Genomic DNA, 72056 nt, shown 5'->3' with positions numbered 1-72056 from the left:
TCTCAGGATGTGCTCGAGCCACATCATACTCAATGGGCACCAAGCTCAGTCTCTTCCTTCATCAGTAGGATTCCAGCTTCCTCATGACTGGTAGGCAAAATGAGGGACTGAGTAGATGTTTGTATAATGTTAGGGTCTCCAGTAGAGTGCAGAATGCCTGATATCATATCCTGGATCATTACGGAGGACTTGAAAAGCAAAATGGCCACTCCTCTACCTCTCAGATCTTGCCTTTTTTGTTCTGCTGTGAAGGATGTGTAAAAAGTTTCCCCAGTGGATATACTGGTGTGCCCAGGCTTCAGAATCACTCCTTTGCTTTGACTCATATTCAAAATTAATTGCTCAAAGGAAGGCTGGCCCTCTCCTCAGCTGATTTGGTTGCCCCAGGAAGGATGGAGGAGTAGAGAAGGAAAGAAAGGGAGAAAAGTTGCCTTTTTCCTTTCTTATAACCATGAAACTCACTGAATCTATGGTAAAGCTCATGAACTTGACACTGGTGTCCTCAGTAGAAGGGACACTTCATAGCCCCTCCAAGCAGACCTCCCTGGGTTCTGTCAGAATCACACTGGAAACGCATACTGCCCAGGCCTTCTAGGGAAGATAGGATGCTACAGGGGCCTTGATTCCCCTCTCCAAGGTGTAAAAGAGGTCAAAAAAGAAGGGACCATATTTATTTACATACACTGTGGGATAGATCAAGGGTATTAAAATGTAAATATAAGCTCATTTCCAATTTTGCCTGTGATGATGGCTTTCCTTTATCTTTCCCTTTGCTCGGAACAAACTACATGGGGCAGTGGCCACTGAAAGGCACTCAGAACTGAAACACCAGCATCTGGTACATGGACTGAAGTAAAGCCCATGTTCAGCCCCTAGCTGAGCTCCCCAGCCTTCGGGTCCTAACTGCCACGCTCCACAGCCAATCAGTTTCTTGTGTTCTCAGATGAGGTCAGACCACCCATCTCTCTTAGCGCATCTTTGTTTTCTACTTCTGCTGAGTTGAAGGGAGATTCCAACTCTCCATCTCCTACATTTTGACTACTTGAAGTTATTAGATTAGGAGAAGATGAGCCTTGCCGTTCTTCCTGATGGAAATGATAGTTATAAATACACGAAGCTCGCTATACAACCATCATTTGCTCAGTGCTCTCTTTTGCAGTTTGGCGCTTTATAAAAATGACCTGTAACCTATACCACAACCCTTGAAGGTATGGACAGTCTTAGGACTTTCACAGCTGAAAAATCGAATGAATTTTAATTTTGGAGGAAATGCCATGCAAGATTTCAACTCACCACTCAGACCTTTAAAAAGACAATTTAGGGACCCCTGGGTGGCTTAGTGGTTGAGCATGATCCTGGGGTCCTGGAATCGAGTGCTGCATCGGGTTCCCTGCAGGGAGTCTGCTTCTCCCTTTGCCTATGTTTCTGTCTCTCTCTGTGTTTCTCATGAACAAACAAATAAAATATTTAACAAAATAAAAAAGACGATTTATAGAGAGTACACCTTTTTTTCCATCTTTTTTTTTTTTTTTTAAGTGGTTTCAATGCCCAATGTGGAGTTCAAACTCATGACCCTGGGATCAAGATCACATGCTCTACTGACTGAGCCAGTCAGGTGCCCAGGGACTAAACTTTTTAATAAAATGCTTTTATAACATTTATGCTTTGTTTTATAACATGAAGTTGTATTAAACTGATAAAGTTTTATTCTAGAAAGCTCTAACATGACAGATGTATAAGAGGAAAGCCTTCTGATTTAATTTCCTGTGTTCTTATGACTAAATACTTCAGATAGAAGTAAGTGCCAAAAGCTTCACAGGGTTCCCAAGATGGTCACCATGTGATCTTAGCTGTTTCACTTACATGTTAAAATAATAGGGGCAGTCTTGGTGGCCTCCAACTCCAAGTTGTTGGAAAGATTAGTCAGAAATAATCAGGATTGGGCAATGTTTAATATTAGCACAAAACTTCTAGAATCAAAGCTGGCTTTATTTACAGCACTCAGATTAGATACCATGTCACAAAGCCGGAAAACAATATGTGGATTGTTGTTGTTGTTTTTTTTGTGTTGTTGTTGTTGTTGTTTTTTACACTTATGTAGGTGGACAAAAGTCCTTAATCCCTCATATGCTAACCTTAAGGTCAGATGTGGTTTTTTATTTCAGATTTTCTTTTATTTTTTATTTAAAGGCTTAATGCAATGAAAATACTGAATATTTGGCAGTTAACCTTCCATGAACACTGGAGAAGAAACCTTTAATCAAAAAATATATATATATTTCTTTGCCTCCCTGAGCTGCTACTCAAGGGCCACCCTGGGTCTGGGCATTGCCCTGTATTCTCCCTGCTATGCCCAGGTATGGCAGGCACAACTGGGACACGGCCAGAAGATAGCCTGCCTTGTGCTGGCCATGGGGCTTCTGGGCCCCCTGGACTGGCTGGGCCACCCTCCTCAGATCAGCCTTTTCTACATCTTCAATTTCCTCGAGTTCACCCTCTGGCCATGCTTTGTCTTGGCCCTTGTGCCCTGGGTGGTGCACAAGTTCAGTGCCCAGGGGACACCACCCATTAGCTCTTCCTGACTTTTTTTTTTAATTTTATTTATTTATGAGAGAGAGACAGAGACACAGACAGAAGGAGAAGCAGAGAAACAGGTTCAGTTCTATGCAGGGAGCCTGACATGGGACTTGATCAAAAAAATGCCTAAACTCGCATTAAGTAGGATGAATATAGCCTGTAAATTGCTTCAGGTCAAGTTCTGCCATCAACTGATTTCTTAAAACAAAAACAAAGCAAAAACAAATAATAAAAAAACCCAAGTATTCTGATTTTCAAAATTTTTTGGACTTCAGAATTGTGAATTAGGGATAGTCTTGTACTCAGAGATCTTGAAGAACATTCAAGACCACAAGACCTTTTAGTATCAGTGGTGTGTCTGATTCAAATGGAGGACTTTGGGACGGGGGTACGCAAAACCCATTTTATGGAGCCATGTTCCAAGATGAAAAACATTTTTAAGTCTCTTTGAAACAACAGAGTTATGAAAATAATCTCTGATCGAATTCACCTGATCAATACTTAGCAGGTCCAGTGGAGGGAAATATCTAGCAGTTTTAGGTGACCCCAAGAGCTACCAGTGCGCTGTGGTTGCTAAAATAGTTAAGGGGTGCAGTAGTGAGTTACATTAGGATCTCATAAAAGGGCTACAAACCAAAAAATATGTTCATCCATAACACACAATTCAGACCATGTGGAAGCATTATGTTCAATTCTGAATGCTTAATGGCAGATTCTCAAATCTTAACTATTCTGGAAAAGTCACTTTGATGTGGGCGATGGGACATGCATGAAAGAATTGGGAGCATGTCAAATGTGGAAGTTTTGGGGCAGTCGGGGGGAGCCACAGCACAGATGCTTTGACGGGAGAGATAAGTGGGATCAATTTCAAGCATTTGCTCTGTCAACAAACTATATTTTGAATCTTACTTTGTAAGACATTTTAGAAGTGGCTCATCATGCCTGATCTCTCTTTTGTCAGTGTACTTCCCTTTAAATAAGGTGTCCTGTGGGCTCACAGTAGTCATTCAATGCAGTGCTTTGCTGCACACTCCCCTGAGGCCAGGGAAGGGAGTAGACATACAGATTGTTAGTCTCAAATTGCTTGCTTTGAGGGGACAAGTACAAGGACGATACCAGTAGTGCAAGAAAACTATCATAAGGGGAAAAATCGATTCAAAATGGGAAGCAAATAATTCTGAGCAAAGATGGCAAAGCTGATTACGGGAACAGGCTTGGAGGTAAAGGAAAAAAGGCTTCGTTAAATAAGCAACATTCGGGTGGGGTTTTGCAGGGGGACAGGGCGCTGGCAGGTAGAAAGGAGTCTGCAGGGAGAAGTTTCTGAGAAAGGATGCAGCAGAGCAAGAGCAGCGTGGGAAGCACCGAAGGACAGTGCCCCCCAGACTGGTGGAATTGGAGCCTGGAGACTCAGACTTGAGATTGCATCAGAATCACCTGGAAGGTGCATTGGAACAGATCATTGCCCGCCACCCCGAGTGTCTGGTTCTGAGGTGTAGGTCTGGGGAGGGACCCAAGAACAACAGCTGAGATTCCTGGCTCTGGACCGCTCTTTGAGACCCGTTGGACGTGCTGGTTCTCAGCAGCTGGGGAACCCAGTCAACCAGGATGAGGCCGCATCACGGAGAAAATACAGAGTCCCTGGGGAGGAGTGTGGCCTTTATCAGAGCACGCGGTGGCAGTCCTACACATTTGAGGGAGCCTCACGTGTGGCAGCACAGCACAGAGCCTGCTGCCCAGTTACTGCTTCCCACCCTGGCTCTACTTAGTGTGCTCAGCGACAAAATAGGGGTAAGAATACTGCTCCCCTCACAGGGTTGTTATACAGAATAAATGATGTAATATTTCGTTATGAGCCGGGCGCATGGTCAAGCCAACGTGTGAAATAGAAACGTGAAATCAAGATGTTTGGTAATTGAGATGTTGAATAAAATGCAGTGTCAGAGAAGCACAGTATGAAGTCCAATCGGCGAGCAGTGTGGGGGACAGATGGGCAGGAAAACCAGAGAGGAGGCTGTTGTGGCAGTCACAGTGGGGGGGAATAAGAGCCGTAACTAGGTAGGATTGGTGTGCTTTGGGAGACGCTGTAGATGCAGACTCTGAGGACCTTGCCTGACACCCTGAGATTGATTTCTTCAGATGTGGGACAGGGTACAGAGATCTGTTTGTATGAGTTGTTTTTTGGTTTGTTTGTTTTCAAGATTTTATTTATTTGAGAGAGTGAGAGAGAATGAAAGCACTAGCAGGGGAAGGGGCAGAGGGAGAGGGAGAAGCAGGTTCCCTACTGAGCAGGAAACCTGACACAAGGCTCGATACCAGGACCCCAGGATCATGACCTGAGCCAAAGGCAGATGCTTAACCAACTGAGCCATCCAGGCACTGTGGGTTTTGTTTGTAACAACCTCCCCCATCTGTGAGATCTGATTTCAGAATTCAAGTTATAACCCTGATACACTCAAGCAGGCAATTGGATGTTGGAGGTGGTAACTGTTACAGATTTAACTGTCCTCCCAAATGGTATGTTGAAGTCCTAACCTCCAATACCTCAGAATGTAACCTTATTTAAAAATACAGCTGTTACAGATGTGATTAGTTAAGCCAAGAGGATTTCACCAGTAGGTCCCTAATCCAATAGAACAGGTGCCCTTACAAAAAGAATGTTCCAGGAAGAGCTAGAACACACATAGAGGGATGACTGTGTCTGCAGCCCCAGGGAGAAGAAGACCACGTACAAGCCCAGTAGAGAGGCCCGGAACAGATCCTTCCCTCATGCCCTCTGAAGGAACCCACCTGCCAACACCGTAATCTCATCCTTCTGGCCTCCAGCATTGTGGGATGAGACGTTTCTGTTGTTGAAAACACCCAGTTGTGGCACTTTGTTACAGCAGCCCTAGCAAATTAATGTAGCAACCTAGTGAAATTATAGGAGTGGCTAATAAAAGAAAAAATTGTGGATAACCAAAATAGAGAGAATCTGCAGTCAGGAAGAGGAGAACTGGGCCAGCAAACCAGACAAAGAAGCATTTGCTACGGCAGGAAGCAGAGCTAACCTGGTATGCCGTCCAGGGTCCAGAGACCAGGCAGCAGTGTGTTTCAAAACGTAGGTTTTGTACTCAATGCACTCAGGCGTACTGAGGCCAACAGATGAGGAGACAATTGCCGTTGAAAAGAGTTTGTGGGACACCTGGGTGGCTGAGTTGGTTGAGCGTCCGATTCTTGGTTTCCGCTCAGGTCATGATCTGAGATGTGAGATTAAGCCTTGTGTCAGGCTCCACACTCCACACAGAGCCTGTTTGAGAGTCTCGCCCCCTGCCTCTCCTCCAACTCATGCACGCTCACTCTCTCCCTAATACATAAGTAATCTTTTAAAAACTGGAGGAAGAAAAAAACAGGGAGTAGGCAAGCATTTTGTCTTGACAGGAGCATAAGCAACCTGAGTGCAAGAATCATGCCCCTCTGGTACCCTATCCTGAGTGCCCAGAAGAACCCTTTTAAACTCCAACTGCATCTGGAGAGTGGTGGGGGAGAAAGGATTACAAAGAGCTAAAGAGAAGGGATTTGAGGATGTTCCCCATGAGCTAATAGGGAAGGAGGCAGAGCAGTGCCCTGCTCCAGCCTGAGGGATGCTTCTAGTATAAAGGATGTAAAGCCAAGGTAAGTACTGCTGTTACAGCTGAATGCAGGGGGCTGCTAGGGCTGCCATAACAAAGCACCACTGACTTGGGGCTGGGGGGAGGTGTTCTGAACAACAGAAATTTATTTCTCACAATTCTGGAGGCTAAAAGTCCAAGATCAAGGCATTGGCTGGGTTGGTTCCTTCTGAGGCCTCTCTCCTTGGCTTGCAGATGTTCACCTTCTCCCTGTGTCCTCACAAGCTCTTCCCTCTGCATATGTCTGTGATCTAACCTCTTTTTCTTATAGATACCAGTTATATTCGATTGGGGCGCAACTCATTTTACCTTAATGACCTCTGTAAAGACCTTCTCTCCAAATACACTCAAGTTCTGAGTTACTGGAGGTTACACCCAATGTGTCTGAGGGTGACACAATGCAACCATAATAGTCTCTCCAAGGAGAAGATGGAGTAAAGAGGCGACCAGATGACCCCAAGCCGCATCAAGGGCAGAGAGCAGTTACGATGTCCACGTTTCCTTACAGAGAGCATCAAAGCCCACACACTGCTTCTAGCTCCTTCTTGCAGCTGCATGGCACCGGACAGGGGCTCAGTTCCGGGGCCAGGCCCTGGCTGGCCCAACCCAAAGGCCGTTTGAACCTCTCTAGCCTTACTTTGCTCATGACCTACTCTGCTGGGCAGACAGGACTGGTGAGTATCAGGGAAGACAATGATCTGAAAGTGTGTCCCAGTCTACCAGGGACTTTGCCGGCTGCAGTAATGGGGAAGGCTGTCACAGTGCACAGGTGCTGGAAGCCAAGGTTACTGGGAGGGAGATAACAGCACCTGGAGGCCTGGGCATGGTCCAGTTCCAACTGGCTGCTGGGTGAGGCTTAAAATAAGGACAATTTAAGCCAGAGGGGGAAAAAGAAAGACAGGTGAGAAGGGAACCTTTTCAGAGGTGAAAAGCTGCAGTGCCTCAACTACTTGTCAGGCAGGCACAGGACGGCCCCGCCGGGCACACGGAGCTAGGGAACCTGAACAGCTCACTGAACCTGGCAGCTGCCCACCCCCTGCCCCCCGCAGCTTTCTAAGGCATCTGCCAGAGGGGGAATCAATGGATAGAGAGCTCTGGGGCAGCAGCAGGCCAGAGCAACCTCTGATTCTTAGGATGGACAAACACAACCAGCTGGATGTTTGCGGCCACAGGCCCGGGCACATGCACGTACACACACATACACAGGCAGTAATAATTATTAATAGCGATCATCTTTCACCATATCATTATTCCAAGAGATATGTAAGTACACCAAGGCTTTTTTTTTGTTTTTTAAAGATTTTATTTATTTATTCATGAGATAACAGAGAGAGAGGCAGAGACACAGGCAGAGGGAGAAGCAGGCTCCACGCAGGGAGCCCGATGTGGGTCTCGATCCCGGGTCTCCAGGATCACGCCCTGGGCTGAAGGCGGTGCCAAACCGCTGAGCCACCCGGCCTGCCCAAGCCTTTTTTTTTTTTTTTTTAACATACAATTATTTCAGAGACAGAATGCTTTCCTATTATCACTTGCCAGAATCTTCAGCAATTGTGGGATTTTGTAGTTAATGTCATTTAAAATTACTTTTATCCCTAAAGAAAACCAGAACTCGTGGATCGAAGGAGTGAATTGATCTCAACTATGGAAAAAGTATAACAATAAGATACCAGCTGTTCGCCCATTTACTCGATCAGCTAATATTTATTTATCGATCGCCTGCCGTGTGTAGGCACTGTGCCGGGTGCTGGACTCTCGATGGAGTGCACTTCATACTAACGAACACCTAGACACACACCTCACCCCCACCTCGCACATGCACACCCCAGCAATTCTGTTGTCACTTATCTCTCCAGCAGCAGCTTCCCATCTGTCAACAGCTTTAAAAATAGCCAAACCATACTGCAGAGAGCTGCTCTGCTGTGGTAGGAAATCAAGAGAAATAGAGAATGAAAAATTTAAGAATCAAATTAAAACTCTCAACTCCAAAGAGTCGAATAAGAAGAAAATACTTTTATTATTATTCTATTAGTATAGAAGCATTATTATACTTCCATCTTTATTTATCAATAATGTTAACAAAGACTCCCTTTAAGTAGTGAATTCCCCCATGCACAAGCTTCTGGGATGTGTGCTGGGAATGAGAAAATAGGGCTCTCTGTCCAGAAGATGTAAACTTGAGGCAGAGGAAGAGGTGAGAGCACCTCGAGCTCCTCCTCATAGAGCAAAACTTGAAATTAGTGCATCCCCACTAGATGCATATCCCCAAACCAACATTCAACAATAGGCCTGAGTTTAAAACCTGAATGTGCAACCCCACAAAGAGACTCCCGTGTTATTATACCCAGTAATGCAACACAGGGACTGAACCCTCTCTTGTGAGAGAAAAATAATTTTAAAATTTTTTAAGAAGGACAGAAGGAAATATCCCCTTATTCTTTCAATAAATTACCTCGTATCAAATGTAGGAGTCTAACTTCCAGTATTTTCTGGGGTTTTCAGGCTACTATTTAACTTTTTATTTTTTAAAGATTGTATTTACTTTAGAGAAAGAAAGAGAGCACAAGCAGGGCTGGGGAGAGGGGAGCAGCAGAGGGAGAGAGAGAAGCAGAATCTCCCCTGACCAGGGAGCATGAATAGATGTGGGGCTCGATCCCAGGACCCCGGGATCATGATCTGGGCAGAAGGCAGATGCCCATCTGACTAAGCCACCCAGGTGCCCCTATGTTCTTTTTAATGAATATTGTGGCTAGCACTGAAGTGTAATTAAGCAGATTGCTTGGGAGAAATACAAATTCTCACTGTTTTGCCCACCTACGACAGTGCGTGAGGTTATGTGACCAGTGCTGCCCGAGATATGGATTCGTCTCCTCCTGTCCTGTGTTGAGCAAAGTTGAAATAAACTGGTCACACTACTTCCCCAAGTTTCAGCATAGCAGTGTGGATGCAGCTGAGAAAGGCAGCTCCCCCTCTCTGAATTAGGCATTACATCTCTGACAAGTCTTACGTCTCACTAATCAGCCCATTCTGATGAGATTCTCAACCAGAGACCCCTTGCTTATTTGGATAGTCTGGATGATATTTTTCCCTTTCTTTCAATGATTAGCCTCATATAATTTGCCCAGTTTTGTGAAATCTAATCATGAATTAAGAGCTTCAAAAATATTGATGCTATTATTGGACTCAATTCAATTTCTAGAAATCTTAAGTATGTAAAAGTATTTAAGTAACTCATAGACTCAAACACACTCTTTTCATCATTATTTATAATTCAAAAATATCCAAACTCTCTAAATAGCTAATTTATTCTGTCCCTGTGTGTTAAAGACCTGCTATGCATCCAGAATCATGCAATACACTGAGGGTATTCATGAGCCAATTTTAATGAATTAAAAGGAAAGGTTGATTGATCTATGTAGAACATTTTAAGTGATATATATTAATGAGGCAGGAAAATGTTCACCACGTATTGTTAAATAGAAATAACCCAAATATGAATTATTTACAAAGAACAATTAAACCTTTAAAAAAATGGTGAAAAGGATGCAAAGAAGGAGGAAGAAAAAAGGAAGAAAAAAGGAAGAGAAGGCACTTCAAGAGAACACACTCAAGTAATAAACATTGTATTGCACTTTTTTCTTCTTTCAATTTTCATTATTGTCTATAACTTTGATAATGGAAAAGAGAAATGCTCAAAGAATAATGGAGCTAAATTCTGTTTGTAGACCAAACAAAATCTATTAAAAAGCAAACAGATTGCTTAAAAAAAACAAACCCACAATGATGAAGACATGTCAAAGGGACACGGGAACCAAGTGAAAGAGCTCCCAAAGGCCAAAGCTGGAAAAATTTGAGTAGCTAAATAAATCAAGTAGTATTGGATTATAACCAAGTGTAAAATAAAAATTTATGAGTCTGCACTATAAATAAATAATTTGACAAATAAATAAGTGGAGAAGAGAAAATTTTCCCATGCAGGAGAATTCCAAATAAATTATGTAAATATTTCTCCTTCAAAGAAGTGAAGCATTCCATCCCACTCCTTAAGTGGTCACTGTGTGTAATGACTTGCTTCCAAAGAAGACAAGGAAGGGAAAAGGTATTTTGAGAGTGAAGAACCCTGACAAAGACTGCCTCGGCCAGGTAATAAAAGTCAACAGTAGCAACAATGAATAATCTCCTTGACATTATGATCCTTGATAGGATAAAATGGCACTTAACCTCTGTGGTCTTCCTCCTCCAAATATATCATCCCAGCCTAATCATAGGAAACATCAGATACATTCCAATGCAGAAGCATCTTATAAACTACCCAACCAGTAACACTCAAAATCTTCACGGTCATTAGAAATGAAGACAGTCTGAGAAATTGTCACAGCAAAGAGGAGCCTAAGGAGACACAAGGATTAATTTCATGTGGTTGCCTGGATGGGATCCCAGAACTGAAAAAGGACATTAGGTAAAAACTAAGGAAATCTGAATAAAGTATGGACTTTAGTTAATAATAATGCATCAGTATCAGTTCATTAATTAATTAATTAACAAATGTGCCACAGTAGGGGGAATTGCATGTAAGGTATAAGGGAACTTGCTGTATCATGTATGAAAATTTTCTGTAAATCTAAAACTGTCCTAAAAATAAAGTTTGTGGGACGCCTGGGTAGCTCAGGTTGTGATCCCAGGTCTGGTGATCAATTCCCACATCGGGCTTCCTGCATGGAGGCTGCTTCTCCCTCTGCCTACGTCTCTGCCTCTCTCTCTCTGTGTGTGTGTCTGTGTCTCTCATGAATAAATAAATAAAATATTTTTTAAAAACTAAAAAAAAAGTTTGCTAACAACAACGGCAGAAAGGGAACCAAGTTCCAGGAGTCTGTTTTTGGTACCATGAAACCATAAAAGTCACTATCCTGTTATTTACCTTTACCTAACATCTTACTTAGAGTTACATTATTCGAGAAGTCCATGTTTGTTTCAAGTGCAGATGCTTATTCATAAAGTTAAAACTTCATTAAGAACAAAAAGTAAAGGAAATATTTATCTAACTTCTGGAAAACACAAAATAGCAAACTAACCACTGACAACAGGCTTTAAAAAACTTAGTATTCCAGTTAATTCCTTTGGGGGACAGCGCCATCTAGTGTTTGATTACCTAAATAAACCAATGTGGTTCTGTTTCCTTCTCTGTGAGCGGCTGGCTATACATTAACCTAAGTCCTATTTCAAAGCTGAAAAGAACAATAACATGGAAATACATCTCTACCCCCACACCCCCAGAAACTGCTCATAATCTCAACTGACTCGAGTAATCCAATTGAAATAACCTGGTTTCATTTACAACTTCAGCCTTGAATCTGTCCATATAATGTGTGTGTCCGTTTTCAAAACTTCAGTCCAAAAATAATGAAAGAGATTTTATCAGAAATACAAACTCATGAAAATGTCTCATAATGCGGTCACTGTTTAAAAGTTGTAAAATGACTTATGTCTTATAAAACAACAGATCTCCATTCCAGCTGTCAGTTCTAGAAACTGCAGGGCTATGACAAGTTCCTACTGGGTTAATTTTACTCCAACTCTTACAGCAAGTCCCTTGCTTAATAAGTCCATGCCTATTTTAATATGATATTGTGATTCATAAAGTTATGTCTTTATTAAGAGTAAACAGTAAAAAAAGGAAAAAATGGGCTTAATTAAGGTCTTACATGTCTCAAAAGAAAAGACTCAAATGTTTAGTTAATATATATTGTTTTTCAACCTGGATGATTTTTCAAAATGTGTCACAAAAGGAAAGGAACACAGCTGAAATAACTGGCACCTTCCAATTGCAAATACCCTAAGAGGTAGTTTGCCTAGAATTGCCTAGAATATAAATGGCAAAAGTTTACTTTCCACCCCTAATTTCCTCTGGACTTGGCATATAGAATAGGTGAGGGAAAAACCCCATTCTGGTTATTAATTTGAATGACACTTCTTGTTCTCTTCTGACCACATGGACATATTAAGATAGGCCCTAAAAGCAATTATTTCCATCATACCTTGAATTAAGAAGTATGTTCTTGTATTAAGAAATCACCTCTCTGAGGATGTGGAGAAAAGGGAACCCTCTTACACTGTTGGTGGGAATGTGAACTGGTGCAGCCCCTCTGGAAAACTGTGTGGAGGTTCCTCAAAGAGTTAAAAATAGACCTGCCCTACGACCCAGCAATTGCACTGCTGGGGATTTACCCCAAAGATTCAGATGCAATGAAACGCCGGGACACCTGCACCCCGATGTTTCTAGCAGCAATGTCCACAATAGCCAAACTGTGGAAGGAGCCTCGGTGTCCATCGAAAGATGAATGGATAAAGAAGATGTGGTTCATGTATACAATGGAACATTACTCAGCCATTAGAAATGACAAATACCCACCATTTGCTTCAACGTGGATGGAACTGGAGGGTATTACGCTGAGTGAAGTAAGTCAATCGGAGAAGGACAAACAGTGTATGTTCTCATTCATTTGGGGAATATGAATAATAGTGAAAGGGAATATAAGGGAAGGGAGAAGAAATGTGTGGGAAATATCAGAAAGGGAGACAGAACATAAAGACTCCTAAGTCTGGGAAATGAACTAGGGGTGGTGGAGGGGGAGGAGGGCGGGGGGTGGGGGTGAATGGGTGACGGGCACTGAGGGGGACACTTGACGGGATGAGCACTGGGTGTTATTCTGTATGTTGGTAAATTGAACACCAATACAAATTAATTAAAAAAAAAAAAGAAATCACCTCTCAAGACTCCTAACTCTGGGAAACGAACTAGGGGGGGTGGAAGGGGAGGTGGTCAGGGGGTGGGGGTGACTGGCACTGAGGGGGGCACTTGATGGGATGAGCACTGGGTGTTATTCTATATGTTGGCAAATTGAACACCAATAAAAAATAAATTTATATGAAAAAATATAATGTAATATGATGATTTAAAAAAATCACCTCTCAGGTAAGATTGGTTTCGGGTTTTGTTTTTCAGATTTCATTAAGATTTAATTAGAGAGTTTAAAAGCACTGATAACACTTAGCCAGGTTATAATTTATTCTAGTGCTTTGGTTTGTTTTTTCACATAAAAACTTCTCTTAGGTTTGAGGCTTAAAAGTTTTCCTTGAGAGTGGGGCACCTGGGTGGCTCAGCCAATCACGTGTCTGCCTTAAGTGTCTGCCTTTTGGCTCAGGTCATCATCTTGGGGTGTTCAGATCAGGCCCCACAACAGGCCCCATATGGGTCCTGTATGGAGCTCCCAGCTCAGTGAGGAGCCTGCTTCCTCCTCTGCCCCTCACCTGCTCATACTCTCTCGCTCTCTCAAATAAATAAATAAAAAATTTTTAAAGAAAATGTTTTCCTGAAAGCAAGCAAATTATTGTCCAATTTAAGTGATGATATCTGAGTTATGATGTGACTACAGACAATTTACCCCATTTTATTGGTTGATGTTTTTGCTCTTGAAAATATTAAAACTTCCCAGCTACAAGCCAACCAGTGATGGCAAGAAAACAGAAAATGTCTGAACTGTAAAACACGCAACCGAGAGGTGTATTTTTTCTTAAAAGGTTTAGCCTCAAGAGAACTATGTGGTAATAAGCCACAGTACAAGAATTTGGACAAAATTGACTCTGATAATAAGCACAGTGATTACCAGAAATGGTCACCCCTTCTTACCTGGAAGCAGGTGCCTACCCCCCAACATTCACTGGAACGCCTGCCCTGTGCAGGTCTAACCCAGAATCAAGACTGTTAAGAGGTATAAGCCAGATGCCTTTCCACTGTCCAGCAGTCCCAGCTCAGCCATGTTTTGTTGTTCCCCAGGAACTACCTCTTATCAGTAATGACACTTATAAGATAAAATAGAATTGGTTTGCCCTGGTATAGACAAGAGAAAGCCAAATACTTTTCCTAATGATAGAAACAAACAGAAATCATCTAAGGAAGTGATGAAACTGGAACAGAAAATAAGAATTTGGAACAGAATCAACAGTGATCCCACAATGGCTCTGATAGGTGCTAGGAATCTTCAGAAACAAGAAGCAGCAATTCATAAAAAGCCCCTGCCCACAAGGCTCTAAACAGAGGCTCTAAACAATGGGGAAATTTCTGTAGCTGTAGATGTGAATGAGAAATAGATGACCTGCAGCGGGGCAGTATGGCCCAAGGCTGGAGAGGTCTCCAGGACAACAGGCTAGGATCTTCCTCCTGCCAACATATACTGGGCACAAATATGTCAAGTCCTTTGGAAACATTTTCCTTTTCACAACGTGAACTTACGAGAATAACTATCAAGGTGCTTTCCTTCCTGAGCTGAAGCACACCAAGGGCAAACTAGAGCAAATGTTCAGCACAGACAGAAACTAGCCTGTGTTACAAGAGAAACCCTTCATGATCTGCCAGGCTCTAGAAGAAGAAAAGCCTGGGTTTTATGATGACCAAAGACAAACGGACTTATTTTACAGCAATGCAGGTTTTATGAGTCTGAAGGTTTTGCTTTTTTCTTCTCAAAATCTAGGATATCACAAAGAATGGAATTACTGTTATCAGTCTAAAAAGCTTGAGACACGGTGCATTTCTATTTAAACCTGCATCAAAAATGTTCTTACTGTACTTGGAGAGAATAGGCAACAAGCTTCCAAGGCTGGTGAAGGAGAGGCAGTTTTATCAGGGACAAAACAACATGGGGAGAAATGATATGCCGCCACTAACTCCAACAAAAATAGAAAGCAAAACAAAACACTGCCCAGAACTTTATGAGGAGAGGGTTGGAACCTAGTGGTGCGGGGACGGAATAGCCTTCTGCTGTGCTAATATCTTCTCATGAAAATTAGTGGGTCCTTGGGCCAGGAAGATAGAATTCATCTCCTAGACAGCAGAAGAGCACTAGCAAAGAGCCAGGAGAGCTGTGTCCCCATCAGGATGGGTCATGGGAGCAAGCCCCTGGAGCACGCTGGATAGGGGGCTCAATTGCAGTGATCTGCAGGCTCTGTGGACTCTACCCTGCTATCCATGGAAGGCAAATCTGACAGTTGTTTTTACTGGGTTTCATTATTTAAACATAATCTGTAAACTGAGGCTAACACCATCTGCCTCACAAGGTTATATTCAGGAGTAAATGAGCTAATATGTGTGAAGATGCTTACCAGAGTGTCTGACACAGAACAAGCACTCAGAAACAACTTTATTTTTAATTTTTTAAATGTTTTTTAAAAATATTTTATTTACTTATTCATGAGACACACAGAGAAGAGAGAAAGAGAATGAGAGAGAGAGAGAGAGAGAGAGAGAAAGGAGAGAGAGAGAGAGGCAGAGGGAGAAGCAGACTCCATGCAGGGAGCCTGACGTGGGACTCGATCCCTGGTCTCCAAGATCATGCCCTGGGCTGAATGTGGCGCTAAACCGCTGAGCCACCCGGGCTTCCCAAGACACAATTTTATTACTCATATCCCCAAAAAATAGCATTAAGGATACTTACAAGTAAGAAATGCTGTGCATTCAATAGGCATATTCCAGGTATTGGGTGACGCTGTGTCACCAAGTGAAATATGATTTCCCCTGGAGCAACCAGGAGCCCTCAGGCCATGATGTGGGGGATACTTTCTACTCGTTACCTTAGAACCAGGTCTGCTCCCATACTGTCCTTTCTTCTTTGCTGAGGATCCCAAGGATGCTTTCTTAATGAACGGCCACCCCTGGGCCTATCCTTTGGGACTTTTGTCCTCCAAAATATGATTCTCTTCAGCTCTCACCAAAGATGATTATAAGCTTCTTCCATTTTAAGAATTTATCATAAAGAAATAGACATTATGAAACAAGAAGTCACAAAGTCCAGCCATAGTGGCCTGGTCCTCAAGTGTCCAAAACCTGATTCAACAAATAGAAGCCCCAATGGGCTCCTGATCTTCCCTCATGTTCTCCTGAGAGAATGAGGTTTCAATGGGTAACCATGCCCCCACCCAATATCAAAAGGGATGCTGGATTTAGTAGAATTTTCTTTAAGAAATGTCTTTTCATAATGATTATAAGTTGATTTAAAAATAAATTTTTTATTTACTTATGAGAGAGAGAGAGAGAGAGACAGAGACACAGGCTCCATGCACCGGGAGCCCGATGTGGGATTCGATCCCGGGTCTCCAGGATCGCGCCCCGGGCCAAAGACAGGCGCCAAACCGCTGCGCCACCCAGGGATCCCCTGATTTAAAAATAAATAAAAGTTATAGGCAATGAACACATTTCCTTGTTAATTGAAGGAAGTAGAATTTCAGTTTTAATGCACCTCCTCATCGTTTTGGTGTTTGTTGTAGAGCGACTTCAGAATTGTTCACTTACTTCACAAAATTTTATATGTAACTGTAATTATAAAGATATCCCTTAAGGGTTTTGTGGATTTAAAACATTTTAATGACTTTCAGTGACATTGGTAGGTGAGTTGAGGTCACAGAGATTTATAATTGGATGAAGTCTGGAGTATACGTCACTGCAGGTGTGAACACATTCCCCACCAACTACCCAGGCAGATTAATGACCAATTGGGTTATTTCATTAAATTTTCAAGTAAAAGTTTTTTTAAAAATGTCCCTCAGGAATCTCTTCAAGGTTGCAATTAAATTGTGCAATGAATTAAATTTTCTCTAATAAATTTCAGCCCAATCCTGAGTCCCTGAGATTAATAAAACATATAGAGATATATTATGCTATGAGTTCTGGAACCTCCGAAAGAACTGAAAAGACGTTCTTAAAGAAACAATGTGGGCATAGAAGCTGAAGAGAGTCTTCAAGGTTGGCCTTATGGCACCACTCTCTACAAGAGGACAGACAGTGCCAGGGTAAGGTGCCATATTCTCCAGTCCCAGCAAAACGACAAAGGAGAAGGAATGCCACAGCACCTCTGTTGAGATAGATACGGGGAAATGGAATCTGGGGATTTTGGTATGATTCCACTTGGTTCTCAAGAAGGCCTAGGTGGGAGGGGAGGAGATTTGAACATGATTCCAGATTTTTTCCATTATTACGATGTACTGCTGTTTTCCTCCACAACACTCCCGGACCCTCAAGGAAAATGAGAAAGAGAAAATAAGCAAGGCAATCTGTACCACTTGGTGGGGCTCCTTCTCTTTAGGCAATGACCAGGACATCCAGACCATGGTTCTCCAAAGGAGGAGGTCCCTAGGAGATGTAGGGAGGAGACAGATGGAGGGAGCTTGTTTAGTTTGCACCCTTGGCTCTCCCATCCATTTTAAGTGAGGATATCTTACATGTTTTTTTAAAATTTTTAATTTAAAATGTTTTAAAAGATTTTATTTATTTGAGAGAGAAAGAGAGCACAAATTGGGGGGGGGGAGGAGCAAAGGGAACAAGAGAACCAGGCTTTCTGGTAAGTAGGGAGCCTGATGCAGGGCTCCATCCCAGGACCCTGGGATCATGACCTGAGCTGAAGGCAGACGCTTAACTGACCGAGCCACCCAGGCACCCCCTTTTTTAAGTACCTACTTATTGCAGTGTAATTTTAAATGCACAATTCAATGACCGTTGCCATGTCATCTAACCACCATCACAATCAAGATGTAGAACGTTTGTATTATCTAAGAAAGTTCCCTCATGTTCCTTTGCACCTCTGCATCCACCCCTGCCCCAGGCAACTGCTAATCTACTTTCTGTCAAGACAGTTTCACTTTTTCTACAATCTCATACAAATGAAATCATGTGGCACAAAGACTTTTTTGCTTTGCATTTAGAAGAGGAATTACCTGTCCAACCTTGGCTCCCTGTTGCCCTCAGTGGTCACTGGAGTTCTGGCAACTCCACGTGGCTGTGTGGCTGCAAAAGTCCTCCAATCACACTGCATGCTGACCATCTTGCAAGGTCAGTAATGGAGCCTTCCTGTGTACCATTAATGTACACAGGGGTCTTGCATTTTCGTCAGAAGGAAGCAAATAGAAGTCTTTCTAGGACTATCATAGCATAACTTGGATGCCTCTTCCCTCTGCCTTTCAAAGGTCTCCCTTTCCAGCCATGTGTGAGGAGAGAAAGAAGAGTCTTGACTGTTTAGATTGTGGTGTGTGGATGGTGGGGGAGGGAATAAAATCCCACCACATAAAATTGGGCTTATTTGTTTTCCCCCAAATCCCACATCAACTTGAATTTTCTTCAAAGAATGCACTTTTACATGGATTGGCAGAATTAATATTGTGAAAATGTCAATGTTACCCAGGGCAATTTACACGTATAATGCAATCCCTATCAAAATACCATGGACTTTCTTCAGAGACTTAGAACAAATTATTTTAAGATTTGTGTGGAATCAGAAAAGACCCCGAATAGCCAGGGGAATTTTAAAAAAGAAAACCATATCTGGGGGCATCACAATGCCAGATTTCAGGTTGTACTACAAAGCTGTGTTCATCAAGACAGTGTGGTACTGGCACAAAAACAGACACATAGATCAATGGAACAGAATAGAGAACCCAGAAGTGGACCCTGAACTTTATGGTCAGCTAATATACGATAAAGGAGGAAAGACGATCTACTGGAAGAAAGACAGTCTCTTCAATAAATGGTGCTGGGAAAATTGGACATCCACATGCAGAAGAATGAAACTGGACCATTCTCTTGCACCATACACAAAGATAAACTCAAAATAGATGAAAGATCTAAATGTGAGACAAGATTCCATCAAAATCCCAGAGGAGAACTCAGGCAACACCCTTTTTGAACTTGGCCACAGTAACCGGAGAAGGACACAGTGTATGTTCTCATTCATTTGGGGAATATGAATAATAGTGAAAGGGAATATAAGGGAAGGGAGAAGAAATGTGTGAGAAATATCAGAAAGGGAGACAGAACATAAAGACTTCTAACTCTGGGAAATGAACTAGGGGTGGTGGAGGGGGAGGAGGGCGAGGGGTGGGGGTGAATGGGTGACGGGCACTGAGGGGGACACTTGACGGGATGAGCACTGGGTGTTATTCTGTATGTTGGTAAATTGAACACCAATAAAAATTAATTTATAAAATTAAAAAAACAAAAAAAAAAAACAAAGAATGCACTTTTAAAAAGACTTATCCTGGACCAATGGAGTAGAAGGAAAATTTGTCCTGAGGACTCAGTCTACTAGGAGCCATCGGGGGCTAAGGAGAAGAGAGTGATGCCATCTGAAGGAGGGCACTCCATCAGACTCAGTCAGGGATCAGCCCCATACTCAGGGCTCCTGGCTGGGTCCTCAAAAAGAGCAAAACACCCCTGGGCTGAGATGGGTTCAACCTGGGGGCAGGGGGTAAGGAACCACATGAAGGCCTTAGAAGAAGGAAACAGAAGGGGTCCCAGAATAAAATCATATTGTTTGGATTCTTACAGATGCACCTTCTTCCAAGAAGGCATCAAAAAAGAAAGCCAGAAAGCAAGAAGGTGTTTGTGTGTTTGTTTTAATCTCCCCTAGAGAAGGGCATGAAAGTCAGTGTTTCCTGTCCATCCACTCGATGGCAGGTACCATGTTAAGTGCTTTATACCTATGGTCTCGTGAAAAAAAAATAGACTAAATTATAAACTTTTTTCCACTCTTTATGAGAAGGGAGAAGTTGACGTAGGAATGAAAAGAAAAGGGATCTTTTAAAGAAAAGTAACAGTAGAAGAGTAAGAAAAGAATGAAAAATCCTACATGTGTAACGGTTCACAGATTTTCAGAGCAGGCATGCTCTGATGCTCTGCTATGCATTGGCCAAATTAATTCAGTAGGAGTCACTGATGAATGATAGAATTCTTAGACCCAACTCAAGGAAGGTTAAGTTTTTTTTCAGGATAATTACAGAATAAACAAAAGCAGTGTCCAAGAGTAGACAAGCTAGTCACTCTCACTCAAAGAGAGAGGCATAGAAAGCTAAGCAAGTCAAGAAAAGAGAGATCTGAGAGGGTTGAGGGAAAAGGAGTAAGGAGTTAGGACACTGGTTAATAATCATGTTTAATGGTAATAATAATTAACTACAAAAGCTGGTGTCCCTGTCCATAACATAAATAATCTTATTTATGACAGCTCACTATGTAAAATGTTTGGCTTCTTACTCTCCCTAGAATGGGTAAATAATGTCATGATTATTTGTAGATAGGTCCAGAGGACACAGACCTTCTATAAAGGATTGGGAACCTCTGGGTTCTAGCACATAAAACTGCCTTCTATCCAGCTTCTAAGACAAAACTTCCCTCTATCTGTAGCTTCCAACCTGGCCCAGAGCCCTGCCTGATGTCAAATAGCATTTCAGGGCAAATAATTCACCACAGTAAAGAGAGTGCTGAGTCCTCTCCTGTTTCTATATCTGCATCATTGCTCATGGAGGTGGTGAGGTGGGAACTGTTTTCACCAGCTATTTCAATGTGAAAGTAAATATGTTCCCATCCAGCCAGCAGGTCATTCACTGTGGGTGCCACGTATCTCCAGTCATTCTTCTTTCTCATCATTAGTCCTCCAGAGCCCATCAGTATCCAAGAAAGCCCACAAAATGTCTCCATCTTCATTCACTTTTAACACTTTAATGCATGGCACATACATCAGATACAAATGCAAAATAGAATCACGTTATCTTCTTCAGCCTAATGCCTTATGCTGGAAGACAGGAACCTTAAATTATGAAGGATTTTTTTTTTTATTTACAAGGGTTTATAGAAAGCTCATTACATTGTGGCACTTGTGCAGTGGCTTAGAAAAAATGTCCTCATATCTCACAATAGCTACGATTTGTCCGAAATTTATATAATTCCTTAAAATTAGTGTTATCATGATATACCTTTCTCCATCTTTTTACTTTTTATGTATCTAAGTGTATCAAAGTATAATGTACTGATAGAAAACCTGAGGTAAAGTAAGATCAGTAATCAGTAGATGATTACTATTACAAAGATAGTTTATTACCATTCCTAAGAGGAGAGGACACACCATGCTGCAGGGGGCCACACGGAAACATTAGGGCCAGTCAAGAGGCAGAGAAAGAGGAGAACCCCTGGCAAGAGTCTTTATTGTGCCTTCTCCAGGATGAAAACCAAGGGGGGACAAGCAGGCTCAGGATTGGCTTGTTTGAATAATTTCAGTGGGCTCCAGGGTATAAGGACACCTGGTCCTGGTAGGTAGAGCAAGGGGATAATGACTCAGTGTGAGAGTCAGATGGGAGAGGTGGTTGGGAGCATGGACTCTGGATTGATTGGCTTGTATCTGAAAAGCACACTCCACTGCAGGGAGGGCAATGAGGAAGGCAGGAAGTCAAGGAAAGGTGACTAAGGTATATTACTGAGTCGCCTAGAAAAAGACATGTCAAGCAGATATATCTAGAAAAAGACACATAGAACAGATGTTAAAACACAGAGTTTAGTGAAGCTAGAAAACATGGTTAATACACTGAGTCTTAATTTTTAAACTGAGTTGGATCTATTTTTAAAATCTAATCTGACAATCTCTGGTTCTTAACTGATATGTTTAGGCCACTCTCATTTAAATAGATTGTCAGTATAGCTTAGTGAAAATCTCTCATCTTTACAAATGTTTCTATTTACTGAATTTGTATTTTCTTTCCTCTTCTTTCTCTACCTTCTGTGGTTTTAACTGAGCATTTTATTTGATCCCATTTTCTGTCTCCTCTCTTATATCATTTATACTTCTTTTAAACACATTTTAGTAGTTATCCTAGACTTTGCAGTATACCTTGCAACTACTCTAAGTCCACCCTCAAATAATACTATATCTCATCATGTAGAATGCAGTTACCTTATACTAGAATATTCCAAGTCCTGTGACATCTTACTTATCCATATGCTATAAACTAACTCCTTTAAACAGGGACATCTGGGTGGCTCAGTGGTTGAATGTCTGCCTTTGGCTCAGGGCGTGATCCCAAAGTCCCAGGATCAAGTCCCACATCCAGCTTCCTGCATGGAACCTGCTTCTCCTTCTGCCTATGTCTCTGCCTCTGTGTGTGTGTGTGTGTGTATGTGTGTGTCTCATAAATAAATAAAAATCCTAAAAAAATAACTCCTTTAAACAGTTTTCTTTTAGACCAGTTAAAAATAAGAAAAAGTGAAGAATCAATTTATCTTTATTTATACCTTTTATAATATTCTTCCTTTCTTTTGTAGATCTTAATTTCTGACTTAGATCATTTTCCTTCTTCCTGAAGACTTTCCTCTAACCTTGCAGGGTAGGTCTATTAGCAATGAGTTCCTCAGTTTTTGTTTGTCTTCAAAAGTCTTTATTTCTCCTTCATTTTTTAAAGATTTTATTTATTTATTCGTGAGAGACACAGAGAGAGGCAGAGACACAGGCAGAGGGAGCCTGATGTGGGACTTGATCCCAGGACCTGGAATCAGGACCTGAGCCAAAGGCAGACGCTCAACCACTGAGCCACCCAGGTGCCCCTCCTTCATTTTTTTTTTCCTCCTTCATTTTTGAAAGTTAATTTTGCTAGCTATAGAATTCTGGCATATTCTAGATGTCAAATTCAATCCTCAACACTTTAAAGATTTCCCTCCACTCTCTTCTTGCGTGGCTTCTGAGAAGTCATCTGTCATTCTTTTTTTTTTTTAAGATTTTATTTATTTATTTGAGAGAGAGAGAGAGAGTGCTTGAGACAGGGCATGAGCAGGGAGAGGGGGAGAGGAAGAGGAAGAAGCAGACTCCTTGCTGAGCATGGAGCCTGATGAGGGGTTCGATCCCAGGACCCTGGGATCCTGATATGAGTCAAAGACAGACATTTAACCTCTGAGCTCCCCGAGCATCCCATCAACTGTCATTCTTATCCTTATTCCTCTAGAGCCAAAATGTTTACTCTCACTCTGATGTCTTTCAGATTTCTCTTTGTTTTTGGTTGTCTGCAGTTTGAATATGATATGCCGACCTGTAGAATTTCTTGGTATTTAAGCCGACACAGTGCCTTCTGAAATTCTTGGATTTGTGGTTTGATGTCTGTCAATAATTTTGGAAAATTATCAGACATTCCTTCAAATACTTCTTCTGCTTTGTTCTCTTTTTTATTTTGTCTCTGATAGTCCAGTTATGCATGTTACATCTTTTATAATTTCCCCATGGTTCTTGGATGTTCTTCTCTATTTTTTCATTCTTTTCTCCTTTTTTCTCATTGAATTTCAGCTTGAGAACTATCTATTGACCTACCTGCAACGTCACTGATTCTTCCCTGAGCTGTGCTAGTCCACTGATGAGCCTATTACACATAACTTGTTATGCCAATATTCTCAGATCTCTAGTCCAAAGTAAGAAAACAGAAAATCCTCTTATGATTATGGAGTATAACATCCTTTCTACTAGTTATGATTTATAGCCATAGCTGGAAGTTAGCATCACATCTATGTAGAATCATGGGAAAACTGTTTCTTTTCAATATAATCGCAGAATTCTAGAATTTCAAAGCTGAAGGGGACTTCTGAGATCATTTATTCTGAACCTTTATACAGAAGGCATCTGAATCCCAGAGAGGTCAGATTACTTGCTAAAACTCAAACAAGAGGAATGAACAGGAATTAGAATCCAAATCCTCTGATACTAAAGTCCTGTGTCCTTTTTTAACGCCACACTGTGTGTGAGTGTGTGTGTATAACTTGAATGCTGCTGTGAGATTGTCAACACTTACTTCGACTTTCTTTCCTCTTTCCAGAATGTAATTATCAGAATCTTCTTTTGTTGCATGCCCTACCCTCTGCCTCTGGCAACCACCAATCTATACTCTGTATCTATGGGTTTATTTCTTGTTTGCTTGTTTCTTTGTTTCTTATGTCCACATTTAAATAAGATCATATAGTATTTATCTTTCTCTGACTTATTTCACTTAGGATAATGCCCTCAAGATCTGTCCATCTTATCCCAAATGCCAATATTTCACTCTTTTTTATGGTTGAATAATATTCCATTGTGTGTATATGATATATATATATATAATGGATAAAGAAAATGTGATATAAAATTATTATATATATATATATATAGTATATATATATATAGATTATATAGTCATATATATATATATATATATATATATATATATCACATTTTCTTTACCCATTCATCCATCAGCGGACACTCAAGCTGTTCCCAAGCCTTGACTATTGTAAATGATGCTGCAGTGAACATGAGGGGACACATACATACCTTTTCATGTCAGTGTTTTTGCTTTCTTTGAATAAATATCCAGAAGTGAAATTGCTAAGTGATATGGTAGTTCTATATATATTTTTTTAATAATAGCTGCACCAATTTACATTCCCATCAACAATGTACAAGGGTTCCTTTTCTCTATAACCTCACCAACACTCGTTATTTCTTGTCTTTTTGATAATAGCCATTCTAACAGGTGTGAGATGATAGCTTATGTGGTTTTGATTTGTATCTCCTTTTTAAAAATTTTTAAGGTTTTTATTTTAATTCCAGTATGATTAACATACAGTGTTATATTAGTTTCAGATGTACGATATAGTGATGCAACACTTTCATACATCTCTCGGTGCTCATCACAAGTGCTCTCCTTAATCCTCTTCACCTATTTCCCCCATCCCTCCTACCTCCCCTCGAATAACTATTACCTTCCTCTCTAATAGTTTAGAGTCTATTCCTTGGTTTCTCTCTCTCTCTTTTTCCTTTGCTCATTTGCTTTGTTTCTTAAATTCCACCTATGAGTGAAATCATATGTTGTCTTTCTCTGACTGACTTATTTCACTTAGCATTATACTCTCTAACTCAATTCATGTCTTTCCAAATGGAAGATTTCATTCTTTTATATGAATGAATAATATTCCATTGTATATATACCACATCTTCCTTATCCATTCATTAACAGGCTGCTTCCATATCTTGGCTATTATAAATAATGCTGCTATAAACTAGGGGTGCCTGTATCCCTTGGAATTAGTGTTCTTTGATGTTGTTGTTGTTGTTGTTTTGGTAAATACCCAGTAGTGCGAGTGCTGGATTGTAGGGTAGTTCAATTTTTGACTTTTTGAAGAACCTCCATACTGTTTTCCACAGTGGCTGCATTGGTTTGCTTTCCCACCAACAGTGCATGAGGGGTCCCTTTTCTTCACATCCTTGCCAACACCTGTTGTTTCTTGTGTTTTTGATTTTTGCCAGTCTGACAGGTGTGAGGTAATATCTTGTGGTTTGGATTTACACTTCCCTGATGATTACTGGTGTTGAACGCTTCTTCATGTGTCTGTTAGTAAGCTTGACTGTGTAAGACAAATTATATTACGCAGTATTTGTCCTTCTATGACTGGCTTACTTCACTTAGCACAATGTTCTCAGGATTCATCTATGTTGTCACATATTACAGGAGTTCGTTCTTGTTTAAAGCTGAATAACATTCCATTGTGTACATATACTACATTTTTAAAAATCCATTCATTCATCATCAAGAAAATGTAGGATGTTTACACATCTTGGATATTACAAGTAGTGCTACAATGAACACATAAGTACCAATATCTCTTTTTGAGATCCTGATTTCAATTCTTTTGGATAAATATCCAGAAGTGGGATTGCTGGATCACTTGGTGGTTCTATTTTTAATTTTTGAGGTACTTCCACTTTCTAAGTGGCCATATCTGTTTACATTCTTACCAACAGTGCACAAGGTTTGAGAGTTTCAAATCTCCACACTTTCACCAACTCTGTTGTCTTTGATATTTTTGATGATAGCCATCCTAACAGATGTGAGATGATATCTTACTGTGGCTTAATTTATATTTCCCAGAATTATTAGTGATACTGAGCATCTTTTCATATACCTGCCAATCATTTACATATATGCTTTGGGGAAAAATGTCTATTCAAGTTCTGAAGCTTATTTTTTAATGGAATTATTGGGTGGGGGATTGCTATTGGTAATATTCTTGATAATATTCTCCACTCTCTTGTCATATCTCCTAACATTACTGTATTCTGGAAAACCCCAGTCCTGGATCTGCACAACCATTTACTTTCCCCATTTCTAAATCTTGAGCATGCAACTACAGAAAAAGTAATAAAATTACTTGAATTGGTGCAATTATAAAGTCAGTCTTATCACCTCCAAATCCTGTTTTCTGGTTGGCTCTATCTCTCTGCTGGTGTCTCTTAAGCTTTCTCATACTTTCCTCATTCTCTTCAAGTCTTGGATTCCACAGTTCCCTCTTTACTCATGCGCTCATGACTCTTTCTTTTATTCACAGAGACACTAGGAATTGACATATGAGTAATTACTGAACTTCAGGTACCAAACAAATGCACTTACCTACCAACAGGGCTTGTCCTTACCTCTTTCTTTCTAGTTACAAAAGAAAAGGGTAAGGTGTCCCTCTTCCTCTTCAAGCTAATTTCTCTACCTGTCTCTGGATTCCTTCCCTCCAGCCTTCTCATGAATCCCACTATCTCCTCCCATGATGATGTCATCCTTCACCACTTTCTCCTTCACTTGCCACCGACTTCTCTTATGTGTTCAATTCTTGCCTCTTTTCCCATCAGCTTTTAAACACACCTTAAGTTCATCTGAAGAACACAAAGTCTGCTCAACCACATGCTGCTGGCCTCTAGCCCTTTCTCTCTTACCTCTATTACAGCCAAACTTTCCAGAAGTATTTGTGCTCACTGCCTCCATTTTCTCATCCTCCTCCCACTTCTCAGCATGCCCCCTCCATCTCCCTCACATCTCCACCAGCTTTTTGAAGCCATCATTGTGTAAGTTTCTGCTAAATCTAATAGACTCATCTTATTTGACTTGTATCTTATTTGACTTGTATCTTATTTAACCTGGTTGATATCTCCCTCATTTTTGCAATGTTTTCTTGGCTTCTCTTATTTCACAATTCCTTGGTTTTCTTGACCAGGATTTGTGATCTCCAGGGTTCCACCCACTTCATCTTATCTCACTTGACACGTGCCCTCTGTGCCATCTCATCTGTCTCTATGTCTGTACTTATCTTTGTGCTGAGGCTCCCACATCTGATCTCTATTCCAGATTTCTCTCCTAAACTTCAGATCCATTTTATCCAGCTATCTATCAAGTGTCTGCATGTAGATGATGCATGGCCACTTCAAATATGTCAGTGCAGCACTCCAAACCTTCTCTACTATTCTTTGTAAATGCTCTATCAGCTCTTCAATGCTCAAAGACATCACATCACTCTTCACTTTCTTTATCCTATTCAATCTATTTACAAATATGGTAGATTCTTCCTTCTGAAAACATCTCACATGATAGAATAGAACTCTCTCCATTCCAATTTCTACTATTTTAGTTAAAGTTGAAATCATGTCTCATCTGGGTTGTTGTTTTTTTTAATAAATAATTTTTTATTTATTATTTATGATAGTCACACAGAGACAGAGAGAGAGAGAGAGAGAGAGAGAGAGAGAGGCAGAGACACAGGCAGAGGGAGAAGCAGGCTCCACGCACCGGGAGCCCGACGTGGGATTCGATCGTGGGTCTCCAGGATTGCGCCCTGGGCCAAAGGCAGGCGCCAAACCGCTGCGCCACCCAGGGATCCCCACCATCTGGGTTGTTAAAATTGTCTTCCAGCCTTTAGATTTCTCCCTCTCCTCCAATCCATTTTTAATACTGTATCTCATCATCTTACTCCCCTGACCAGAATTCTCTAATGTTCTCTTCTTTCTTTGAAGATAGTCTATATTCTTTAGCATAGAATGAAGCCCCTGAATAGCCTGACACGTCTTACATCTCCAGCCCTATCTCTCTTCTAACAGGAATCCCAGGCTAGATATTTCATCCACTCCCAACTTCTTTCAGACCCTTTCACATGCCATGCTCTTTCTCACTGGTGAGCTGGTCCTTCTTCCTAGAATACTGTTTCACCTATTTTTTCCCTCCTCCTTGGCACTTCTTTGCCCCACCTCCAGGCCCTTAATATAGTATGTTCCTACTTATATTTCACATTGCTGATGGGTCCTTGGCAAACTCCAAGTGAGTTAGGTAAAACATCTAGCTTAGAGCTGTGCAGAAAATAAAACAAATACTCATTGAATTGAAACCATGATTTATCAAAACCATATTGAAATTCTCAGAAAAACATATGACCTACCAAGCATTGCCTTCATTAGTAGAGCTTGGCTGTCTTCTTTATAGGGAACCACATTCTTACTATACTCTCAAAGAATCAAGTGACATATTAAAATAAATATTACAACTGTCAAAAACTTGCAGGGAGGGCAGCCCAGGTGGCTCAGCGTTTTAGCACTGCCTTCAGCCCAGGGTAGGGAGACAGGCTATGTATCGAGGTTACAGACCACGATTCCGTAGGGGTCCTCCTCGCCGAGACAGCCTGGAGAGGACGGCAATGAGGAAGATAAGGAAAATCAAGGAGAGGAGACCCAAGGTCAGCGGCCGCCTCAACGTCGGTACCGCCGCAACCTCAATTACCGACGCAGACGCCCAGAACACCCTAAACCGCCAGGAGGCAGAGACCAAAGAAGCAGCCGATCCCCCAGCAGAGGAGGCCCAGCAGGGCGGGGCTGAGTAAATGCGGCTTACCACCTCTAGCATCGTCCGGTTTAGTCATCCAACACGAAGAAACGAAGAGGAAATTCCAGCAATGAGAAATGAACAAAAGATTGGAGCTGAAGACCTTCAGAGCTTGCTTTTTGCCCATTGACCAGATAAGTAGAACTATCTGCATTATCTATGCAGCATGGGGTTTTTATTATTTTTACCTAAAGACGTCTCTTTTTGGTAATGATAAACGTGTTTTTTTGTTTGTTTGTTTGTTTTGTTTTTGTTTGTTTGTTTTTAGCCTGGTTTTTCTCAATACACCTTTAAAGGTTTTTAAATTGTTTCATATCTGATCAAGTTGAGATTTTTAAGAACCTCATTTTTAATCTGTAATAAAAGTTTACAACTTGATTTTTTTTTCAAAAAAGTCAACAAACCGCAAGCACCCATTAATAAAGCTCTTACATAATTTAAAAATATATATAATACTTATAAAGATATATTTATTGAAGCAAATGGAAACATACAGTTCGTGGAAAAATAAATACAAATACTCCACCTATACATGGAAATCTTTAAGGGAAAAAATAGAAAGCACAAGTACAAGACATAGTTTTCACCTATCGTTCTGGAAAATGGCCAAAAGATAATTATGCCTTGCGTCAGAAGGGAATGAGCAAAAAGGCATTGCCATACATTATGCAAAGCCAAAAATACAAAAATATGCAGTGCTGCATTGTTCACACGACAAGAACAACAACACTATAATAAAAAATCTAGGTATCTATCAATGAGGTGCCAAATAAATAAATTGTGGCATAGTCATACAGCAGAATCCCATGTAATCCTTAAAAAGATTAGCATAGTTTCATAAACACAAAAATAAAATGTCTAAAAAGTTGTCCATGATATATTAGTGAAGAAAAGAAAGGTGCAGGGTGCTGTGTGGGGAACCTTATGACTTAAATGTGATATACACTTATATATGCCTCAGAAGCTAACCCCATAGAGGTAACTGTTGCACTTAAATTTGTTTACACCTGATGTTTAGCTCAGATTGAGCCTGTCTAAAAGACTAATGTAACTCACTTCATCACTTCTTTTTCTTAAGAGTTAGAGGGGTAACATCTTAGCCCATTTCATTCCCTCTGAGAATCTGACAAAATATTGGAACTTCTTCCCAGAAAAGTCAGGCATAAGTACATACAAAATTTTATCTATGATTTCAAAGTGAATTTATTGGAGTTCACTCACAGATTTCTGGTGATTCAAAGATCCTTAGCAAGGAGCTCTTTGTTAAGTAAGAACTTGTGATACAGTACCACACAGAATTCTAGGAAAGCATTACAGCTAGATCTGGATAAGCTGCACACTCTCTTAAGTTTAGTGGGTGTGTTGCTCCTCGGATATGTTCTCAAAGCTTTGGAAGGGCAAGTGAGTACAATCATATGGGTACAAGACTGACAAGGGACCTAGATGGGTTCCAGTCTACACCACTCCTACTTGGTCTACTGGTACTTTTCATCTGAGAGCTAAGGTAATTGGAACTTTGCCTTGGTCTTTCCAAAGGGAAGGTTATCTCCTAGGCATTATGCCACTGAAAAGGACAGCTTTAAAGGGCTTTCCTGAAGCAACAGAAGATCAGCTAGAGGAGTATCTCTTTAAATGAATTCCAGGGCCTCTCATGGTGTAATGGCCCTTGAGGACATGATGGTCTTCTAGCATGGTATAACACCTGCAGTTCAGAGTGATCCTCTAGCCAATAAAGCCCAATAATTGGTATGTAGATTCTATTTTATAGAGCAGGGTAAAGTAGAGCACATTTTAGAAAGATTTTATTACAAATGGATGAAAAAAAGCTTTAGAAATTAAAGCATTATACTTTATCTGTAAAATTATTTTTCAGAATGTAATATTCCCCAGTTGAGATTTTCTGAAATGTATAAGGTACAAAGGATAAAAAATGTTTGATTCTTCTTAGCAGCTGCATCTGTCCCAGAGAAGCAAATGTTTGCATCTTGTCTCTCACATCTGGTTGCCTTAAGACATCAGCAGCATGATGAGTTCAATAAAAGTCATGAACTTGAGGTTTTTTTCTGTGTTATTGTTATAAGGTTGGGAGTGGCTCTTCTTCTAGCTCTGAACATCCTAAGCAGGAACTAGCTATCTCAATTGGAGAAGTTTAAATAGAAAAAAAAAATGACACGACCTGATTCAAACATTGGAAAGATAATTTTAGCACCTATGGAAAAAAAAAATAGGATGATCCTGGGGCTTAGGACAAGAGAGAGTAGGGAGACCAGTCGGGAGGCTATTGCAATAGCTCAGGTAAGAAGTGATGGTAGACCACAAGATCCAGCAATCCCACTTCTAGAAATTTACCCCAAGGAATTGAAAGTAGGGTCTTGAACAACCATGATCATTGCAGCACTAATTCACAGTAGCCAAGAGGTGGAAATAACATAAATGTCCATTAATAGATAAACAGATAAAGAAAATGTGGTAGGTATGCAGTGGAATATTATTCAGTCTTAAAAAGAAAGAAAATCCTGTCAAATAATACAACATGGGTGAACCTTGAGGACATTGTGTTAAGTGACATATGCCAGTCACAAAATGACAGGTACTATTATGATTCCACTACTGTGAGGTATCCAACATAAGTCAAATTCTGAAAAACAGAAAGTAGCATGGTGATGGAGAGGCTAGGGGGCAGGGGAAAGGGAGGTAGTTGTTTACTGAGTATAGAATTGCAGTTTTGCAAAACGAAAAAGTTCTGAAGATCTGCTTCACCACAATGTGAGTATATTTGACACTATTGAACTGCACACTTAAAACTAGTTAAGATGTTAAATTTTATGTTAGAGGTGCAAGAGAAAAAAGAAGTGATGGTGGCATGAACTAGCAGTTTCCGGTAGAAAGATTCAGCCTGCCATTTGTGATGGTTATTTTTTTTTTTTTTTTTGAGAGGGAAGGGGGAGGAGCAGAGGGAGAGGGAGAGAAAATCCCAAGCAGGCTCCATGCTCAGTGTGGATGGAGCCCAACATTGATCAGGATCCAGCCAAAATCAAGAGTGAGACTGAGCCACGGAGGTGATGGCTAATTTTATATGTTGACTAGACCATGAGAAGCCCAGATATTTGGCTTAATATTATTCTGGGTGCTTCTGCAAAGTTGTTTTTGGATGAGATTGACATTTAAATCAGTACCCTGAGTAAAGCAGATTGTCCCCCACCCCAATATACGGGGGCCTTATCCAATCAGTTGAATGCCCAAATATAACAAAAATGTTGACCTTCCTGGGAGTGAGAGGGGCCTTCTCCTGTCTGACTACTTTTGAGACATTGACTTTTTCCTACCTTCAGACTTGAACTGAAACCTTGCCTCTTCCTGGCCTATCTTCGAGCCTATTGGCCTAGAGACTAGAACTACACCATTCATGCTCCTGCTTCTCAGGCCTTTAGACTGAGACTGGAACTAAACCACTGGCTCTCCGGGATCTCTGTTTGCTGACTCATCCCGCAGACCTTGGGACTTCTCAGCATTCATAATCACATGACTCAATTCCTAACAGTAAATTTCATATATTTCAATAAATTTCATATATGTATGTTATTGGTTCTGTTTCCCTAGAGAACACTAACATAAAACAGGAACCCACATTTTTTTTTAATTTTTATTTATTTACGATAGTCACAGAGGGAGAGAGAGAGAGGCAGAGACACAGGCAGAGGGAGAAGCAGGCTCCATGCACCGGGAGCCCAATGTGGGATTCGATCCTGGGTCTCCAGGATCGCGCCCTGGGCCAAAGGCAGGCGCCAAACTGCTGCGCCACCCAGAGATCCCAGGAACCCACATTTTATAATAATATCTTACTAATTTAAATATTTTATACAATAATTTTTATTGATTTCATTTTTTAGTTTGAGCAAAGTAGATTGAATATCATTTTTGTATATACACATAAAATGTTTAATACAGTGAATTCTCTGTGCATGTTTTAAAAATAATCATAGTCAAATGTGACCACCCATTTTAATACTCAAAATATGCCTTTAGGATTTGTGGTATAAACTAAAAGATTTTTGTTTAAAATTTGTAGAAAAATGACTTCAGTTTGTCAACTGGTTCAGACTTTTGTCTACTACAATTCATGTTTAGACAGATCCTAAGACATGTTTCTTAACACTGTCGAAAGCTTGTCCTCTTCTTTTTCCCATTATCCATCTCTCCCTGAGCAATTCAGCCTTTGTGTGAAACCATCCACCTAGGGAGTGGGAAGCTGCAATGGTATCAGCACCTGAGCAGGGGGAGGTAGGTGTCTGTGGAGGGACTTCCAAGTGCAGGTGCCTCAGTGAGAGGGGTGCCTGCATGGGTGGGTGGGGGGACCCAGTGCAAAGGTGTGGAAGCCTGAGCAGGTGAGATGGTATCACTCCAGTGGGCAACCAGCCAAAGAGGGAGGGTCTCAGCGGAGGTGGGCACACTTGGAGGAGTCAGCCCTGAGTGAGGTGCTGCAGTCTGAGCTGGGTAAGGAAGATATCCTAATGTCAGTGCCTATAACTTTCAGAAGGGTCAAGGTTATGAAGGTCAAGGGAACACCAAGAAAGAATTGAGAGCTAAATGAGACTAACAAGATCTATTAACTCAATGGGATGCCTGATTCTTATCTGGACCCTTGTGTTCTAAAGGGTAATATTAGGAAAATTAGCAAAACTTGAATGAGATGTGAGGCTTAGATGGAACTATCATCATATCAGTGTGAATATCCTCATTTTGATGGTTGTATTATGGTTGTGTTGGAGAAGGCATTTTCGCACGGGAAATAGTACATTGAAGTGTTTGGGGGGTGATGGGGTGTCAGGTTGACAACTTTTACCCAAATGGTTGACAAAATGTTCTTTGTACTGTTCTTGCAGCTTTAATGTAAGTTTGAGATTATTTCAAAAGAAAAACAAAAAGAAGAATCTTTAAGGAACATGTGTCAACTTTATTTTCTAGCACTGTGGCACCACTTGACTGAATTGTGATGAATCAGGCTTCCTGGTTTCAGGATACTGGTTTATTTCTCTTTCCTCAGTTTTACAAGACAAACTACTTCTTGCTCTTGTGCGTCTTCCCTCATTTTCTTTAAAGTAAAGTTTAATGGGATTTGTCTTTGGAAAAGATTTAAACCCACAATGTTGACTCTTTTAGAAATGAAAACACTTGACACTTGATAATGTACCATGTACTGAATTGTAAGTGAACAAATAATGAACCTGATATGATTAAAAACACCTGTCAAATACTTATGGGCAAACCATGTCAAAAGTTCTAAAAAATATATCGCAATTTTGTAGAACTATATTTTTTGCTATTTAATTATGGTCTTTTGGAAGGAAACGAATGTTTGGAATCTGTTTCCTTGAGTATTTCCTTTGCCAGTTGTGCCTCTTGCTTCTGTTAGTTGGACCTTCTGTGAATTCATTTCAGTTGTGACTATGATGCCTGTTTATCTTGTCAGTCATTCAAACTCACACATTTTTACTAACTACCTACTTAAACCATGAAAGCTGTCACCACTGAATTTTAGCTGATTTCTAAGCAGAATTTTTTTTAAATGTTGTATTCAGGGTACTCTATACCAGGTATGAGTGAAACAAATTCAAGGGGCTATATTCTCAGATACATTGCATTTCTTAAATTAAAACGTATTAATTTCCAAATATTGAAATAGCTCTTACTCTATGCCAAAAACTGACCTGAGCACATTAAAAATATTAACTCATTTCACCCTCCAATAACTCAGCAAGGAATTTTTTTTATTATTATTCTCATTTGATGGATGAGAAAACTAAGATACAAGAGTATAAGTAACATACTCAAAGTCTCACCTAGAAAAGAGCATGGCCAAATTTGGAACCCAGATGGTCTGGTTCACGATACCCTACTCTTAAGCACAATGTTACTCTAACTTTCTTCTTAATGAGAAGTGTCCTAGATGGATTGTCTTTAGAAAATAGATGCTCAAGAAACTTAAGAATCAGTTAAATCTCAGCTCAATATTGCAGACTGAGCAAACATAGCAACCTCACTGAAATTATCATAGAGGAATAAATAAATAACAAAATAGAAAACGGAAACAGACTTGTGAGTTCAACAACTTTCTGGAATTCAGAAAAACCAATTTGGCCAAATTTGTTGGTCAAGGAATTACGAGGGAAATTAGAAAATATTGTGAAACAAATAAGATTGGAAAACAATAAGCCAACATTTATAAGATGAAGAGAATGCAGTACCAATAGGGAAGACTATAGGTGTAAATTCTTACATTAAGAAAGAAGAAAGTCTCAAATCAAAATCTAACTTTACATCAACTAGAGAAAGAAGAAACTCAAAGTTAGCATGAAGAAGATAACACTAAAGATTAGAGCATAAACAAAATAAAGAATAGAAAAAAACCCAACAGGGATATAAGTAAAACTAAGAGTTGGATTGTTGAAAAGATCAACAAAATTAAAAACCCTTAGCTAGATTGCCTTGAAAAAAAAGAGAGACTTCTTAAATAACTAAAATCAGAATTGAAATATGGGACATTGCAACTAATGCCACAGAGATGAAAAGGATTATAAGAGAATACTACAAATGCTTATATGCCAAAAAATTGAATAACCCATAGGAAATGGATCAATTCCTAGAAACATACAACCTACTAAGACCGAATAATGAAGAAACAAAAAATTTGAATAGACTAGTAAGGAGATTGAATCTGTAATCAAAATCCTGCCAACAAAGAAAAGCCCAGGATCAGATGGCTTCACTGGGGAATGCTACCAAACATTACCTCTGAAACTGAATTATTACCCTGAAACTATTAAGTTACAGGTCAATAAAAACTGAAATTTTTTTATTACAGGTCAATAAAAAAAGAAAACTAGAGACGAATATCCCTGATAAATATTGATGCAAAAATCCTCAACAAAATACTAGCAAGCTGAATTCATCAGCACTTAAAAGGCTTATACATCATGACCAAACAGGATTTTCTTTTTCCTGGAATGCAAAGATGCCTCGACCCAAATGTTTTTCAATCAGGGTGCCAAGCAAGACCACTCAGTGGGGGAAAAACAGTCTCTAACAGTGTTGGAAAACCTGGATATCTACATGCAAAAGAATGAAGCCACATAAAAATTAGCATATACAACAATTAACTCAAAATTAATGGGTTAAAGACTTAAACTAATGCCTAAACAACAAAACTCCCAGAAGGAAATACCAGTGAAAATCTTCATAACATGTGATTTGCCAATGATTTCTTGGATATGACACCAAAAGCATAGGTAACAAAAGCAAAAATAGACAAATAGGACTATATCAAACTTTTAAAAGCCTGCGCATCATAGGAAACAATAAACAGTGAAAGGTAACCTACAGAATGGGAGAAAATATTTGCAAATCACATATCTAATAATGAGTTAAATATACAGACTATAGAAAGAACACCTACAACCCAACAAGAACAAAAATAACCTGAAGGAAAAATGGACAAAGAACTTACATATATATTTCTCCAAAAAAGATATAGAAATGGCTAACAAGTATTTTTAAAAAAGATGCCCAACCTCACTAATCATTAGAGAAACACAAATCAAAACACAATGTGATACCACCTCACACCCATTAGGATGGCTACTATCAAAAAAACAAAACTCCTAGAAGATGTGTTGTTGAGGATATGGAGACAATGGAATCCTTGTGGGAATGTAAAAGGGTCCAGCCACTATGGAAAATGTTACAGAGGTTTCTCAAAAAATTAAAAATACAGTTATACCATATTATCCAGCAATCCCACTTCTGGGTATTTACCCAAAAGAATTAAAGCCGAGTCTTGGAGAGATATTAGTACTCTTGGGTTCACTGAAGCATTGTTCACAATAGTCAAGAGGTAGAAGCCACCCAAATATTCACTGAGGGATACATGAATAAATAATGAATATATGTGGTATATACATGCAGTGAAATATTATTCGGCCTTTAAAAAGAAAGAAATCTTGTCATATGGCACAAGGATGGAGGTTAGAGACATTACGCTAAATGAAAAATGCCACTTACAAAGAGAAATATTGTACGACTCTACTTACATGAAGTATCTAAAGTAGTCAAAGTCACAGAAACAGATTAGAATGATGGTTTCCAAGGGCTGGGAGAAGGGAGAATAGGAGTTGTTGTTCAGTGGGTATAGACTTTATTTTATAAGATGGGAAACTTCTGGAAATCTGTTGCATAGCAACATGAACATAACACTATTACACTGAAAAAAAAAAGTAATAAATGAGTCCTTATCTTTTCAATTTAGACACTGAAAAATGTGTGTATAAAATATCATTATGTCTGGGATTAACTTCAAAATAATCTTGGGCAGCCTGGGTGGCTCAGCGGTTTAGCACCACCTTCAGCCCAGGGCATGATCCTGGAGACCCGGGATCCAGTCCCACGTCCGGCTCCCCTGCATGGAGCCTGCTTCTCCCTCTGCCTTTGTCTCTGCCTCTCTCTCTCTCCCTATCTCTCTGTCTCTCATGAATAAATACAATCTTAAAAAAAAATAATCTGAAGGTTGCTTGGAGGAGAGGGTGAAAGTATACACGAAGACTGGCATCAGTTGACAGTTCTTATTAAAGCTGAGTGGGTTCATTATACCATTCCCTCTACCCCATGTAGGTTTGAAATTTTCCAGAATGGAGGAGTTAAAAAACAAACAAACAAACAAACAAACAAACAAACAAACATTATCAAAATGAAAAATTAATCAATAAAAGTGCTAGATAAGAAAGTCAAGGAAATATCCCACATTGTATAATGAAAAAAGATTAAAAGAACAGGGAAAGAAAGCTAAGAGACATACAGGACCTCCAGAAGGTCATCCAATCATAGGAGCACCAGAAAGAGAAAATAAACAATGGAAGACAGGAGAAAATGGTGTATTTTTTTGTTCATCAGCTGGATGTTATTGCACTTCTATTGGTAGGAGTATAAATGGGCAGTCATGTGAGGGCATCAATCTGATTATATCTTAAAATGAAAATATCTGATATCTTGCAACTGAAACCTCTTTTATCTACCCTAGAAAAAGTCATACCTGCACATAGTAAATATTCTTAAATAAATGACTAATTATTTTAATTAATTAATAATTTTATTATTTAAATAAATTCTGGTTATTTAGATTGGCTCCTCCTCCTCTCATTATCTAGGAGCAAAGATTACTTCCTGGACCTAATACCACTCACCCTAGAACCTCAAATTTTGTATTGAAATGATCGTGTGGCTGACTCTCCTTTGGGAAGTAACAAAACATTTTGTAGGAGTATTAATTTGAAAAAATAAAATAATCCATTCAATCAAAAAAACCTGGTTATTTAATTAAATTCAGGTGTATCCATATAATGCAAAATTCACGGAAAGAAATGAAGTATGTGCAGATATAATCTCCCATATACATAATTGATAAAAATAATTTACAGAACAATGTTTAATATTGTTTTTTAAAAAGATATAAATTTTATACAGCTAAAGAGAAAACAGATTATAATTACTTTTTATGTACATGAAGTTTCAAGTAATACATTAACAATACCTCTTTGGGGGGCAGCCCGGGTGGCTCAGCGGGTTTAGCACCGCCTTCAGCCCAGGGCGTGATCTTGGAGTCCCAGAATAGAGTCCCATGTAGGGATCCCTGCATGGAGCCTGCTTCTCCCTCTTCCTGTGTCTCTGCCCCTCTCTCTCTGGGTCTCCCATGAATAAATAAATAAAATCTTAAAAAACAAACACACACAACGTTGGCTTTGCCAGGTTCTCCAGTATAGTTAGATCTACGTGGTTACTTTTTGGTTGAAGGACACATTTAGAAAGGTCATGCATGCCCCTGAGGATTCACATATATTTCTCCAAGTGTCATTTGACCTAATACCATTGGCTAGCAGCAGTGTACCCTACACTGTGGGAATGGAGGTCCTAGTGTGAAAAATATATGCCCTTAGCCAGCCAGTCTTGGTTTGGTCAGAAAATGTCTTCCAGAGACAAAGGAACATACATATATATTCTCGAGATAGATACTCTAAGTATTTTACACATGAGAACTGAGGCCCAAAGAAATCTCTTACCAAGCCCACATATCCAAAATAACCATGTTTTGAGTTGATGGTACAGCCAGGAATCTCCTTCTACGTTCTCTGGCCTCTTCACTTTATATCCAGAGTTTACACATTTGCACTTAAGGATGCCAGGTAAGATGTGATCCAGCAAATGCACAGCCATGGTGGTTTCTGCTGCCTTATGTTTAGCTCACGTTTGTAAAACAGCAGCAGTACTCTGAATCCAAGGGAAATGAGGTAAGGACTGGAGAGGCCCCCCATTTCCAACATTTCTTTACATGCCTAATCCATACAAGTTGGCCTCTCTCAGAATCATTGGCACCATTAGCACTACTTAACCTACCTTTAGTTGGTTTCTATATATTCCAAGGTCCTGCAGGTGGTTTGTTTCCAAGTAGTTCTTAAATGTTTGAGGAATTGAAGGCAATAGCAGTTCCCAAAACTTTAAATGCTGTATTCTGGCTGTATTACAGGCTCTCAATATTACCTATTAGCTTAAATACAACTCCCAACAATCTGAGTGGGAAGAATTACAATTGCTTATGTATTAGTTACTTTGGAGTACATCACTTAAAATTCAGAACTGTTATGAAGGCCACAGAGCTATTCTTTCAACAACATCTCCTGATTTACTGAGGCATACTTTTCCCTATTCTGTAGTCCTAAGTGGCTGTTTTCACAGAATTGATTATTTTCTCAACCAGTTCTCGGGGTATTAAGTATATTCCAAGACTTCTACGTTGCAGTATATTTAGATCATCAAAACAAACTTGCAAGTACCTGCATAGAAGTCACACATTACCAGGCACTTGTTTTAAAATGATTTTAACTGCTAACTAAAGAGCTCTCTTAGCAGTCCTCAATGTAAAGCTTAAAATTGGCTGGAAAAACAGGCCAGTAGCTCACCATCTGGCTTCTGATTAATAATTCCTTCACTTCCTTTTTAAAAATATTTTGAGAGAGAACACAAGAGGGCTGGTATAGAAAGGCTGAGGGAGAAGCAGACTCCCCATTGAGCAGGGACCCCAATGAAGGGCTCCATCCTGGGATTCCAGGATCATGACCTGAGCCCAAAGCACACTTTGGGCTGACCTGAGCCACCCAGGCACCCCAATAATTCCTTCACTTCTAAACCACGAACACCAGTTTCTTAGGATGAATCACTGCTCACCTCAGGAGACCTACCTAGACTCATATTGTGGAATTCTTCAAACACTATGCTTTTGGCCCAATGTTTACTGAACAGTTAATAAGTAAAATCTTTTACCAAGCTTATTAGTCAAAAAATACCTGGGATTGAGTTTATCAACTTGGCGTATTTCTAGATTCAGTTCCACTCAAATCTCTTAAGTCCGAATTTTCTGAAATCTGAGAAAAAAAAAAAGGTGAATCCAAAGGACTTGGATGTTGAAAGTAGTGAGATAGGGGATGTGGATTCAATTTTTGAGTGACCCATGTGGTTGCATGGTGAACATGGATTGAGCACACACGTTTTGGGGAGGGAAGAGGATTTGCATTTTAGACGTCAGGTTTGAGCTATGTGAGATGCAGGTCGTCTAGTACACAACTGGATGTACAGAGCAATCTCAGCTGAAGTTCAATTTGAACACACACGGTAACTGAGGACAGTGGACAACAGTCTAGAGTATGGTTTAAGCCCAAATCCGGAGAAAGGCATGAACTTCAGGACTATAATCTTATTCTAGCATAGCAAATGTGATCACAACATTATCTATTATCGTGCCAATAGGGGATGGCACGGAACATGCTTTCCTCTCCTAAAGTTAACATAAATATATTATTATTTATAGACCATGTTAGTATAATTCCGTATTGGATTTAAATTCCAAGGACCGTCTATAAAACAGTGTTCTTTTTTTTTTTTAAATTTTTTATTTATTTATGATAGGCACACAGTGAAAGAGAGAGAGGCAGAGACACAGGCAGAGGGAGAAGCAGGCTCCATGCACCGGGAGCCCGACGTGGGATTCGATCCGGGGTCTCCAGGATCAGGCCCTGGGCCAAAGGCAGGCGCCAAACCGCTGCGCCACCCAGGGATCCCAAAACAGTGTTCTATAGATATAACCAAAATGTTAACAAATACTGGATCTATTTTAAAACCTATTAATTTGGGACACCTGGGTAGCTCAGTGGTTGAGCATCTCTGCCTTTGGCTCAGGGCGGGATCCTGGAGTCCTCCACCGGGCTCCCCATATGGAACCTGCTTTTCCCTCTGCCTCTCATGGGGAAAAAAACAAAACTATTAATCTAAAATACAATCTGAACATTTCTCAGCAAAATTGCTTAATATAAGGGCCAGTATTTCCAGAACATTTTAAAACTTGCAAGGCTTACTCTGGCCCAAAGAGGAAGGACTATTAATTGGCAGAAACCACTATTTCCCATGTTAGTTACCTGCCCATGTAAGCAGCACCCTGTATCTACTAAGTCAGAATTTTGGGGGTAGAACTCAGATGTCTTTTGGAAAAGCTCCAATATGCAGCCAGTTATGAACCACACCATACACCTTTATCAATACTAAGATCACCATGTATTTTAATACAATTCAGTTTTTAAGTGATGTCAGGTGTCAACTGCTTTAGTGGCCTCTATGACATACGATGAAAACAGGATAGATCACCCACCTTAGGACCTTCATCTAACTTTGACTACTCCAAAGATAGACTATAGATTTCACAGCACAACTCTGTATTCCTAAAATTCGTTGGTATGATGAATGTCAACAAGACTTAACAACAACAAAAAGACTTAACAACAGATAATCAATTTATTAAAAAAGGTTGATTTAAGCATCTGCGATGGTGACTTCAACCTCGACTCCAGGCTCAATACTGATGGAGGTAATCTGCTTAACAATCTCAGAAGGACTGTGCAGATCAATGAGTCGCTTGTGGATCCTCATCTGAAAACGATCCCAAGTCTTAGAACCTTCACCACAAGGAGTCTTTCTCGTAGTGATTCTCAGAGTCTGCGACAAAAGAAACCAACCATTTATGGTTTTATACTCATCCCCACGACATCTGGAAAATCATCAGTCTCACATATTTCATTTGAATACTTCCCTAAAAGTTCTCAGACACCACTGATAACGGCCAGTGCGTTTTTTCCCTCAGCCTGGACAGCGCTCTTAAAAAACACCCCACCCCACCCCACCCAAGGGACAACAAGTTACCTGTGAAAACCAGCTACCTAACATGAACTCAGTCCTACCCACAATTTTTCTTTCAGCGTCTGTGTTCTCTGCACCCCGGCTCACCTTGGTAGGCATCCGCACTGGTCCTTTCACTTTGAGATTCTTTTCCTTTGCACCTCTGATCAAGTCGGCACACACTACAGGAAAATAAAACCGTCTTTCAGTTCGTTCGGAACAGTCCAAGGCGGCGTTAGGAAACTTTAACTCCTGCTGGCTCAGAATAGCGTACAGAACTATCATCGTTATTCAACACAGTAATGGTCTCCTCATCGCCAACAAAGATCTAAAAGACACGGTAGCGGTTACGGATAAATCATGCTTCCCTTCCCTTTTAGGTTAAGCAACTTGTCGCTGGACTGGAGTCAGGAGCGTGCAGCGATAAAGCCAAACTCCTTATTTTGGGGGTTTTTCTGCGCCAACGTCTCACCCTGAAGGTATCGTACTGACCCTTTTCCAAAGATTTTACGTTGCGGCTGGTTAGAGTGATTCTAATTCGGTGAATCGCCACCTCTGGTTCTACGGGCGTCTTCCCAGTGTCTTTAAATGCCTGTAATCACACAAACGAAACACATTCTCTTAAAAGCCTGGACGCGGCCTTCATCAAGAGACCTCTCAGGCTGCTCCACCATCCCATGAGCCCCTCTACTAGGCAAGTGAGGCTCGGACTCCCGCCGCCGCCTCCTCCCATCCCGGAATCCGTCCCCAGAAGGGACCAAGTCCCGCCGCGTCACGGACCCCGCGGCGCCGCCGCCCGCCTCACCATGGCTGCGGCGCGGCTTCCTGACCGACTTGTTCCTCAGCGAACAGCGGTGAGTCAGGAGCAGGAGCGGGGCGCCGGGAGCTCCGCTCTCGATGCGACCGCGTCTTCCTCAAAGAGAAAGGCCGGAGGCCTGCGTAGCGCTTATATAGCTGCGCTCTCGTCCGCATCCGGGTCGCGCACGCGTCTCCGCGCTGCCCCGGAAGAGGAATCGCCCAGACGGCTCGGGAGGCGGCTGCGCGAGCCGGGGCTGGAGTACCCGTGGAGCTGGCGGGAAACGCGCGGCTGCGGCCGCCCCCTTTCGGTCCGGCGGAGACAGAGCCCCGCGAGGTGGCGTCGCCGCCGGGCCGGTTTCCGTGGTCCTCGGGCCACCCGGGAGGGAGGGATGACGGGGAGACTGCGACCCGAAGCCTGAGAAGCTCCTCTGCCTGCTGCGCCTACCCCGGGCGTCTGCGAAGTCAAACTGACTCCTGCGGCTTTTACAGTGCAGGTGTTGCCTCCTCTACAAGCCGAGTGGCTCGTTCTCTGAGCAGGTGGGTAACTTAGTTCCGAGTTCAACTCACGTGGATATTAGGGAAAATGACTGACAACCTGGGCGTGCTGCCCTAAGCTCCAGCAGGCAGTTACTGTTCACAGCCTGAAACACAACGGCCGTGATGCTCTGCCTTCTGGCTTCCCAGAGCGGCAGCAGCTTCCAGTCGGTTTTCAGGAAGCACCTGACCTTGGGTTCGTTCCCTCCGCGAAGGCTGCTGGGTTGTGCTGGAGCAGGTGGTGCATCGGGGGCCCCTCCTGGACACCCGCGCCGGCTCCCTAACTCCCCTGTCTGTTGGGATAAGACCCTACAAGGTCCCCCTGATTGATACCGAGTGTAGGAGACAGAGCACAGTGGAAAACCCAAGAGTAGTCCACTGACTTGGGTCTCGACAGGAGCGAGAGCATAAGGAGGACACGAACAACTTAAAGGTGACGGAGTGGTCAGAAGAGGCTGGCTTTGGTTCAGGTTCAGGGCAGAAGGAAGAGTAAATAACCTCATTATTTTGCAGGCGAACGTTAATGCAGAAGACTTAATGTGCTCAGACACACAAAACTCGTGAATGAAAGAGATCTGACCTCCCCCATGAGGGCTCCTCTCCCATTAGGGAGCCTCTCTCTTCTGTTCCGCGAAGGGAGATTATACTTGAAACTTTTATCAAATAGTAGCACTAACCTATTTGGTCATAATTGGGCTTAGCTAATCGCTGGCCTTCTTTGGCTCACCAAAATAGGTATACTAGATTTTTCTGCCACTTAACGATTAATTGAAATGTTAGAATGGTTCTATTTTTAGTTCAGTTATTCTAAGTGTCTGTCATCTGGCTGTAAAAACCCTGTTAGTAGAATTTGCAGCAAAGAACTGAAAGCCTGCATTCTTGGTTTACTAGCTATAACCCAGGTGAGACGTTGTAACTTAGGGCTTTAACTTATTGCCATGGCTACCAGGGAATGCTTGGGAAATATATTTGTGATTTTTTTTTTTTTTTTAGGAATAAATCTGGTACAGCTACTCTTAGGTTTCCCTTTCCTTTCAAGTACTTGAGAAAATGGTGGACAAATTAACTTCCTTGACTATAGAAAAGAATTTCAGTATAGAAAAAGGCTAAATGTAGCCCAGTATGTATGGGAAGAAATTGTGGATGTGACTAGAATGAAGGAAACAGCTGGTTGAGATAATGTTAGAAAAATGTAATGAAAGCATCACTATTTTCAAATTTATGTTTGGTTCAGACAGTTTGTTATATTTCTCTCTTAAATTAAAACTTAACTGCCTCTGTAGTCCCCACATTTTCATTAAAAGTGTAATGTTCCTACATAATGTAAGATATTGGAGAAAAAGTAAAAATTAACAATTTATCCAAAAGAAGAAGAAAATACAGTATGCCTTAGGTCCTTAATGCCTTAGATCAATTACTAGGTATACATATCCTTTGATGGCTTATCAAGGGATATGCATATTATAAAATTGTAAGTACTTTTGGTGTTAAGTAAGTTGGCCTCTGGCAAAGTTATACCCAAAAAGATACTTCCTCCAGCAGTGTAATGAAGATCTTACTGTGAAAGATGGACTTAAATATCTGTTTTATTTTAAAATTAAAAAATATTCTTAAGACCATTGCAAACTTTATGTTTTCAACATCTCCATTCATAGCCTTCCTTTTCTGATTTTTGTAGGTCTTTTAAAACCATCTCATAAAAACTTTTACTGTAGGTATTTGTTCCTTTCTGTGGACAGCCATCTACTGGTCTTTTGCTGCAATGACAGTGTCATCATATTCCTTACAAAAGGAAATTAACAGCTTAAAAACTACTTAATTCGTGGTACACATTAGTGAAATAAAAAGAGCAAAATTTCAAGTGAATGTGTCAAATGTCTGTTTAGACATTATTTTATTTGCAGAATTTTTATCTAAATAAATTTGTGTTGAAATTTAAGAATAAAGTCTGAAATTTAACAATAAAAACCAGAGAGTTTAAAACTTTCTCTTGTGGTTACCCATGTTGTATTGATAGGGGAGTGAAATGTGGAGGCAATTCCTTGTGGTTTACAAGGATTACGTGTGAGGACTTGAACAATACTGGGTACATGACAGCATTAATTAATTACTATTACTGTATTAATTAATATTACTGTATTAATATCCATTTGTTTGATCCTCACATCAACCCTGGAGCGTAAGTGCTGTTATTCATATTTTATGCATGAGAAAGCTGAGGTTAGGTGACCTGCCCAAGGTCACAGGAAAAGCCGGTGTTTGAACCTATGCAGTCTAACTCCAAAGTTTGTGCTCTTAGCCACTATGCTATGGTGTCTCTTACTGTTTGTCTCTTACTGTATATTAGCTCTTACTGTTATCATTAGTAGCTGTACGTATCTGTGAGGTGTAAAATCCTATTATGTTGGATAAAGTAGCATAGCAAGGCTGTCTCTATTTTACCTTAGTTGAGGTTAGAAATTTTATTGAGCTACTAATATGTGTCCTTTGTAAGGTTGAATCCTTATTTTTTTTAACTCTTCATTTTTTTGGTTTGAAGTCCTATAGATACCCAAGGCCAGTTAATTCGATTTGCTCATTAAAATCATTTCACTAAAGTGAGCAGTGGAACAGAACTAGGGACACAGATCTTTTCATTGAGAATGATTCATATGGAACATGCATTGGGTTGATAATTTTTTGATCACATTTAACTGCAGAGCTCAAACAGTTCTCTGTAGGGGTAGAAATGTTCTATTCACCAGGCCTTGTAGTACTTCTTTCCCCTCTTCCTTTCTCATGTTCCCAGGCCTGCAGGCCTAGAGATTCTAATGTTTCTTGAAATGCAATTTGAAAAGTTGGTCTACTCCTGTCACATAGTGCCATTTCCTAGTTTTAGCAGAGAACCTGCAGAGGACTCCCATGGTCACATTTTTGGGATCCTGATATCATGCAGGGGAGCCAGGGATAGATTTACCCATCAATCATTTCCCCCTGAGGTTGTGCTTTTCATGATGTATAGAATTGGTACAACTTTTTAGAAAATGCCATTTGCCTCCCTTTATGAGAAGATTGAAACCTCTGGCTTTCATGACACAATTCTGCTGCATTGCTGTGTGGTGGACAGCCTCAAATGTAACCCCACAGAGATCTCCACCACCTGTTACTCATGCCCCTGTGGAATCTCCTCCTCTTGAATGTGGAAATGTGTAAGATGCTCTAAATGCTGGAATATGGCAAAAGTGCTGGGATGTCACTTCTGTGAATAGATTGAGTAGGGTTCTGACTTCCATCTTCCTGGCAGACTTTCTCTCTTGCTAGCTTTGTTAAAAGCAAGCTGACATGTTGGGAGGTGCTATAGGGAGAGGACCCCAGGCAAGGGAATGAGGGTAGTCTGTGGTCAACAGCCAGCATGAATTGAAGCTTTCAGTCCAATAGCCCCCAAAGAACTGAATAATTGTGTGACTTTGGAAGCAGGTATCTCCTTGGTCGAGCTTTCAGATGAGACCTCAGCACTGGCACCCCTTAAGTATTAAGGTACCTCCCAAGGCCTGGTTCTGGGTCTGATGAACACATGTAGGAGAGGCAGCTGCAGTGCAGCAAAGGGGACACTGATAGGAGTTTTGAGGACATGCTTAAGTCCACTGCTAGGGCAGCCATCTCTCATGAGTCATCTTATCTACATGGGCCTCAGTTTTCTCATTGTAAAAGGAGGGTGCTGGACTATGTGATCTTCCAACTTTAAAAGGCTATTGCATGGAAATAAACAGATCCGAGAATATCTCTTCATCACCAACATATTGCCAGACATTCAAGATGGCTTCTGTCCTTTGTCCCTCCTTTGGGCTACCCAACACCAGAGGGAGGAGGCTTGAAATAGCAGAGGAGACTCCCTCTCCTCATTTCAAGTCCTTTGGTCTCAGGTGGCCATTCATCTGCTATGGCCAGGATAGCCTCAGTACATCATGACCAAGATGTTACTATTACTATTACTAGTGCTAACTTTCACTCAAGAGTGCTCCTATCTGGAATATAGATGTTATAGTTTCCTTACTCAAGTACAAGTCTAATTGGTGATAGCAAGGACAAAGCTTTGAATTAGATCAGTTTAGGGTTTCAAACTGAATTTGACTGCGTTCAATAACCTGAAGTTACCAGAAAGTCATTGATTCTTTCCTAGATTTTAATTAAGGGGTGGGAAAAGATGAGTGACACAATGCAGTTGAAACCAATAATTAGAAGAGAAAACATTTCCATGTTTATACCCCACTTGATGGGACTCCTCAAGAAATTAATTGACTGCTAAGAAAGACCCTCCATGTTCGGAGATAATTTTTTAAAATTATCCCATAGTTTCTTTATTTCTTTCTTTTCTTTCTTTCTTTCTTTCTTTTCTTTCTTTCTTTCTCTTTCTTCATGAGAAACACACACACACAGAGGCAGAGACACAGGCAGAGGGAGAAGCAGGCTCCATGCAGGGATCCTGATGTGGGACTCGATCCTGGGATCTCAGGATCACGCCCTGGGCCAAAGGCAGGCACCAAACTGCTGAGCCACCCAGGGATCCCAGGTTTTCATAGATCTTAAAAATCTATTAACATGGTGAATAAGTTTCTTAATATTGAGCCTTTTTTGCATTCCTGGAAAGAATCTCTCTTAAACATATTACAAGTGAGATTGTTTTTAAATTATGTGTGTCTGTATGTGTATTAATATGCTGGCATCAAAGAAACAAATTTGGAAGCTTCTCTTCATGCTGTGGAAAGTTTATATAGTAGTGTGGTAATGTGTAAGACTTGGTAGAATGCATGTTTTATTGAGAGGTGACTATAAAGTATAATTTCTTCTATGGTGATTAATTTTCCCTGATACCTCTGTTCCAGCATCAATTTTAGTGATTTATAATTTTCTGGAACAGTGCTTCTCAAACTTTTCATTCTTAGTAACTCTTTATATGCTTAAAAATTATTGAAGACCCCAAAGAGCTTTTGTTTAAGTGGCCCTATGTCTATTGGTATTTGTTATATTGAGGCTAAAAATGAGGAAGTCCACAAACATTTGTTAATCTCTTAAAAAATAATAACAAACTTATTCATTGTTAACATATTTTTTGAAAAATAACTATTTTCATTGTTTTTCTATTTTTGTTCAACTCTTTAATGTCTGACTTCATAGAAGAAACTCAATTTTCATATCTGCCTCTGCATTTAGTCTGTCACAATATGTTGCTGTGGTTGAAGTATGTGTAGAAATTCTGGTGAGCACAGATAAGAAGTTGGAAAAGGGAAAGGATTTTAATAACCTACTTAGATATTTGTAGATATTCTTCTTTGATGCACTTACACTGGCCAAGTGGTAGTTTCTTAAGGATTAGGTACAATGAAAATCTGAAACCATATCAGTAGCCTTTTTTGTTCCCTCTGATAATAGAATCTATTTATCTCTCTTGTGCTTTGAAGGGATCTTTTACCCCTACTCTTGCAATATTTTATAACATCATGCACTGGTCACTTAGAAAATATTGGCTCACTGACTTACACAGATCTTCTAAATGTTGACATATTTTACTATATAATATTTTAAAAATTATATTTCTTATCATTACTACTCAGCTTGTCAGAAAATTAAGTATTAGGATCGTGTGCAGTCCATGGTGGCAGATACAAGTTATTTATTACACTGTATCACTAGAATAAAGGACAAAAACCACATGATCATTTCAACAGACATGAAAGAAAAATTTGACAAAGTTCAACATAGCTTAATGATAAAAACACTTAACAAAACTAGGACTAGAATGTAACTTATTCAACATGATAAAGGTTTCTATGGAAAACCCACAGTCAACATTGTACCTAATGGTGAAAGACAAGCAAGATTGCAGGATACAAGATTAATATATGAAAGTCAACTGTATTTCTAAACTGAAGCAATGGACAATCCAAAAATGAAATTTATAAAAAGACTCCATTTCTAATAATATCAAAAAAGATAAAATACTTTGGAATAAATATAACAAAAGAAGTAAAAAATTTATAATCTTTAAATTCTAAAACATTGTTGAAGGAAATTAAAGAAGACCTAAGTAAGTGTAAATACATTCCATGTTCATGAATTGGAATACTTCTTATTGTTGAGACATCAATACTTCTCAAATCAATATACAGATTCAGTGCAATCCCTCTCAAAATCCTAGATGGCTTCTTTGCAGAAATTGTCAAGCTGATCCTGTCACTCATATGGAAATTTGAAAATAATCTTGAAAAAGCAAAACAAAGTTGGAAGACTCACACTTCTTTGATTTAAAAACTTGCTACAAAGTTGTAATCAAGACAGTGTAATCCTGGCATAAGGATGGACATATAACCCAATGGAATAGAATTGAGAATCTGGAAATAAGTTTCACATTATAGACAATTGAGTTTTGAAAAGGGTGCTAAGACAATTCAATGGGGAGAAGGAATAATTTTCAGCAAATAATGTGGGGACAACTGGATACTCAAAAGCAAAAGAATGAAATTGGACCCCTACTTGTATTATATACAAAAATTAATTCAAAATGTATATAAGGCCCAAAGTAAGAGATAAAACTTTAAAACTCTTAGTAGAAAACACAAATCTTTATGACCCTGGATTTGACAATGGTTTCAGAGCTGTGGCAGGAAAAGCACATTCAACCAAAGAGAAAAAAAGATAAATTAGACCTCATCAAAATTAAAGACTCTTGTACAGTGAAAGACACTATCAGAAAGTGCAAAGACAACCTATATGATATGAGGAAATATTTGCCAATCATATGTCTGATAGTGGATGTATATATAGAATATATAAAGAACTCTTACAATTTAATGATACAAGACAAATAACCCAAGTGAAATATGAGCCAAGAATCTGAATAGAAACTTCTTGAAGATATACAAATGGCCAATAAAAATATAAAAAGATGTTCAACATAATTAACCATCAATGAAATGACAAGAATTAAGAAGACAGTTGATAACAAATATTGGTGAAGATGTGGAGAAATTGGGAGCCCTCTTACGTTACACCTTGGGAGTGTGAAATAGTTCATTTGCTTTGGAGGACAGTTTGTCATTCGTCAAAAGGTTATTTATTGACTTAGCAATTATACTCCTAGATATAGACCCTAGATACAGACCTTAGATAAATGAAAACTATCCATGCAAAAACTTGCATGTGAATGTCCATAGCAGGATTATTCATAAGAGCCAGTAAGTGGAAACAACTGATGAACAGATACATAAAATGTGGTGTGTATGTGTATAATGTTATTCTAATATAATATAGAATAGTATATGTATAATATATATATTATGTTATTTGGCAATAAAATGGAATTAAGTGCTGTTACATATTACAAAGGAATTAACCTTGAAAACATGAGGCCAAGTGAAAGAACCCAGTCAAAAAGACCACATCGTACATGATTCCACTTACATAAAATGTCAAGACTAAGCAAGCATGTAGGAAAGTAGATTAGTGGGAGGGGAAGGAAAGTGGAGTGACTGCTAATGGGTACAGAGATTTTTCTGGGGATGAAGAAATATTCTCACATCGATTGTGATGATGGTTGTACAATGGTGAGTGTATTCAAAACCATTTAACTGTGTGCTTTAAATGGAATTGTATGTGTGAATTGTATCTTAATAAAGATGTTCTTAAAAAACAATATAGAGAATGGACCATTGATTTCACAAAGTGGATGCAGTGGAGTGATCTTGATATGAGATGTTTCAAGACAGTATCAGCGTGGTTTGAAGTGGGAACTACTCTTTGAAAAACTTAGTTTAAATGGAAGCATGTGGGTACATAAGCCATTTATTTAATTTTATTATGTTTTTTAACTTATTTTTAAAGATTATTTATTTATTAACGAGAGAGACACACACAGAGAGAGAGAGAGGCAGACACACACACACACACACACAGAGGCAGAGAGAGAGAGAGAGAGAGAGAGAGAGAGAGGCAGAGCCTGATGTGGGACTCAATCCTGGGATTCTAGGATCACGCCCTAGGCCACAGGCAGGCACGAAACCACTGAGCTACCCAGGGATCCCCGACACATACACAAAATTCTTAATGCTAATGAAATTACAGAATCTTCCATACATTGCCGGTGACAATATAGATTACTACAATTTTTTGGAATGCCCTTGCAGTTTGGCAAAATACATCAAGAACCTCAACAATATTTTTATTCACTGGCTCAGTAATTATACTTATGGAACTCTATCCTAGGAAATGCTACAAAATAAGAATTGTAATTAACAAAATGTTCACTAAGACCCATTTATTTTGAGCAAAATTTGAAACAAGGTAAGTGCCCCCAAATGGTCAAATAAATTACAATACAACAGGATTTTAAAATGTTATGATGATTATAACAACACAGAAATTACATTGTTATGTGTATGGGACAGGATACATAATTATCAGTTTGTTTACAACTTTTTAAAATAAACAAATTGTTTTCAAAATGTGTAGAAAAAGAGTGAAATTTTTGTTTGGGGCTGATTGTCTAGGGAACTGTGGATGTCTTTTTTTTATTTTTCAAAAGCTTTTCTTATTTTCCAATTTTAAAATATTCTTTATAATGTAAATACTAATTTAAAAATAACTGGCCACCAAAATCACTTGCATTTGTACACATTAACAATGAACAATCTGGAAAGGAAATTAAGAAAACAATTTCAATTTATAATAGCATCAACAAGAAGAAAACAGGAATAAACCTAACTAAGGAAGTGAAAGACTTATATACTGAAAATGATAAAATATTGCTAAAGGAAATTAAGGAATAAATAAATGGAAAGACATTTTATGTTCATTAATTGGAAGACTTTAATATTTTTAAAATGCCCATACTACCCAAAGCAATCTACACATTCAACACAATCCCTATCAAAATCCCAATGACAATTTTCAGAAATGGAAAAAGTCATCCTAAAATTCATACGGAATTTCAAGAGGCCCCAAATAACCCAAAAAATTTGGTTAAAGTAGAACAAAGTTGAAGGTTTCACACTTCCAGATTCAAAATATACTACAAAGCCACAGTAATCAGCAGTGTGCTACTGGCATAGATGGACAAGCAGACCAATAGATTAAAATAAAGAGCCCAGAAATAAACTCTCAAATATACAGTCAAATGATCTTTAACAAGAGTGCCAATTAGAAAAGAACAGTCTCTTCAACAAATGGTTCTGAGCAAAGAAGATATGCAAAAGAATGAAGTTAGACTCTTACCTTACTCTTATGCAAATATTAACTCAAAATGGATTAAAGACCTAAACATAAGACCTAGATCTATAAAACTTCGAGGATTAAAAATAGGGGGAAAGCTTCCCCCTATTTTTTGAACTTGGCAATGATTTCTTGGATATGACAGCAAAGGTACAAGCAATAAAAGTAACAACAGACAAATGGGACTATATTAAACTTAAAAACATTTGCACTCAATGGAAACAGAGTGAAAAGACAACCTAGAGAATGGAAGAAAATATTTACAAATCATATATCTGACAATGGGTTGATATGTAGAATATGTAACAACTCATACAACTCAAAGACTAAAATCAAATAACCTGACTTAAACATGGACAGAGGACTTAAATGGATGCTTGCTCCAAAGAAGACATACAGATGGACAAAAGCATATGAGAAGATTGCTCAGTGTCACTAATCATCAGAGAAATGTAAACTAAGATCAAAATGAGATATCACCTAACATCCATAGGAGGGCTATTATCAAAAATAAATAGATAGATAGATAGATACATTTTAAAAGTTGAGGATTTAAAAAGTGGAGAAATTAGAACCCTTGTGCACTGCTGGTGGGATTGAAAATAGTGCAGGCTTTATGGGAAAGAGTATGGATGAGTCTCATAATTTTAAAAGTAGAAGTACCTACCCTACAATACAGCAATCCCACTTTTGGGTATATATTCAAAAAAATTAAAAGGAGGGTCTGAAAGACATACTGCACAATGATGTTCATCGCAACATTAGTCACAATAGCCAAGAAGTGGAAACAACCCAAAGGTCCATAAACAGATGAATGGATAAATAAATATATACACAAAATGTGGCATATATATATGCAGTGAAATATTATTCAGCCTTAAAAAGGAAGGAAATCTGGCAATATGCTATGACAATGATGAAGTTTAAGAACATTATGGCAACAGCCAGCCATAAAAAAGATGAATACTGTACAATTACACTTACATGAGGTATCTCAAATTGTCAAATTCATAGAAACAGAAATTAGAATGTGATTAACAGGGGCTGGGAAAGGAGGAAAAGGAGTTGTTAATAAATACAGAGTTTCAAATTTTCAAGATAAAAAAGTTCTGGAGATCCTTTCATAACAATATGAATACACCTAACACTACTGAACTCTACGCTTAATGCTTTACGTGGTAAATTTTATGGTTTTTTTACCACAATAAAAAATGAAGCCGGAACGCCTGGGTGGCTCAGCAGTTGAGCACCTGCCTTTGGCTCAGGGCGTGATCCCGCGGTCCCAGGATCGAGTCTCACATCGAGCTCCCTGCATGGAGCCTGCTTCTCCCTCTGCCTGTGTCTACTTCTCTCTCTCTCTATCTCTCATGAATAAATAAATAAAATTTTAAAAAAAGAATTTTGTGTGTCAATTTTTAAAAACCCTATTTTTAATTTGCATCTCTTCAAGCACTTGTGAGATTAACATTTTCCCATTTTTCGTATTTGTCTCCTAAATGTGTTTTTTTTTTTTTTTTTGTGAATTGACTTTTCAAGATTTGTGCATTATTCTATTAGAGCATAGTGATATTTCATGTTTATTTGTATGTGTTTATTATAGAAAAAGTATTAACCTGATGTCATATTTTAACCAAATATTTTCTCAGCTCATGGTCTGCATTTTATTTGTTTTATTTTAATATCTAGAAATTATCATTTGTATGTAATTAAATGTGGTAATGTTTATGGTTTTTTACCTTGCTTTTAGAAAAGTTTAGAAATTGCTCCCTCCTTCAAATTTATATTAACTATTCAATTCTGTCTTCCTTCAGTTTTACAGATGCTCCTCTAATCCATCTGGAAATGATTTTGATGTGTGGTATGTAAAGTATTTATTTTTAAAAAAACCTATAGTTTTAGTAAAACTATTGGTGGTAGGCTAAAAGCTCTTTTAAAACAAGAAGCATGACTTACTCACTCTTTGGTTTCCTCCACTTTCCCAGACAGAAGACTCACTAAACAGCCTCTGTTTCCTTGGGCTGCAGCATCCAAGCCAGAGGCAGGAAAGATGGGTGGCCCCCTCCTTCCCTCTTCTCAGAGATAGGAGCTTGTTCCCGTGCTGGTGTCCTAACAACTCCCCAGGGGCTGCTGCCCCTGTGGACCCCTGCAACCTCTACCGTGGTAGAATCAGGAAGATTACCCTAGCTGTTGGCTAGCAGCATCCCAGGCGCCTCTTTTTATTTTAATTGTTCTGATTTCAGTTCAAAGGACCCGTCTACCCTCCCCACTGGTAGCCCCTAAGGTAGCTTAACCTCCTTGTCCTGATACTCTTTTCAGAGTAAATTTCCTTTCCATTTGAATAACTCCTCCTCAGTTATGGAACTGCCATTATTTCCTGGTTGTCTTTTTATATTTTTGATGGGGAGAGGTGGAGGGATGGTGTGTATGTGGGGGGCAACCATTGGCCCCAACTTCTCAGTGACCTCTTCCATAAAGTCCTTGAGGCTCTGTACAAACAACATCCCAAGCTGGCCATCCTGCTACCTCCACCGATGCCTGCAGTTGTGAGTTCCCACTATAGGTCTCACTCCAGGATCTCATTAAAGAGTTAAAAAAAAAAAATCCAACTGTTTAAAATTGAATTTTTATTGCCTAAGGAGGAATCTATAAAATAAGGAGGTGGAGAGGATACAAATGAACTCTAAAACTATTCTTCAAATCTAATTAAAGCCAATACTGAAAAACAGACCTGTTAGAAAATAAACCATTGAATGTCTCTTAACATCCTAGTAAGAGTGCTGAGTGCCAGAATGGCCAAAATAGGGACAGCAAGAAATCCAGAAGACAGATCCTGAACAATCCATGAATTACATACTCAAGCCTGAGTTCAGTCGATTTTGTCATAGAAACAGAATTGTCCTTGTGATTGATAATTCTAGCTCAAGTTAATAGCAGGAAATTCTGAAAGAATTTTGGAAAGATACACAGTAGACAATTAATGGTAGTTATATGATCGACCTATAGTAGACCAGTGTGGCCCTGTCATGACATTTGTTTGAGAAATAGGGGAGAAAACAGGTTATTTTCCTGTCTTTTTTTTTTTTTCCCAATAGTTTATTCTTCAGACTGTGGCAGAATCACCATTTCTTAAGGACTTCAGTAAAGATTACTCAATGTTTGACAAATGTTTGGTCAGACTGACTGTACAGTGTGTTCTAATATGATTCACCGTTCCTGAAAAGGGGAAAATCGACTTCCTGTTCTGAAGTCAGGGAAATTCTGTAACTTGACTCCTCTGTAAAGGGACTTGCTTCTGGCGTTGGCTGCCATTATTCTGTCAAGTTTTTCTCTCCTTTCCCTTTAAATTTCTTCTGGCTGTACTCTATTATTCCATAGACCTTTAGGTTTTCCTCTTTGTAATTTGATGCCCTATTCAGCAGTGTTCAGGAAGCTGTCTTGCTTTACTTCAGTCTGCTGCTTCTGCTTTCCTTAGCTGAATGGGTGGCTTGTTCCTTCTTTTAGGCTTTTCCCCTTTTGAGGGAGCCTGTACTATTTCATCAAGCTATTATAAAGTAAGTATGGATTTCACATAGTGAGTTGATTTACATGTATCTAAGTAATCAAAGAGAATATTTAGTTACTTTGATTTTGTTTCTTAAAATTCATGTCAGAGAGGAAGCACATTAAAATATTTCTTTATCATCCACCTTTTCCTGAGACACACCCACAGACTCATTTTCTTTTTCTTTCTCAAATTTAGTTTTACTCTTCATCAGTTACACATGAACATCATGAGTCAAACAGTTGCAAAAAAATTTGAAAAGGTCTCTAGGATGCTACACCAACTCTTCGAGTCTTGCAACCATTTTCAACTCCCTTTTGCTATTGGTTTTGATATCTGTGCCTGTGCCTGGAAGTAGTATACTTATGTAGACATTTCTTGATTTTTTTCCCCTTAGTTTGGGAATTACCTATTGACTTCTGTCTTCAGAAGACTAGGATTTTGTTTTTTTTCCACTCCTATCTCCAGTACATATATTCAAAATTCCCCTCCATTGGCCCCTCCTTCATTGTTATAACTCTGGCTAGATCAACATACAGTATTGTATTGTTATAGCTACATAAGGCTATTTTGAACTGAATCATTGGTTTTGCTATATTTGCTATTCTTGTATTGCCCAACTATTTTTGTCTCCTGAAGTAAATAAATTTTTTGTTTCATTTGCTTTGTTTTCTCTTGCACCCATCACTTAAACCCAAACTCTCCTCAAATTGTGGGAATGTTCTTTCAATGTATTCAAACACAGATATTCATTAGTTTTATCTTCTTGAGTCTTCAGATCTGCTGTAATATGTCACTGCATGATTGACAGCTTGTGATCTTCAGTCACCATCATCCTTGGAGTTTCCCTGTGTCTCTCTATTGAGTTGTATCTATTTCTTGGATCATATATGTGTGTGTGTGTGTGTGTGTGTGTGTGTGTGTGTGTGTATACTTTTGCTTTGGTGGAATACCTCCACAAGTAGTTTCCTGAAAAAGGGTACACAGAAGTAAATTTTTGAGATGTTTCATGTTTGGAAAGGATTTCAGTCAATACACATCACCCGATAGTTTGGCTGGGTATAGAATCGTAAGTTGGAGATGGGTTTCCCTCAGAATTTTGGAGGTGGCAGCCTGGGATCCCTGGGTGGCGCAGCGGTTTGGCGCCTGCCTTTGGCCCAAGGCGCGATCCTGGAGACCCGGGATCGAATCCCACGTCAGGCTCCCGGTGCATGGAGCCTGCTTCTCCCTCTGCCTATGTCTCTGCCTCTCTCTCTCTGTGTGTGACTATCATAAATAAATAAAAATTAAAAAAAATTTTTTGGAGGTGGCAGCCTTTATTGTCTTTTAGGATCTTTATCTTTTGTATGTGACTTTTTTTGGGGGGGGAGGAGCTTTTAGGATTTTCTCATTGTCCCTACTGTTATAAAATTTTATGGTAATATGCCTTCATGGAGTTTGTTTTCATTTTTTTGTCTGGGCAGTCAATTCTGCATCTTTTCAGTCTGAAAACTCTTTTTTTGTAAATTGTCTGTTGATAATCTTCTGTTTTCCATATTTCCTCTTCTTGGAACTTCTATTATTTGGATATTAGACTTCTCAGACTGACTATTCATTGTCTGGTCTTGCTATTTTTAATTTGTTTTACTCTTTCTCTATTTTCTGAGAGATTTACTTCTCTTCATGTATTAGTTTTTTGAATGAATTTTTCATTTATGTTATCATAGCTCTAATTTCCAAGAGCTCTTTATTATTTTTTAGGCTTTTAAAAAAATAAAACCCTTTTTTTTTCCATGTTGCTGATAGCTCCTTTTATACATCTGTGAAGATAGGTAAGGTTTTTTTTATCTTATTCTTTCATATTCAAGACATTCTTTAAAAATAAGCTGAGCTTCAAAAAAAATAAGCTGAACTGTCTGCTCCTATTTAATAGTAGGGCACTAAAAAGCTGATTGGTAACTTTGTATATGTGGATGGAACCTTAAAAATAAAAGACTCACTGTAGGTTATTCTGGCTGTTTTACTGGGGAACCTCTACTGTCAGTATCTTGGGGTTTATTTTCTTGAACTATTCATTCTTCTTTACCTACAGAGTATTAGCTCAGTTGCCAGACTCTGTGAACTTAAATAACCAACACTAAGACCTTTTGGCATTTTATGGTACTACTCAGGTTGTATCTAATTTTCCCTATTGCTACTCAGGCATACTGAACTTGCCAGCTTCTAAGATTTTGTTCCTCTTACTCCTCTTATTTGTTCATCTCTTATTCTCTTTGCCCTTGTGAGTTAATGCTTTAAAAAATTAATCTGTCACATATGGAGCTTTAGGAAGGAAAAGAGAGAGATAAATGACTATGCTTTGCCCTTCATCATTCACTGGAAGTTCCAAAATTTTCAAGGATGGTCAGGCAATTTTAAATTTTGGAAATGTATTTAGTATACCAATAATGAAATCATTATCCACAAAATTTTAAATATAGTATTACATGACCTCTTCAACTAGAATGTAATATCAAATCCTGGGTCTCTGTTTGTGCCTTGGGCTTTCTCATGCTGTTCCTGCCATGGTGCTGAGGATATATTGAATTATGAAATACAGCCTTGATGAAAGTGTGAATACATGGATAAGAATGGTTTTTATTATCATATTTATATGAAGGAAAGCAGATTTATATGAAGGAAAGGAGTAAGTACAGACCATAACTATTTTTTTCCAGCCTTGGGCACCATATAGTTCTCAGATATCTTTTCTATTTCCTTTTAAAAATCATTCTCAACTGCACTGTTCTACTATTTGTATAAAGAAATGCCTTAAATAGTAATTTTATTGGTTGATTTTTATGAATTAGATAAAATAAATTCTTTAAACATTTGAAATAACAAAGCTACGAGTAGCTATTCCCTGCCACTACCACCATCCTAGGTGCTGCAGTGAAATGGTTAAGGACATGGGTTTTGGCCCTGTCATTTAGCAATATGACCCTAGGTAAGTTCTTAATCTCCTTGTCTGTCTCCTCAATATTTAACAAGGAAATAGCAATAAATATAGGAATAATAATAATAATAATAATAATTTAATAATTTAAGATTAGTTGTAAGGATTTAATTTGATATCTATGTAAAACACTTTCAGTTCCTGGTACATAGTGCTCTCAACAGAGTTTAGCTCTGATGTTGATGATTTTTCTAAGCAGTAAAGATAGTAATTACAAGAATGATGGATGCTGTGGAGATGCAGTGTGATGGAAATGTTTATCAGAGGATGTAACTTAACCTAAGTGAGCTTTAGTCTTCCTTCTGAGGCCATGGCCCTGGCAGCTGCTCTCTGCTTTGAGTCTGAGAAAGATCAGAAAGAAATGAATTTCCTGGCACACTTAAAAGCATGTTTGCCAGAATTTCATTGGCTTGAGGGAAGCTGGATGAAGAGAGGGGATTAGGTGAGGGGATTCAAGGTGGTTTAAGACAAACTTGTACAGATTGAGATTTGATTTTATTTTTAAATATTGTTATTGAATGTTACTATTTTTGAATAGGCAATGCATTGATATGGTTCAAATATCAAATTAACAGAAAAGATATACAGCAAATCTCTCATTACCATTCCTGTTCCATCCATCTCTTTTCCTTCTACAGATAATAGCTCTTATTTTATTTTTCCTTCTAGAATTCCTGTACAAATGCAAAGAAATATTAATATTAAATTCTTACTTGCTTTCTTTCTTTCACAAAAGAAAGTATAGTGCGGAATACTGCATTTGTTACTTACACCTTGCTTTGAATTTAAAAATACACTATGCAGATTTCTCAGTAACAGTAAAAGGTTTGTTCTTTTTGTTCACATGCATAGTATTTTATTATATGGATGTATCATAATCTAACCTGTTCTTATTGAAAGGTGCTTGACTTGATTCTAAACTTTTGCTACTAGAGAAATGCTACAATGAATAAGCTTGTTCATATACCTATGAGTATATCAAGAGGATACATTTCCAGAAATAGGATTACTGGATCACAGGGGAAATGATTTTGTAATTTTAATAGTTGCAACCAAATTACTTTCCATGAAATTTATTACAATTTGTACTTCCACTAGCAATATCTGAGAGGACCTATTTCCCTGTACCTCACCAATGATATCTGTCAATCTTATCATTTTGGTGATTTATTTTCAATTTCTATAATGGAAAATGGTATCACAGAGTAGCTTTAATTAGGAATTCTCATATATTTAAGGACTGTTCATGTTTCTGTTGCAATGAACTGATCATTCATCCTTTGTTTTTTTTCCTTATTAAATTCTGAGAGCTCTTTTTCTGTTAGGGAGATTAGCTCTTTGCTGTGGTTTGAAGTACAAATACTTTCCTCCCAGTTTGTTATTTCTCTTTTGACCTTCTCTATATTGTTAATTTTCCCGCATGTTTAAGAATTTGCCTTTTATTACTATTATTGTTTTGTAATAAAAACAGATAGCTATGCTCTCAGCAAAACAAAACCAATTTTTTAAAAAATCACAGAAATCTATTAACAGCATTGCAAAGTAAGGTTTTTGAAAGATTTATTCAAATAAATTATCTTGGCCTAAACGTTTACTCATCACTCCTTTCAATGACTTGTCAAACAACTGGCACTGAGGGGGGCACTTAACGGGATGAGCACTGGGTATTATGCTATATGTTGGCAAATTGAACTCCAATAAAAAATATACAAAAAAAAGTCTTGTCAAACATTCCAAAAACTTTCAATTATGTAAAATACATTTAACTTTGCCAATAATTTTAGATATTATGGGATTCTTCCCCAAAGGACTACTATAATGCTATGCTTTAAAACATTAAAAAAAAACTTAATCCAATAGGACATAAAACTGAAATGTATAGCCTGTGATTGTGTGTTTCAAATCCTGGAAGTTAAACGTAGAAGAATTTGAAGAACAGGTTCAGGACCTGGGTCGGCTCCGAGGCAGGTGTTCCTTCTTTTTGTAGTTGAGAATACCAATTATTCCTTTCATGGCTTTGGAAAGACTTCCTCATTCTAATGTTATAACGGAATTTACTCTTTTTTTTTTCTTTTTTTTACCCCTGGTAGCTCTCATTAGTTCATTTTTTACTCTTAAATCTTAGACTCATCGAGAATATATCCGTATAGTGTGAGATCTAGACCTAATTAATTTTGGTTCCAGTCGGCCACATAGGTGTCCCAACATAAAATCATTGAAAAGTCCATCTTTTCTCCACTGATTTAAGGAACCATCTTTACTGTATACCAAATTCCCATATGTGTTTGAGTCTTCTTTGGACATTTTTTCTGTTTGAATGGTCTGTGTATTCATACATCATACCACAGTATTTTTATTACTTAGATTTTATACTACATATTAATGTTTAATAGGGTTAGTACTTCCTTATTGCTCATCTTCTTCTGGAATTTTCTGACTCTTTTTTTTCCATATAAATTTTAGAGTCAGCTTGTCTGATTTTCAGTTGGAGATATACACACACATATACTGAAAATTGGAATCATTTTAGTTATTAATTAATTTAGGAAGAATAGTCACCTTCATAGTAGGTCTTCATTTTGTTTGATGCTTTGTAAGTACTTTTTAAAGTCTTCCCCATAAAGATTTTGCACGTTTTTACTAAGCTTATACCTACCTGTTTTCTTTTTATTTTATTTGTTTTATTTTGAAATAATTCTAAACGTACAGAAGAGTTGCAAGAATGACACAAAAGTCCCCCAAATTCTCATCAACAAAGATTTTTTTAATCAACAAAGATTCTAATAGTTAAATTTGACCACATTTACCTTATCATTGTCTTTATATATATTTATAATTATTTTTAATTTTGAACCAATTGAGAGTAAGTTACAGACATTGACAACTCATTGCCCTTTTAGTATTTCAATGAGTATTTTCTAAAGGACATGCTGCAACATAGCTGCGGTATAACTATGGAAAATCAAGAAATTGATATAATACTATCATCTAATATAGAGACTCTATTCAAATTTTGCCAGTCATCCATTTTAATGCTCAAATAGTCTTAGGTTTGGCCAGTGGAGACCTATCTATCCTGTGTCCTTTTGACATGTCCCTCTCATTCCTAGAGTACTTTCTTAATTTGGGGCAGATGGTGTTTTGGGTCTATTTTAAGTTTTCCCTGCTTGGGAATCAGTCATTTCTCTAAGAAGCCCTCCCTGGCTTCCTTCTCTCTTGAATAATTAAGAATTTAGTAACTAAAAATTCAGAATTCACAAACTAAAATCTGATGCTAAAGTCTGCTTCAAAACAGACCCTCTCAGAGGATAGACCTAGGAAATACATATATGTGCATATATACATACCTGTATCTCTCTAGCCATCTGTCTCTGTTAAAAACTGAGTTCACACTGATACCTCCTACTTTAATCCAACAGAATATAATTTATTATAGATTTCCTTCATTCTGTACTCTAGCCCCTTCTCCAACATTTGCAAGACATGATTCCCATTATCTTCAATATATTTACTGCTTCAACCCCCATGTATACAGCTAATATTCTGCCCACACTGGCCAAATATCCCATCTTCTGGCCATAGTATCACCAACCCAGCAGGTCATGGATGTGTGAGGGAGAATATTTTCTTTTTTTCATTGCTATTGTAAAAGGAATCCTATTTTATAAATTCAGGATTTTAAAAAATTGTTTACATATTTGAAGTCTATTGACTCATATTAATTTTATTATTGAAATATAGTTCATATGCCTCATGTTAATTTTATATAGTGCTACTTTACATAGTCTTTTCATTACTCATTAGTTTTTCTATTCTTTTTATTTTCAGTTATACATCCTGAAAATGGAATCTGTAAACAGTTAGTTTTTCCTGTTTTTCCAATTATTAGACCCTAAATTTCCTGCTTTTTTTCTAATTTCATTGACAAAGTGTTAAGTAGTAGGACAGTAGTGTACTACTTAGGTTATGCTTGGTTTTAGTGGGAATGTCTCCAGTGACTACCTATTGAGATGGTGGCTATTAATGGGTTGAAATGTGTGCAATTTACGATGTTTAACTTTTTATTTTGAAAAAATTTTAGATATGTAGAAAAGTTGCAAAGATAGTACAGATAATTCTTGTATGCCTTTCACCCAGCTTCCCTTAATGTTAACATATAAACATGATACATTTATAAAAACTAAGAAATTGATATTGGTATGTAGAATGTTTTAAAAAATATTAAGGTTTCTTTTTTTAGCCTCTTTTTAAGAATTGGGAATGAATATCTAATTTTATCAAATATATTCTTAGTATATATTCTTATTTTTTCTTTTGACAAATTAATATGATGAATTAATAGGTTTTTAAATCTTGAACCATCCTTGCATCTTGGGATAAATCCACATTTATTTATCATTCGTGTTTGCTGACCATCCATTTGTGAATGATTTTTAAAATTAACTCTTGGTGGGGCACCTTGGTGGCTCAACAGGTTAAGTGTCCACTCTTGATTTTGACTCAGGTCATTATCTCAGGATTGTGAGATTGAGCTCCATATCAGGCTCTGTGCTAGGTGTGGAGCCTGCATAAGATTTTCTCTTTCCTTTTCCCTCTGCCTCTCCCTGCCTCTCTCCCTCTCTAATAAATAGATGGATGGATGGATGGATGGGTGGATGGATGGATGGATGGATGGATGGATGGATACATAGATACATAGATAGATGGGTATTGGATTCTGCTTGCTGATGTTTTATTTAGAACCTCTACACTGATAGTTATAAATAAGGCTAGTCTGTAGTTTCTTTTTAAAGCAGTCTTCATCAGGCTTCAATGTGTTATTCTCAAAAAGTATTTTTTTAAGAAAAACTTTTAGAATTTTTTTTAGAAAAACTTTTAGAAGTTTTTCTTCTAATTTAAGTAGCACTGAGATTACCTAGTCCTTAAGGTTTGCCAGAAGTCAGTGGAACTTTGTGTCTTATGCCTCATAGGGTGGGAGGGGGAAGGATTGGACAACCTTCTTTATTCTGTAGAAATTGGCCTGTTTAGATTTTCTATCTTCATTGGTGCCAGATTCTGTAAATTATAGTTTCCTAAAATATTATATATTCTTCTAGTTGTTATAACTACTTGAGACTACAAATTTTCTTTGTATTGTTTTCCTTTGTGTTCTAATATATGTGCTTTCATTATTGTTTGCTCTCTGGAGTTCTTGCAATTTTGACTAGCATTTCTTTTGATACACGGTTACTTCAAAGTCATAAAATTTCTAGAAAAAGGAGCTTTTTAAATTTTGTTAAAATTTCAAATTTATATCTCTTTACTATTTTTTAGGTTTGGGAATTTAAGGTTTTCTTCATGGTATAGATCAGTTTTCCACAGGTACTTGAAAAGAAGCTATATTTATTTTTTACAGTCTTGAATGTGTTACAAGTAGATGTAGTCTATTAATTTTGTCAATGTCTTCTACATCATACCTTATTTTGTGCCCATCTAATCTGTTAGTCTCCTATGGATAGTGTTTCAATTTGTTCTTATACTGCTTGTTATTTCTGGTCCATGAAAATTGTTACTGTGTTTTTGGGTTCACAGTCATTTCTAACTTTTGTTTCTTTCATGTGAGTTATATTCTTTGACATTGTTCAGTATCCTTTGGCTTCAATTCCATTTTCTCTTATCATAAAATTGTGGCTTCTATTTTTGGTTTGCACTTAGTTGGTATATTTTTGTCTGTGCTTTTAACAAAGAACTATGTCTTACAAAGATTTTCTTTTAATGGGTGAATTAAGCCACTTACGTTTATTGATAATGACAGATAAGTTTGATCTTAATTCTCACATTTTATGTTATTTTGTTTCTATAGTTTACGTTGCTGTCTTGCATTCTGTGCTTGGTTCTTTTCTCCTTTGTGTATTGTTTTGGTGGTTCTGATTTTGAGGAAGAGTGTTTATTATATTTTTGTTCAATTATTTAACTGTATATAATTTCTTTAATCCTAGATGATATCTGTAAGCTTATTTCTGTGAAAATAATAACATTGACAGCTTATATCCGTTTCCCTCTCTCCTTCTCTGCCCCAATTTAAGTTAATAGTATATATTTAATACATTGTACTGTTGAATATGCCTTTACCTCTGACTTGGTTCGTCTAGTTCGTCTAATTTCCTATGACTGTTAATATTATGGGTGAAGCAGTCTTCATGCTTACTCTGCCTCCCATCAGAGCAGTCTTCCCACAGCTCAAAGACTTCCTTTCTCTGTGACCCCAAAGACCGTATTTGTTTCCTTCAAGTATAGCATTTCTGTGGGTTTCTCCAGGCAACCTCACCTTTTTCTCTCTCCAAACAAACCAGGCTTAGGAGGCTCCTGTCCTGTCTTATATTGCCTGATCCCACCCCCAGAATGACCCTCTCATGGGCAGAAGGGGATTTTTGCTTCCACTTTTCTGAGCTCTGCCGTGGCTAGACCCTCCTCAACACATTCTCTTCCTTCTTTCTCTATCAATTCCTGTAAGCTCAGCTCAGTTTGACCTCAGCCCTGTCTGCAGTTCTTTCCTCACCTTTTGCACTTGAGTGTGTATCTGCTCATTAGGACATCTGTGTTTGCCAGGACTTTCACTGCCACTGATAGGTCCTCCCCTGAACTATTCCCCGCTGTTCCCTGCACTTTTTTCCTATGGGCTCTGTCCAGTCATCTGGCCTCACTGCATTCATTTCGGCATCTGTACATTTTCTGTGTCTCCTAGTGTCACTGATTGTGGAGTTTACAAAGCACCTCCCTCTTTGGTTTCCAGGAGAAGGAAAGATATTTGAATCTAAGCTGCAGCCGTGTTCATTCTGGAAGTGAATTCCGGGCCTTAATGCTTTTAATAGGGGATTCTCATGCAGCTCACAGTCTGTTAATGAGATATTCAGCATACTTAGAATTTTAGCACACTTGGTGGAACAAACTGATTTGTAATTTTGTTTTTGAGCTATTGTATTTTAAACTTTCCAACATGAACTCCTGTTGCTACAATGAACAGAGGAGGAAATTATTCATTGGTATATGGGTGTTTTGTTCTCTAAGCTACATGGACAGAGCTAGCAACACTGAACCAATATTTTATGTAGTCATGGACAGCTCCCTTTTGCTTCCCTCAATAACAGTTCCAAACCATGATCTCCTTGTAGACCTCCTACTCTTAGTCACTCTTAATGGAACAAAATAGAAATTCACAGATGTGAATCTCCCCAGTGTCTCTTTTTCTTATGTAAAAACTTATCTTCAATGGCAGTTGTCCCACCCTCCTTTGCTCACTTGCTCTTTCTCTCCAAGCTCTAGTCTTTCCCTAGGTACTACTTTTCATTTTATAACTTTTAAATTTTATCAATTATCTTTGTCTTTTCTTGCTTCATTTACAAATAAACTCAGTTTCTTCATCTTAAGACAACTAAACCAAACCCCAAATCAAAAAACATATATCTTATCCCTTTTCAAAGTTTCTGCTACCTCCATTTATCCTCTACAGCCCAAGTACAGGTTCTACATCAAGTCCTTGCCATACTTGTCTGGTCCATTGCAATGGCCTTACCCTCCCCATTCACAGAAACTACTGTTGCTAAATGGAAGTCAAAGTGGTCCTAATGACAAAACTCAGTCACTTCATTCTCTTAAATCTTAGGTACTGGCAACCATTGTCTTGATTTTCTAGAATGGGCAGTCTGGTTTTACTTGTCTGGTCTCTTCCATCCAAATGTTAAATTTTACTGTCCCTCGGGATCATCATTTTTCCCTCATGTAATGTAAGTCTTTGCTTTATCATCTACTTCTGAGTCCAAAAAATAGATAAAAGAGATCCAGTTTGGAAGAATATTAGCACAATGTTTCTACTCATGGCATGTACAAGTTCAAAATATCATAAGAAATCATTTGAGATATTATTCCTTTAAAAATAGATTTGCCTCAGTTGGTGAATTTTATGTGTGAAGGTCATTACAAATGAGAAGTTTTGGGGGGAGGAGCAGGAAAAAATTAGTATCTTTCAAAAGTTTTTACTTGTTTGGTGTGGGAGCAAGTAAAATGTTAATACTTTAAATTTAGGTAGGAGTTACAGAGCATATTATTTGAATTTATAGAACATTTTGGCACTTTACAGCGCAGTTCTATTTTGGACAGGCTGGCTCCATCAATAGCAAATTTGAATAAGTACAATACTAGAGAACTATAGCACTAAGCACACTTGCAATGAAAACAAAGCATATCTCTATAAGGGAATAGGTTTAGTTACTAACAATATTCAGCTGACTACCAAACTTGTAGCTGTGCTATTTGTCTTAGAAAGAGCATCTGAGACCAAAAGGGGTTTTAAATAACTTTATTTTCTAAAAATCCGTTCTGCAAATATGTTTTTTTTCTACATGGTCACTTCTTTAAAAATGAATAGAAACACAGGCAAAGCTTATCTTGATGGTACAGGATGGAGTCAGTCAAATTCAGCTCTTAAAGAGTTAAGGTCAACCAGGAGGAGTTCTGCACTTGGCCGCTGTAGAGTGCTGGCCCTCCAGCAGCACTGGATGATCTTCTCAAGTCTTTTCCCAGAGATGGAGTCAGTGAAGACAGCTGCTGACAGAGATGGACGAAGATTATAGGCCACCACAGCGTAGAGCACGTACTGCCGCTCCCCTGAGTAGGGCACCTCCTTGGTAGCCATTTGCCAAAGAGTGATGGCAAAGGAGTAGATGTCAGCTTTTGGCGTTATCATCTCTCCTTTCAGGAGCTCTGGAGCTCGGTGGGTGTAGGTGCCCCCCAGGGGGTAGGGAGGAGCCTGGAAGCACAGCACGTCTTCCAGCTTCTCTGAGCAACCGAAGTCCCCAATTTTGCAGACATCCTGCTCACTGATCAGAATGTTAGCCGGCTTCAGGTCCAAGTGTACAATGTTTTGTGAGTGAAGGAAAAGCAGGCCTTTCACAATATCTAGGGAATACTTCAGACACTTTCCCAGATTTAATTGCTCTCCGGCACAGCAGTGAGGCTGCACATCCTTCTCAGAGCAGCTCGTGGCACCGTATATGACTTGGTGTAAGGTGACATTGCCACCAAACTCCATGATTATGGTGCCTAGGCTGTTAAATCCCGCAGGTGTGCGTGTGCTTGCAGCCACGACCTGCACGATGTTATCATGGCGAAGCCTTGCGATGTTGAGCTCAGCCCAGAAACTGCGCTGGGATGCCAGTCGGTTCTTGGTGCACTTGTTCACTTGTTTTATGGCCACCAGAACACCATGGTAAGTCGCCTTGTACACGGAGCCAAACCCGCCAGCTCCCAGCCTCTGCAGGAAGCACACCTGTTCCCAGTCGATGGAGCACCAGGCCAGCCGACGTGGTAGCCTTGGAGCCCTGGGAGGAGTGCCACCCAGGAAGAGCTTCCCTGCTTTACTTGGGAGCTCGGAAGGGCTGCTGCAGGGCCGCGAGTCCACCAAGGGAGAAAACTCACTGGGGAGGTAACTGTGCCGGGAAAGTGGTGAGGGCATGGCACTTTCAAAGTGGACCCCAAAGTGGCTCAGGTAAACCAAAAGAAGAGGGTCCCACGAGTTTGGAAGCATCTCTGACTACTCCTTTGCTCCGCCCTGCGCTTTTCTCCTCTTCCTTCATTTTCTCCAAATGAGCTGTGTCTGTGCTGTTACTCACAAGGGTTTTTATCAGAGGAGCGGAAGCAGTCTGAATGAAGTACAATCCTTTTTAGATGAAAATATTTCCCTTCAACACTTAAAGTGACTTTTTATAAAAATAAGCTCTCCACCCAGAAGAGTTAGCCAGATAAACAGCAGTGAGCTGCCTGTGGACTCACCCCCTTTTTCCATTATTTCCTTAATTATAAAAAAACAGCTTTTTTTTTTTAAGTGTCATCCACTGAACATGATCAGTGTTCAGACTAAAGAGACTATATAGTGTGATGAAATTATTTCACATTTTGCAGGCTATAATGATTGTCAGTGTTATTCTCCAGCTGCATTAAATCACTTCCAGCAGTTATTGGCAGAAATATTTGAAATACGAACAGCTGACATTTGTTTAGCCGATTATGGGGATAATTAGGTGCAACATTCATATATGGATAAAAAATTGTAACCTTAAAGTAATTGATCCAAATACAATCACTAATACAGGTCAAAACATACACCTCCTAAGGTCATCAGGGGAAAGGAAAATTCTCTGACACTCCATTCAGCTCATATAGCAAATTAGCAAGATTTCTTAGCAACATATCGACTTCCTAACAGTCCTGTTCCATGGCAGTTTGGCCCACCCAGTAAGCTCACTTGCAAGAGAGATCTTAGACTTCACGGCAAATGAGTTACAGAAGTTTTGAAACAGAGTTGGGGGAGAAAAAAAAATTCAGATTCAGAACCACAATCAGAGCTTCAAATAATAACAAATATGAGAGAATCCTAGAAGAGGAAAAATCCGAATAAAAATGGCACAGAATCACCACTGCCTATATATAATGTGGAAACCCAGATGTTAAAAATAAATGAGTCTTGCTACTCAACCATAAGTTCTTTCTTTCTAGTTTTTATAACAACAAACTCCCCACCTCCCACTAATTTGCATTCCATATCTTTGAGGAAAAGACCAATAATACTAACCTGTTGATTAAAAAACATAGGAAGGTGTTAGGATCCATGTTTTTAAAAAATTGAATGGTAAAATTCTGTTTTAACTTATTGTACTTAGCATGTAGGTGATGTTTAACCACATTCTTATAAAAGAGGTCTGTTTCTGAGATATATTGATTCTGAGAAGATATGTGAATAAACACAAGCCATTTACATAAACCATTTGAAGTCTGTTGGGCCCTAGGGTAGGATTTCTAGTCTTTACTACCCATCTGCCTTAGATATTGTGTGTAATATTTAATCTGTTTGAGCCTTGTTTTTTTTTTCTCAGTTAAGAAATTAGGATAATAATAAACTTTTTAATTTTGGAATAAAAGTTCGGGAGCCCTGTACAAATAAAAAAAAGTCTAAAAATGTATATTATAAAATATATTAGTAGAAAGGCAGTTGAATCAAAACCAAAATATAAAAGAATGACAGTGAAGAGAGTAAAATAAGAAAGTAATAAAATTATATTCTACAGTAAGTCTATTACAAAATTTATTTAATAGTCATCACATAGTTGGCATTATAATTTAGGTCTCCGGAACTTTTATGGTATTAGGAATGCTATATTGATAGAAAAAGTGTCATAACCTTCTTTGCAAAATGATGTGACTTGTTATGTAATCTTTATTTTTAAGCTAAGAGCATAGGTAATTCATTCTACAAAGGTTGATTTTATTACTTATATAAGATACAAGGTATTAATGAAAATGTGGTACTCTACATTCACAAGCCTCAAGTTCATTATATCTACCATCTGCCAATCTGCTCAAGAGTATTTCATTGAATATCTATTTTAAAACAGCCTCTGGGGCCAGATTGCCTGGGTTTCTTACTATCCTTCAGTTTCCTTATCTGTAAGATGAGGAAAATCTGCCTGAGGACTGCTGTCAGTATTCACAGCAAATACTTAGATCCGGACATGATAAGTAATACCTAATTGCTAATTATCATTTATGAAACTCATAAAGTGTATATGGGCTCACGCTGTAAGAAACAGATTTGTTAAGACGGTGTTAAAGCGTACCCTGCTGGGCAGCCCCGGTGGCGCAGCGGTTTAGCGCCGCCTGCAGCCCGGGGTGTGATCCTGGAGACCTGGGATCGAGTCCCACATCAGGCTTGTTGCGTGGAGCCTGCTTCTCCCTCTGCCTCTCTCTCTCTGTCTCTATGAATAAATAAATAGAAAATCTTAAAAAAAAAAAAAAAGCGTACCCTGCTAGGGCTGAAGTAACTCATTACTTAAACTAAACCGATCTGAGGTTTGACTGGCTTTCCCAACTTAGATCTTATTTGAGGTCACATATGTCAAGAGTATATTGCCTTACTGTCACATACTAGAAATGCAGAGGGTCAACGTTTATCTGATCAAATGCAATAATCTTGTCATAGCAAATAAAGGCAAAGAATATCCGTTAATAACAGGGTAGGCACTGTCTCTCCTAGAAGTGCAAATGAAACAGACTGGGCGCCCCCGGTGAGGGGCAGGGGGCAGAGGCGCTCGGGTTCTTAAAGGCTTTCCGTTTTCCCTCCGCCTGGCAGCACTTCTGTGAGGAGCTCCGTGGGTATCGGGCAAGTAACCGTGACGGCGGACAGAGTGAAGAGCGCGCTGAATCCCACTTCAGCGGGAGGCAGGGAGGAGCGCGGCTCGCGCGAGGCTTTCCTCGGGCTCCGGGGCTCGGGAGGGCGCCGGCCCCGCGGCCCGTGCGCAGGCGGCGGGCACCACGACGCCTGGGCGAGCTGCCCCGAGGCCTCCCGGCCCTGGAGTGGGCGCGCGGCCTCCCGGGTGCGGGGAAGCACGTGGGCCGGCGGTCCCGGCCGAGGCGGCCTGCGCCGGGGTCGGCGTGCGCCCGCTGCCGCGTGTCCGTGCCCTTCTGCGCGCACACAACTGCCTCTTCGTTCGCGCTCAGTCATCACGTAGCCTTCCGGGAGACGTTTTTAAAAGGCCGCGCAACTCCGGCTCGTACCGACGACGACCACGTCGCACGGCTCGGGCCGCGTCTGCGCGTGCGCGCCGAGGGACCGGGCTTCCCGGGGTCTCCGGCTGCAGCCGGATCCCAGAAAGCCCGAATGCGAGGGAACGGGCGCCCTGGGGTCCTTGAAGGGTTGTATTGCTGCTGTTTGCAAGCATGAGTCGAAGTCGAAAATAAACTTTTGCTTTTTTTTTTTTTTTGGAGCTAAAATAATAAGTGAAGACGTGCTTTGCTAAAAATAAAGACTATGAAGTTGAAAAACTTTAATTTTTTTTTTTACTTAAGTGGAATTATTATTAATATTATGGAGTTTGAATTTTATGGTCAGCAAGAATTACGTATGTTCCCATGTCAGTACAGAAGCATGGAGAGCTACTTT

At 39.2% G+C, this 72056-nt stretch overlaps 3 protein-coding genes and 1 non-coding gene across 4 annotated transcripts; 1 reads left to right on the top strand and 3 right to left on the bottom strand.

The window, feature by feature from the left end:
- Nucleotides 1–41596: 41596 nt before the first annotated feature.
- RPS20 (ribosomal protein S20) lies at nucleotides 41597–42955 on the bottom strand. Its single transcript, XM_055318464.1, has 4 exons — nucleotides 42802–42955; nucleotides 42489–42588; nucleotides 42105–42178; nucleotides 41597–41816 (listed from the first exon to the last, which is right to left on the bottom strand). Exons 1-4 carry the CDS (start codon nucleotides 42802–42804, stop codon nucleotides 41634–41636), a joined length of 360 nt encoding a protein of 119 aa, XP_055174439.1. The 5' UTR covers nucleotides 42805–42955; the 3' UTR covers nucleotides 41597–41633.
- On the bottom strand, nucleotides 42250–42316 carry LOC129505448 (small nucleolar RNA U54). The gene has a single exon (XR_008663541.1). It is a non-coding gene; the product is annotated as a small nucleolar RNA U54 (small nucleolar RNA).
- LOC129505250 (uncharacterized) lies at nucleotides 42803–71774 on the top strand. Its single transcript, XM_055318201.1, has 3 exons — nucleotides 42803–42935; nucleotides 43007–43331; nucleotides 71247–71774. Exons 1-3 carry the CDS (start codon nucleotides 42803–42805, stop codon nucleotides 71623–71625), a joined length of 837 nt encoding a protein of 278 aa, XP_055174176.1. The 3' UTR covers nucleotides 71626–71774.
- MOS (MOS proto-oncogene, serine/threonine kinase) lies at nucleotides 67460–68653 on the bottom strand. Its single transcript, XM_055318400.1, has one exon. The coding sequence runs from the start codon at nucleotides 68646–68648 to the stop codon at nucleotides 67530–67532; it is 1119 nt and encodes a 372-aa protein (XP_055174375.1). The 5' UTR covers nucleotides 68649–68653; the 3' UTR covers nucleotides 67460–67529.
- Nucleotides 71775–72056: the final 282 nt, after the last annotated feature.

Source organism: Nyctereutes procyonoides, unplaced genomic scaffold (genome assembly GCF_905146905.1).
Source record: "Nyctereutes procyonoides isolate TBG_1078 unplaced genomic scaffold, NYPRO_anot_genome, whole genome shotgun sequence".
NCBI classification, from domain to species: Eukaryota; Metazoa; Chordata; class Mammalia; order Carnivora; family Canidae; genus Nyctereutes; species Nyctereutes procyonoides.
Note: the sequence above shows the minus strand (reverse complement) of the source record. Positions and strands in the feature narration are given on the sequence as shown.

What these genes read in the sequence shown, in the direction of transcription:
- LOC129505250 (XM_055318201.1), top strand. Translation starts at nt 42,803, where the DNA reads ATGGCTGCGGCGCGGCTTCCTGACCGACTTGTTCCTCAGCGAACAGCG. An exon ending in GAGAAAGGCCGGAGGCCTGC is followed by an intron (nt 42,936 to 43,006) that starts GTAGCGCTTATA and finishes GCCCCGGAAGAG; the next exon opens with GAATCGCCCAGACGGCTCGG. An exon ending in GTGGCTCGTTCTCTGAGCAG is followed by an intron (nt 43,332 to 71,246) that starts GTGGGTAACTTA and finishes TCCGCCTGGCAG; the next exon opens with CACTTCTGTGAGGAGCTCCG.
- RPS20 (XM_055318464.1), bottom strand. An exon ending in CGTAAAATCTTTGGAAAAGG is followed by an intron (nt 42,179 to 42,488) that starts GTCAGTACGATA and finishes ATTTTCCTGTAG; the next exon opens with TGTGTGCCGACTTGATCAGA. An exon ending in CAGTGCGGATGCCTACCAAG is followed by an intron (nt 41,817 to 42,104) that starts GTGAGCCGGGGT and finishes CTTTTGTCGCAG; the next exon opens with ACTCTGAGAATCACTACGAG.
- MOS (XM_055318400.1), bottom strand. Translation starts at nt 68,648, where the DNA reads ATGCTTCCAAACTCGTGGGACCCTCTTCTTTTGGTTTACCTGAGCCAC.